Consider the following 72,089-nt stretch of genomic DNA (forward strand, 5'->3'; position numbering starts at 1 on the left):
TGCTGCTATAAACATTGGGGTACAAGTGCCCTTAGGCATCAGCAATCTTGTATCCCTTGGGTAAATTCCTAGCAGTGCTACTGCTGGGTCATAGGGTAGGGCTATTTTTAATTTTTTGAGGAACCTTCACACTGTTTTCCAGAGCGGCTGCACCAGTTTTCATTCCCACCAACAGTGCAGGAGGGTTCCGTTTCTCCACATCCTCTCCAGCATCGATAGTCTCCTGATTTGCTCATTTTAGCCACTCTGGCGTGAGGTGATATCCGAGTGTGTCTGTAATTTGTATTTCCCTGATGAGGAGCAATGTTGAGCATCTTTTCATGTGCCTGTTGGCCATCTGGATGTCTTTGAAAAAGTGTCTATTCATGTCTTCAGCCCAATTCTTCACTGGATTATTCATTTTTTGGGTGTGGCGTTTGGTGAGGCCTTTATAGATTTTGGATACTAGCCCTTTGTCCGATATGTCATTTACAAATATCTTTTCCCATTCCGTTGGTTGCCTTTTAGTTTTGTTGATTGTTTCCTTTGTTGTGCAGAAGATTTTTATCTTCATGAGGTTCCAATAGTTCATTTTTGCTTTTAATTCCCTTGCCTTTGGGGATGTGTCAAGTAAGAAATTCCTGAGGCTGAGGTCAGAGAGGCTTTTCCTTGCTTTCTCCTCTAGGGTTTTGATGGTTTCCTGTCTCACATTCAGGTCCTTTATCCATTTTGAGTTTGTTTTTGTGAATGGTGTAAGAAAGTAGTCTAGTTTCATCCTTCTGCATGTTGCTGTCCAGTTCTCCCAGCACCATTTGTTAAAGAGACTGTCTTTTTTCCATTGGATGTTCTTTCCTGCTTTGTCAAAGATGAGTTGGCCATACGTTTGTGGGTCTAGTTCTGGGGTTTCTATTCTATTCCATTGGTCTATGTGTCTGTTTTTGTGCCAATACCATGCTGCCTTGATGATTACAGCTTTGTAGCAGAGGCTAAAGTCTGGGATTGTGATGCCTCCTGCTTTGGTCTTCTTCAAAATTACTTTGGCTATTCGGGGCCTTTTGTGGTTCCATACGAATTTTAAGATTGCTTGTTCTAGCTTCGAGAAGAATGCTGGTGCAACTTTGATTGGGATTGCATTGGATGTGTAGATAGCTTTGGGTAGTATTGACATTTTAACAATACTTATTCTTCCAATCCATGAGCACGTAATGTTTTTCCATTTCTTTATACGTTCTTCAATTTTCTTCATAAGCTTTCTATAGTTTTCAGCATCCCGATCTTTTACATCTTTGGCCAGGTTTATCCCTAGGTATTTTATGCTTCTTGGTGCAATTGTGAATGAGATCAGTTTCTTTATTTGTCTTTCTGTTGCTTCATTATTAGTGTATAAGAATGCAACTGATTTCTGTACATTGATTTTGTGAACTGCGACTTTGCTGAATTCATGTCTCATTCTAGCAGACTTTTGGTGGAGTCTGTTGGATTTTCCATGTACAATATCATGCCATCTGCAAAAAGTGAAAGCTTAACTTAATCTTTGCCAATTTTGATGCCTTTGATTTCCTTTTGTTGTCTGATTGCTGGTGCTAGAACTTCCAACACTATGTTAAACAACAGCAGTGAGAGTGGACATCCCTGTCGTGTTCCTGATCTCAGGGAAAAAGCTCTCAGTTTTTCCCCATTGAGCATGATGTTAGCTGTGGGCTTTTCATAAATGGCTTTGATGATGTTTAAGTATGTTCCTTCTATCCCGACTTTCTCAAGGGTTTTTATTAATAACTTACTGAATTTTGTCAAATGATTTTCTGCCTCAATTGACAGGATCATATGGTTCTTATCTTTTCTTTTATTAATGTGATGTATCACATTGATTGATTTGCGAATGTGGAACAAGCCCTGCAGCCCAGGAATGAATCCCACTTGATCATGGTGAATAATTCTTTTTATATGCTGTTGAATTGGATTTGCTAGTATCTTGCTGAGAATTTTTGCATCCATATTCATCAGGTATATTGGCTTGTAGTTCTCTTTTTATACTGGGTCCCTGTGTGGTTTACCAATCAAAGTAATGCCGGCTTCATAGAGAAGGATAGGTATCCTTGAGAATGATAGGTATGATTTCTGCTTTAAATGTCTGGTAGAATTCCCCTGGGAAGCCATCTTGTCCTGGACTCTTATTTGTTGGGAGATTTTTGATAACTAATTCAATTTCTTCACTGGTTATGGGTTTGTTCAAGCCTTCTATTTCGTCCTGTTTCAGTTTTGGGCGTGTATGGGTGCTTAGGAATTTGTCCATTTCTTCCAGGTTGTCCAGTTTGTTGGAATATAATTTTTCATAGTATTCCCTGATAACTGCTTGTATTTTTGAGGGATTGGTAGTAATACTTCCATTTTCATTCATGATTTTATCTATTTGGGTCATCTCCCTTTTCTTTTTGAGAAGCCTGGCTAGAGGTTTATCCATTTGGTTTATTTTTTCAAAAAAAACAACTCTTGGTTTCATTGATCTGCTTTATACTTTTTTTAGATTCTATGTTGTTTATTTCTTCTCTGATCTTTATTATTTATCTTCTGCTGGGTTTGGGGTGTCTTTGATGTTCTGCTTTTATTTCCTTTAGGTATGCTGCTGGATTTTGTATTTGGGATTTTTCTTGTTTCTTGTGATAGGCATGGATTGCAATGTATTTTCCTCTCAGGACTGACTTTGCTTCATCCCTAAGAGTTTGGATTGCTGTGTTTTCATTTTCATTTGTTTCCATATATTTTTAATTTCTTCTGTAATTGCCTGGTTGACCCATTCATTCTTTAGTAGGGTGTTCTTTGACCTCCATGCTTTTGGAGGTTTTCCAGACTTTTTCTTGTGGTTGATTTCAAGCTTCATCGCATTGTGGTCTGAAAGTATGCATGGTATGATTTCAGTTCTTGTATGCTTATGAAGGGCTGTTTTGTGACCCAGTATATGATCTATCTTGGAGAATGTTCAATGTGCACTCGACAAGAAATTATATTCTGTTCCTTTGGGATGCAACGTTCTAAATATACCTGTCAAGTCCATTTGATCCAATGTATCATTCAGGGCTCTTGTTTCTATATTGATCCTGTGTATACATGATCTATCCATTGTTGTAAGTGGGGTGTTAAAGACCCCTGCATTTACCATATTCTTATCAATAAGGTTGATTATGTTTGTGAGTAATTGTTTTATATATTTGGGGGCTCCCATATTCAGCGCATAGACATTTATAATTGTTAGTTCATCCTGATGGATAGACCTTGTAAATTATTATATAATGCTCTTCTTCATCCCTTGTTACAGCCATTAAGTTAAAGTCTAGTTTGTCTGATATAAGTATGGCTACTCCAGCTTTCTATTGACTTCCATTAGCATGATAGATAGTTTTCCATCCCCTCACTTTCAACCTGAAGGTGTCTTCAGGTCGAAAATTAGTCTCTTGTAGACAGCAAATAGATGGGTCTTTTTTTTTTTTTATCCATTCTGATACCCTATGTCTTTTGGTTGGAGCATTTAGTCCATTTACATTCAGTGTTATTATAGAAAGATATGGGTTTAGAGTCATTGTGATGTCTGTAGGTTTCATGCTTTTAGTGATGTCTCTGGTACTTTGTCTCACAGGATCCCCCTTAGGATCTCTTGTAGGGCTGGGTTAGTGGTGACGGATTCCTTCAGTTTTTGTTTGTTTCAGAAAACCTTTTTCTCTCCTTGTATTCTAAATGACAGACTTGCTGGATAAAGGATTCTCGGCTGCATATTTTTCTGTTCATCACATTGAAGATTTCCTGCCATTCCTTTCTGGCCTGCCAAATTTCAGTAGATAGATCCGTCACTAGTCTTATCGGTCTGCCTTTATATGTTAGAGCATGCTTATCCCTAGCTGCTTTCAGAATTTTCTCTTTATCCTTGTATTTTGCCAGTTTCACTATGATATGTCATGCAGAAGATCAATTCAAGTTACCTCTGAAGGGAGATCTCTGTGTCTCTTGGATTTCAATGCCTTTTTCCTTCCCCAGATCTGGGAAGTTCTCAGCTATGATTTCTTCAAGTACACCTTCAACACCTTTCCCTCTCTCTTCCTCCTCTGGAATCTCAATTATGCGTACATTATTTCATTTAATTATGTCACTTAGTTCTCTATGTCTCTCCTCATACTCCTGGATTTTTTTATCTCTATTTTTCTCAGCTTCCTCTTTTTCCATAATTTTATCTTCTAATTTACCTATTCTCTCCTCTTCCTCTTCAGTCGGAGCTGTGGTCACTTCCATTTTATTTTGCAGCTCATTTATAGCATTTTAGCTCCTCCTGACTGTTTCTTAGTCCCTTGATCTCTGCAGCAATAGATTCTCTGCTGTCCTGTATACTTTTTTCAAGACCAGCGGTTAATTATGACTATTATTCTGAATTCACTTTCTGTTATATTGCTTAAATCGTTTTTGATCAGTTTTTTTGCTGTCGCTACTTCCTGGAGTTTCTTTTGAGGAAAATTCTTCCGTTTCGTCATTTTGGATAGTCCTTGGAGTGGCGGGGAACTGCAGGGCTCTTTCTCTGTGCTGTCTGGAGTCACTTGTGTTGGTGGGAAGGGCCGCAGTTGGACCTGAGGTCTACCCCCAGCCCACTGCTGGGTCCACAGTCAGACTGGTGTGTACCTCATCTTCCCTTCTCCCAGGGGCAGGACTCACTCTGGAGTGGTGTGGCCCCTGTCTGGGCTACTTGCACACTGCCAGGTTTGTGGTGCTGCTTCTATTGGATCTGACATATTAGCAGGGGTGGTTCTGCAAGGTGCACAAGGGAAGGAGGGGCTAACTCAGTTCACTTCACCTTCAGTGGTCTGCTTTGGGAGGGGTCCTGTGGCACTGGGAGGGTGGCAGACCCATCAGAGGGATGGATCCACAGAAGCACAGTGTTTGGTGTTTGTGGGGTGCAAGCAATTTCCATGAGGGGAGCTGGTTCCCTTTGGGATTTTGGCTGGGGGATGAGCGAGGAAGATGGCACTGGCGAGCACCTTTGTTCCCCGCCAAACTGAGCTCTGTCTTCCGGGGCTCAACATCTCTTCCTCCCAGTGTCCTCTAGCCCTCCCGGTCTCTCAGCAGAGCTATTGAGTTATAACATTCCAGATGTTAAGTCCCACTGGCTGTCAGAACACACTCCACCTGGCCCCTCTGCTTTTGCAAGCCAGACTCGGGGGCTCTGCCTTGCTGGCTGGGCTGCCCTTCCACCACCCCGGCTCCATCCCGCCAGTCCATGAAGTGCGCACAACTTCTCTGCCCTTCCTACCCTCTTCCATGGGCCTCTTGTCTACACTTGGCACTGGAGAGTCCATTCTGCTAGTCTTCTTGCGGTTTTCTGGGTTATTAGGCATATGTGGTTGGAATCTAAGTGGTCAGCAGGACGGGGTGAGTCCAGCATCCTCTCACACCGCCATCTTCCATTGAGCTCAGTGTGCAAAGCAATCTATACATTTAATGCAATCCCTATTAAAACACTACCAGCATTTTTCACAGAGCTATAGTAAACAATCCTAAAATTTGTATGGAGCCACATAAGACCCTGAACAGCCAAAGTCATCTAGAAAAAGAAAAGAAAGCTGGAGGCATCACAATTATAGTCTTCAATTTATATTACAATGCTGTACTGATCATGACATTATGGTACTGGCACAAAAATAAAGACAAAGGTGAATTCAACAGATTACAATATTCAGAAATAAACCCACAGCTATATGGTCAATTAATTTTGGACAAAGCAGTATGAATATCCAATGTAACAAAGACAGTTTCTTTAACAAATGGTGTTTGGAAAACTGGAAAGTAGCATTCAAAAGATTGAAACGGAACAACTTTTTATACAATTCACTAACGTAAATTCAAAATAGATTAAAGACCAAATGTGAGACAGAAAACAATTAAAATCCTAGAGAAGAACACAGTAAGTAACCTTCTTGACATTGGTCATAGCAACTGCTTACTAGGTAGGTCTCCTGAGACACGGGAAACAAAAGCAAAAATAAACTATTGGGACATCATCAAAATAAAAAATTCTGGACACCAAAGGAAACAGTCAGCAAAATGAAAAGGCAACCTACAAAATGAGAGAAGGTATTTGCCATTGACATATTTGATAACGCATTAGTATTAAAAATGTGTATAGTGCTTATATATACCAACACCCCAACACCAAATAATCCAGTTAAAAAATGGACAAAAGACATGAATAAACATTTTTTTTCCAAAGAAGACATACAAATGGCTAAGATATACATGAAAAGACACACAACATCAGTGATCATGAGGGAAATGCTAATCAAAACTACAATATGATATCACCTCACAGAAGTCAGAATGGCTAAAATCAACAACACAATAGCAATAGGTGTTGAGGATTCAGGTAAAGGCGAACCCTCTTATAGTTTGGTTGGAAAGAAAACTGGTGTAGCCACTCTGGAACACAGTATGGAGGTCCCTCAGAAGTTTAGAAACAGAATGACTCTACAATCAAGCAAGTGCACTACTAGGTATTTACCCAAATGTTATAAAAATACTAATTTGAAGGCATACATGCACCCCAATGTTTATAGAAAAATTAATAACAATAGGCCAATTATGGAAAGAGCCCAAATGTCTATGGACCGATAAATGGATAAAGAAGATGTGGTATCTATAATCAGATAGTACTCAGCCATAAAGAACAATAAAATCTTGACATTTACAACGATGTGGATGGAAATAGACAGTATTATGCTAAGCAAAATAAGTCAGAAATAAACAAATTCCATATGATTTCACTCACATGTGGAATTTATAAAAGAAATAGAAGGAACACATGGTGAAGAAAAGAGGGGAAAACCAGGAAACAGTCTTAACTATAAAGAACAAACTGATAGTTACCAGAAGAAAGGTGGCTGCAGGGATGGGCTTATTATGTGATGGGGTTTAAAGAGGGAATTTGTTGTGATGAGCACAGGGTGTTGTATGTAAGTATTGAATCACTAAACTGTACATCTGAATCTAATATTGGACTGTATGGTATCTAACTGGAATTTACATTAAACCTGAAAAAAATAAATTGAGTCTCTTATTGACAGCATACAGATGGGTGTTGTTTTTTACCCATCTGTCACCCTATTTCTTTTGGTATGAACATTTAGTCCACTTTCATTCAAAGTAATTATTGAAGATATGTATTTATTGCTATTTTATTTTTTTGTTTTGTGATTCTTTCTGAAGATTTTTCAGATCCTGTTTTGTCTTTTTTTCCATGTTTTATTAAATTTGTTTAGCAATATATGGATTTCTTTCTCTTTATAATTTAAATGTTTGTTACTGGCTTTTGATATGTGGTTACCATTAGGTTTTCATCTAAACTCTTGGACATATTGAAGTTTATAAGTTGATGGTCATTTAAGTTGAACATTTTCTCTTCTCCTCTCCTCTCCACGTTTTAACTATATGTTATATTCTATTATTTATTCTTTTTTTCTGAGTTCTTTGACTTTTACATAAATATTTATTTTACTTCTTTGAGTTTCCTGCCTTTTAACTGTCACTTTGTGTCTGTCCTTTACACTCAAGAGGTCCCCTTTAATATTTGTTATAGTGCTGGTTTTGTGGTCACAAACTCTTACTTTTTGTTGTATTTGGGAAACTCATTTTTCTAAAGTTTTTAAAAAATAAATTCCAGTTAGTTGTCATAGAGTGTAATATTAGTTTTAGGTGTTCAACCCTTGCATAAAACACCCTGTGTTCATCACTACAAGTGCAGCTATTAATCCCCATCACCTATTCAACCCATTCTCCCACCCGCCACCCTTCTGGTAACCATTAGATGGTTCTCTATAGATAAGAGTCTTTCTTCATTTGCCTCTCTCTCTTTTTATTTCCTTTCCTAATTTGTTTCTTAAATTCCACATATGAGTTAAATCATATGGTATTTGTTTATCTCTGACTGAGTTACTTTGTTTAGCATTAATACTCTAGGTCCATCCATGTCATTACAAATGGAAATTCTTTCTTTTTATGGCTAAGTAGTATTCCAAATTATATATATCTCACCTCTTCTTTACCCATTCATCAGCTCGTGGACACATGGGCTGATTCCATAATTTGGCTATTGTAGATACTATAGCAATTAAACATCAAGATGTACGTATTCCTTTCTATTAGTATTTTTGTACTCTTTGGGTAAATACCTAGTAGTGCACTTGCTGGATCATACCACACTCCTATTTTTAAATTTTGGAGGACCTTCCATACTGTTTTCAAATTTGGCCACACATGTTTGCATTCCCACCAACAGTGCAAGATGGCTCCCTTTTTTCCACATGCATTACAACAACTGTTGTTTTCTTGTGTTGTTGATTTTAGCCATACTGACAGGTGTGATGTGATGTCTCATTGTAGCTTTTGTTTCTATTTACCTGATGATCAAAGATGTTGAACTTGTTGTTTTCATGTGTCTGTTGGCTATTTGTATGTATTATTTTGTAAACAATATCTATTCATGTCTTGCCCATTTTTTAACTGGATTATATGCTTTTTTGTGGGGGTTTGAGTTTTATATGCTATTTATATATTTTTGGTACTAACTCTTTTATGAGATATGTCATTTGAAAATATCTTTTCCCATTCTGTAGTTTGCCTTTTGGTTTTGTTGATTGTTTCTTTTGCTGTGAAGAGGCTTTTTATTCTGATCAGGTCCAAATAGTTGATTTTTGTTTTTATTCCCTTGCCTGAGTTCTCTAGAATTTTAAATGGCTTCCTGTCTTTAATCCATTTTGAATTTATTTTACTGTATGGTGTAATAAAGTGGTCCAGTTTTATTCTTCTGCATGTTGCTGTCCAGTTTTCTCAACACCATTTTTTGAAGAGACAATCTTTTTCCCATTAGATATTTTTTTCCTATTCTGTCAAAGATTAATCAACCATATAGTTGTGGGGATTTTTCTGGGTTTTGTAAAATGTTGCATTGAGTATGTGTCAATTTTTGTGCCACTACCATATTGTCTTGATCACTACAGTTTGTAATATAACTTGAAGTCCAGAATCGTGACACCTTCAGACTTGCCTTTCTTTTTCAACATTGCTTTGCCAATTCGGGATCTTCTGTGGTTCCATACAAATTTTAGGATTGTGTGTTTTCCAGCTCTGTGAAAAACGCTGTTGGTATTTTGATAGGGATGGCATAAATGTGTAGATTTTTTGGATATTAAAAACATTTTAACAATATCTGTTCTTACAATCCATGAGCATGGAATGTTTTTCCATTTCTTTGTTTCATCTTTGATTTATTTCATCAGTGTTTTACAGTTTTCAGAGTACAGATCTTTCAACTCCTTGTTTAGGTTTATTCCTAGTTATCTTATGGGTTTTTGTATAGCTGTAAATGTTATAAATTCCTTGATTTCTTTTTCTGTTGCTTCATTATTGGTATATAGAAATGAAATAGATTTATGTATGTTGATTTTGTATTCCATGACTTTATTGAATTTGTGTATCAGTTCTAGGATTTTATTGATGGATTCTTTTGTGTTTTCTATATACAGTATCATATCATCTGCAAAGAGTGAAAATTTGACTTCTTCCTTGCGGATTTGAATGCCTTTTTTTTCTTTGTGTTGTCTGATTGCTGTGGTTAGGACTGCTAGTACTATGTTTAATAGAAGTGGTGAGAGTGGATAACCCTGCCTTCTTCCTGACCATAGAGGAAAGGTTTTCAGTTTTCCCAATTGAGAATGATGTTACATGTTTGTTTTTCATACATGGCCTTTCTTATGTTGAATGTATGTTCCCTCTAAACCTACTTTGCTTAGGGTTTTATCATGAATGGATTTACTTTGCCAAATGCATATCCCCCATCTATTGAAATGTTTATATGATCCTTATCCTTTATTTTGCAATGTGATGTCACACAGTGATTGATTTGCAAATATTAAACCATCCTATAATCCAGGAATTAACGTGTCTGAGAAACTCTATGTCTCCTCCTATGGTGAATTAAAACTTGCTAGATATATTATTCTTGGCTTCAGATTTTTCCCATTCTGCACTTTTTGACTTGCCCATTTCTGATAAAAACTCTCCTGCTAGACGTAAGGGTTTTACCTTCCATGTTAATGGCATCTAATGCTCTTGCTATATTTAAGATTTTTCCTTTATAACTGTATTTTGCAAATAATTACAGTATGTTTTGCTGCCCTGTTTTTGTTGATTTTGTTGGGAGTTCTCTGTGCTTCTTGAATATGGATGTCTGTTTCCTTCCCTATATTAGGGAAGTTTTCAACTATTATTTCTTCAAATAAATTTTATACTTCCTTTTCTCTCTCTTATTCTTATGGGACTCCTATAATATGAATGTTATTACATATGATGGAATCAATGAGCACCCTACATCTGTTCTCATGTTGCATAATTCTTTCTGTCTTTTGTTAAGCTTCAATGCTTTCCATTACTTTGTCTTTTAAGTTAATTCATTCCTCTGCTTCTTCCATTTTGCTCTTCATTGCATCAACATGTTTGTAATCTCATTTTTCCCTCTTCATCTATTTTTTCTCATTTCTCATTTCTCACTATTTTATATTTTGTAATGATTTCAATAATGTCTTTCATTATTTTCTCAAGTCCTGTGAGTTTCCTCAAGATCATTGCTTTCAACTTTCCATCAGGCATATTCCTTTTATCTGTTTTGCTTAGATCTCTGGCTGTGGCCTTTTCTTGTTCTTTATCCTGGATAAAGTCCTCTGTATTCTCATTTTGTCTACATCTCTGCCTGCTTCTCTGCATTAGAAAATCCAGTAATGTCTCCTGTTCCTGAAAGTAGTGGCCTTATGAAGAAGATGTCATGTAGTGCTCAAAGCCTGGTGTGTAAGGTAGTGTTTCCAGTGTGTGCTGCATGCACTCTCCTGTTGTGTTCTGGATGCTCTATCTTTCAGGGCAATTGTCTGCAGAGGCTCTCCTTGCCTGCTGTAGGCAATGTTTGGTCCTCTGCCTGAATGTGGCAAGTTTTAATTAGGTGCACTCTGGTCGGTTTTTTTCCTCCACCAGAATTGAGGCCCTGCAGAACTCCAGGTTAGGGAGAGTTAATTTGGGCAGCAGTTTGTGCTAGTCTTCTGGTGGAGAGGCCCACCACACTGGGACTCAGGCAAGTGTGATGAAAAGGCAGTTCTACAAGAGTATAGAAGTGTGAGGTTTAGTGTAAGTATGTTAGGCAACCAGTGTCCTGTTGTGCTGCTTCCCACAGATGGCTCTGTGTTTATGGTGAGAGGTGGTGAAAAGAAATATCACTGGACAGTTCTTTTGTTCCAGGAGAGGTGTCTCAGTAAATGATGGCTCTCTGGGACATGCTCTCAGAAGCGCAATCTTCCCACTGTGTGTCACAGGTACTCTTCAGATTGCTGCTTCCAAGCTTTATGCCCTAGGATTGTTTGTCTGCCTCCTCTCCAAGAGCAGCACAGCGCCCTCTAGTCTCTATCCCAGTCATGCTCAATGACCTTTAGAACTCTAGGCTTTAAATCTGGCTGATTGACAAAACTCACAAAATTCAAAATTCTCAATTTCCAAGACAATATCTATGGGGAAACATTCTCCTTGCCCATTCTTCAGTGTGCTCCTCTCTTTCCTGTCCTTCTCTATGACCATGGCTCCCTCCCCTTTATAGCAGACAGTATCTATTTCTCCCCTAAACTACATCTCCTCACTTCTTACTTTCTTTGATGAAGCCTCTTCTTTCCCTTTAGGTGTAGAGTTTTTCTCTCAGTTCCCAGGTTGATTTCTGGAATATTTAGGATGTTTTGATAGTTATCTAGTTGCTATTGTGGGCCGAGGTGAGCCTAGAGTCCTCCTACACTGTTTTATCATCCTCAATCCCTGATCTTCAATTTTCGCTTACTGTTTTATCATGAGAATTTCAAATATTATAAAACGATGTTCAATGGCCACATGGTGTTCTATCTTCATTGTTTCTAAGTAATTTTAAAAACCATGCTACAAGGGCTCCTGGGTGGCTCAGTCAGCCATGTGTCTGATTTCAGCTCAGGTCATGATCTCACAGTTTGTGGGTTTGAGCCAGGCTCTGTGCTGACAGCTTGGAGCCTGGAGCCTGTTTTGGCTTCTGTGTCTCCCTCTCGCTCTGCTCCTCCCCCACTCATGCTCTGTCTCTCTCTCTCTCTCTCAAAAATAAATAAAAACATTAAAAAATTAAAAAAATAAATAAAAACCATGCTACATATTACCAAATGCTGTTTATAAAAGTTGTACCAACTTATACTCCAGTAAGGAACATATATTTTTTATTACATCATTTTCACACTGGATGCTATGGTTTTTTTATGTTGATTCATTTATTTTGAGAGAGACAGAGAAAGTATGAGTAGGGGAGGGGTAGAGAGAGAGAGAGAGAGAGGGGACAGAGAATCCCAAGCAAGGTCCATGCTGTCAGTACAGAGCTGGATGTGGGGCTCAAACTCATGAACCATGAGATCATGATCTGAAGCAAAATCAAGAGTTGGGCACTGAACCTCGTGAGCCACCCAGGTGCCTTTGGATGCTATTTTTTTTTAAGTTTATATTCATTAGTAAAATGTGTGTTAATATTTTTGAAGTAACTCTCCTTACTACTTGTCCTCAATGGTGGTTTTACTTAAAATAGTATAAGATTACTAAGTGCTACAATGATGATTTTTCGGACACTCACAAATTTTCCGTTATTTTTGTCATGGTGAAACATGTATATGCAGATTTATGTTAAACAAGATATTTCATAAATGAGGACTCCTTAATATTTATATAATTTTCAACAAGCAGGTGGTTTAATTTATAAAGTTGTAATGTGGCACATCACTTATTGACTTTAAAGTAAAGCAAAATATAAGTAGTCTATGGAAAATAAATATTTGAACAGAGTACCTTTTGATTGTATAAACCTTCTATGTAGGAAAGTATAAAAACGTGTTAGAAAATAATGAAGAATATTAAAAATATTATTTTATCCAATATTAAAGACTGGTAAATATATTACATGTCAATTAATAAGTGTTGATATTAAAACAGAAGAACTTGAGAAAAATCATATTATGTGGTAAACATTTTGATTTTAAGTTCTTATTCTCTATGTTTTGTGCTTATGAAACTTTTGATGATTCAGGAAAGATTATTTTATTTTTATTTATTACTAAATAATACTGACCCACATTAATCAACTATTGATTATTTTATATAGAGCTTACAATAAAAATGGATTGAATTAATATATGTTGAAGTGTCTACAATATTTATATATCAAAATAAATCATAATTAGTTTCATATGTTTGGCTAAGTAAAATAAAATCTATTAACTTATATTAGTAGCAATAAGTATTTTAAGTAACAAATAAAAAAATAATCAGTATTGCAATATTTTTGAAGTTTGTCACATTAGCTTACCCCAAATTCCCAAAATCTGAATATCCAATGTTTATAAGTATTGCTGCTTCTCAAAATTACTCTCAGAATCTTTTTTTGAATTTGAAATATGAACATATAAATGGTAGTGCCTTAGAAAATAAGAAAAAAGGAGGTTATGGATTCACAGTGCTATTTATTTACTTTCATTACTGACTTTTTAAAATAACTATTTTAATGTGTTTTTATTAGTTAATAAAATATATGGTATATATTATATAATTTATCTTTCCTTGTAATCATGAAAATGACTTAGTTATCTGCCCATCATTTAGTTATCTACCCATGCCCATGTAACTCTTTATTGAAAATGAGTTAGATTTTCCTGGATGCTCAACTTCTCTTGGCTATAACTGTATCAACAACCACTTGAATACCATATGCCAGGTCTTGTACTGTGTACTTTAAATGCATTGTTTTATTTAATCTTCATAACACTTTGGAGTAAATATCATTGCCTACATTTTGTAGAATAAAAAACACTTATGGAGTATAAATGGATTCCTTGAAGGCATAAAAAAACAGATCCCACTTTTTTTTTTTAAATTTTTTTTTTTTCAAAGTTTATTTATTTTTGGGACAGAGAGAGACAGAGCATGAACGGGGGAGGGGCAGAGAGAGAGGGAGACACAGAACCGGAAACAGGCTCCAGGCTCTGAGCCATCAGCCCAGAGCCTGACGCGGGGCTCGAACTCACGGACCGCGAGATCGTGACCTGGCTGAAGTCGGACGCTTAACCGACTGCGCCACCCAGGCGCCCCCAGATCCCACTTTTTAACCCACATTTCTCTGCTGTCAAATCCCATGTTGTTTGCCACCATATTATACCATCTTCTATTCTCAGAATATCTTTGCTTTATTTTTCTTGACATGGTACTGGCCTGCCGGTTCATTTGCAGTACATATTCTAGGATGAATAAATAAAAATGGAATTCAAAATAGAAATATATGTTTTAATGCAAATAACACTGAGTGTAATTGTAATTCCAAAACTTATAAAAAAAGAAACCTTGAGAACTTAGGCATGTTATTTAAGCCTTCTGAAACTTAGTTATCCTACATGTATAATGGAAATAACATCTAACATCATGTACACCAGAGCTATGAAAATTACTTGAAATAATATGCACAAAGTAACTCACACAGTGTCTGGTGCAGTGTTAAGAGTACAGTAAATATTAATTCCCTTGCTCCTAGTAAGTTCTTAGTCTACAGGACTTTTCTTTGCTCATTTCTTTTGTTTCTTAATTCCACATATGAGTGAAATCATATGCTATTTGTCTTTCTCTGACTGATTTATTTCTCTTAGTTTAATATTCTCTAGCTCCATCCATGTCATTGCAAGTGGAAAGATTTAATTCTTTTTCTAATAGGTTAGTAATATCCCAGTGTCTGTGTGTGTTTGTGTGTGTGCGCGCGCGTGTGTCTGTGTGTCCTTGTGTGTGTGTGTGGGGGGTGTATACCACATCTTTTTTATCCATTCATCTGTTCAATGGACACAGGCTACTTCCATTATTTGCCTACTGTAGATAATGTTGCTATAAACATAGGAGTGCATGTATCCCTTTCAATTAGTATTTTTTATTCTTTGGGTAAATACCTAGTAGTGCAATTGCTGGATCATATGGTACTTCCATTTTTAAATTTTTGAGGACCCCCCCCCATACTGTTTCAAGAGTGGCTGCACCAGTTTGCATTCCCACCAACAGTGCAAGAGGGTTCCCCTTTTTCCACATTACCAGCAACACCTGTTGATTCTTATGTTATTTTATCCATTCTGAATGTGAGTTGATGTCTCCTTATAGTTTGAGTTCTATTTACCTGGTGATCAGTGATGCTGAACATCATTTCACGTGTCTGGTGGCCATCTTTATGTCTTCATTGAAAAAATGTTTATCATGTCTTCTGCCTATTTTTAATAAGATTATTCATTTTTGTGTGTTGAGTGAGTTTTATAAGTACTTTATATATTTTGGATACAAAGGGTCATTTTTAAAGACCATTGTGGGGTGCCTGGGTGGTTGAATTGGTTAAGCATCCAACTCTTGATAAATCAGCTCAAGTCATGATCTCACTGTGCATGGGATTCAGCCCTCCATCGAGCTCTGCACTGACAGCGGGGAGCCTGCTTGGGTTTCTCTCTCTCCCTCTCTTTCTGCCCCTCCCCAACTCATTCTCTCTCTCTCTCTCTTTCTCTTTAAAAGAACAAAAAATAAATATAAATATAAACAAAAATGTAAATAAATAAATATATAACACAAACTTTTATAGTGGATTTATGTTTCTAATGTTTACTTATTTTGAGAGATCCCACTGCAGGGCTCAGTCTCATGACTGTGAGATCATGACCTGAGCCAAAATCAAGAGTCTAATATTTAACCAACAGAACCACCCAGATGCCCCCAAAATATGTGTTTTTAACTACTCTATTTAGACTATTACATTTAAAATGACTTATTTTTATTCTTAGGTTAATATATAACATTTTTATAACAATTTTATACTAATTGCTACTATCCTTATTTCATTTTTCTATTTTCTTTGACTTTTATAGAGAGCTTTATAGGATTCCATTTTTTCTCTTATTATCCTTTAAAAATAGTATTTTGCTGAAGTTTATAATATGCTTATTTAAAATAATCTAAGTACTGCTTCAAATGACATTATACCACTTCACATGAAATACAAGTGCCTTATCACAGAGAATTCCCAATTCTTTTCTCCCATTCCTAATGATGTTGCTGTCATTGATTCCACTTATCCAAATGTCATAGTTACTTAATAACTTGTTAGTAGTATTGCTTTTAAAAAACAGAAATCTTTATTTCAATTAAGAATAAAAAATAAAATAACTTATTTTACTTTAAATTATTGCTTCCTAGTCCTTTCTTTTCTTTATGTAGATTCAATTTTATAAACTGTATGTTTTTCTTCTAGAAGAATTATTACTTAATTTTTGTTTACATTTTTTTATTTATTTTTGAGAGAGAGACAGAGCACCTGTGGGGCAGGGGCAGAGAGAGATGGAGACACAGAATCCAAAGCAGGCTCCAGGCTCTGAGCTGTCAGCACAGAGCCTGACGCATGGCTGGAACTCACAAACCGTGAGATCATGACCTGAGCCGAAGTCGGAAGCTTAACCGAGACACCCAGGCGCCCCAAAAGAATTATTACTTATATTGCAGGTGTGTTGGAAATTAATTCCCCCTTTTTTGTTGATCTGTTAGTCTTAATTTCTCCATTACTTTTGGAGAATAATTTTCCCACACATATGCAGTTTTTTCTTTTTAGTGCACTCTTTTTTGTTTCTCTGATGATATATCTATTGTAATTCTTTTGTTCCTCTACAAATAAGATATAAGATGAATTTTGTCTCTTGTTTTTCTTGAGGCATAACTTTTGTCTGTTTTTTTTATTTTGATTATAATATACCTTTATTTTTAAAGGTTTTATTTAAATTCAAGTTAGTTAACATACAGGGCAATATTAGTTTCAAGTCTACAATTTAGTGATTCAAAATTTACATACAATATCTAATGTTCATCACAAGTGTGCTCCTTAATCCCCATCACCTATTTAACCCATTCTCCCACCCACCAACCCTTTGGTAACCATCAGTTTATTATCTATAGTTAAGAGTCCGTTTCTTGGTTTTCTTCTGTATATTTTTTTCTTTATATTCTTTGGGTTTGTTTCACAAATTCCACATGTGACTTAAACTGTATGGTATTTTTACTTCTCTGCCTGACTTATTTTGCTTAGCATAATACTCTCTAGTTCTATCCACATAATTGCAAGTGGCAAGATTTCATTCTGTTTTATATGTAAAGTTTATTACTTTATTTTGAGAGAGAAAGAGAGAGACACAGAGAGAGAGAGAGAGAGAGCAGGGGAAGGGCAGAGATGGAGAGAGAGAAAGAATCCCAAGCAGGCTCTATACATCCAGAGCAGAGCACAATGCAGGACTCAAGCCCATGAAATGTGAGGTCATGACCTGAGCCCAAACCAAGAGTTGGACACTTAACCAACTGAGCCCCCTAGGTGTCCCATGATTTTATTTTTTATGGCTGAGAAATATTGCATTGTATATGCACACAACATCTTTATTATTCATCAGTTGATGAACATTTGGGCTGTTCCCATAAATTTGTCTATTGTATATAATGTTTCCATAAACGTTGAGGTGCATGTATCCCTTTGAATTAGTATTTTTGCATTCTTTGGGTAAATTCCTAGTAGTGCAATTGCTGGGTTGTATGGTAGTTCTATTTTTAACTTTTGAGGAACTCCAATACTCTTTTCCAGAGTAGCTGCACCAGTTTGCATACCCACCAAAAGTGTAAGAGAATTCCCCATTCTCCACATCCCCCCCAGACACTTGTTTTTCCCTGTGTTGTTAATTTTAGCCATTCTGACAGGTATCAGGTGATATCTCATTGTAGTTTGATTTGTATTTCCCTGATGGTCAGGGATGTTGGGCATGTTGGGCATGTTTTCATGTTTCTTTTGTCCATTTGTATGTCTTCTATGGAAAAATACCTATTCATGTATTCTGCCTATTTTGTATTTGGATTATTTGTTTTTAGACTGCTGCATTTAATAAGTTCTTTATATATTTTGGATGCTAATCCCTTATCAGGTATTTCATTTGCAAATATCTTCTTACATTCTATAGGTTTCCCCTTAATTTGTTGATTCTTTCTTTCACTATGCAGAAGTTTTTATTTTGATGAATTCCCGATAGTTTATTTTTGCTTTTGTTTCCCTTGCCTGTGGACATATATCTAGTAAGAGGTTGCTATGGCCCATGTCAAAACAGTTACCTCCTCTATTCTCCTTTAGGATTTAATGGTTTCATGTCTCACATTAGGTCTTTAATCCATTTTGAATTTATTTTTGTGTTTGTTGTAAGAAAGTGGTCTAGGCTAATTCTTTTGCAGGCTGCTGTCCAGTGTTCCCAAAACTATTTTTTGAAAAAACTTGTTTCCATTGGATATTTTAACCTTCTTTGTCAAAGATTAATTGACCACATAATTATGGACTCATTTCTGGGTTTTCTATTTTGTTGTATTGATCTATGGGTATAGTTTTGTGCCATGACCATACTGTTTTGATCACCATAGCTTTGTAATATAACTTGAAGTCCAGAATTGTGATACTTCCAGCTTTGTTTTCCTTTCTAATCCTACTTTGTTGAGTGTTTTAATCATGAATAGATGTATTACTTTGTCAAATGCTTTTCTGCATCTATTGAGATGATCATGAATTTCTTATCCTTTCTTCTATTAATGGGGTGTATCAGGTTGATTGATTTGCAAATCTTGAAATACCCTTGCAGCACAGGAATAAATCCCACTTGATCGTGGTGAATGATTCTTTTAATGTACTGTTGGATTCGATTTGCTCATATATTTGAGAATTTTTGCATCCATGTTTTTTTGGGAATATTCAGTGGTAGTTCTCTTTTTTAGTGGAGTTCTTGTTTGGTTTTGGAATCAGAGTAATACTGGTCTTCTAGAATGAATTTGGAAGTTTTCCTTCCATTTCTATGTTTTGGAATAATTTGAGAAGAATAGGTATTAACTCTTCTTTAAATGTTTGGTAAATTTCCTTGAATACATGGAGGTTAAACAACATAGTAATAAACAATGATTGAGTCAAGAGTGAAATGAAAGAAGAAATTTAAAAATACATGGAAACTAATTAAAAATGAAAACACAATGATCCAAAACCTTTGAGACACAGGAAAAGCAGTACAAATTGGGAAGTATATAGCAATATAGGCCTACTTCAAGAAGCAAGAAATATCTCCAATAAACATCCTAACTTTACACCTAAAGTATCTAAAAATTAAACCAAAAAGTTTGCATAAGGAAGGAAATAAAGATTAGAGAAGAAATAAATGATATGGAAACTAAACACCAATAGAACAGGTAGAAGTGTTTTCAGGGGAGCTAAGATGGCAGAGTAGTAGGAGGACCCTAGGCTTGCCTCGTCCCTCAAACAGAGCTCTATAAATATCAAATCATTCTTAATATCCATGAAATCTATCTGAGAACTGACAGAACAAAGTGCACACTACAAGAAGACAAGAGGCCACATCATGGAATTTAGGAAGTGTGGAAACATGGATTGGGGGAGAAAAGATTCACAGGTGCTGTGGAGGGGAGGGAGCCTTGTTTGCAGAGAAATGCAAGAGTGAGAAGAGCACACAGGGGATTGCAAAAGGACAAAACTTCCCCAAAGCCAGTGACTGGGAAAATGAGAGGAGGTGAATGCTGCTATTTTTTCCAACCAGTGAGGCTCAAACACTGGATATTTAGAGGTCCCTTGCATGGCTGGTCTAGAGTGCTGAGGACATGGAACTGCTCCCATAGAGAAAGTAGGCAGGTAACCCATGGGGAGACAGTACAATCTGAAGATTGCCTAAGAGCATTGGGAGAGAATGTTCAATCTTCTTGGAGTACATTTGAGACAGGTGGCATTGTCTCTCCAGGGACAAAAGAGCCAGTGAGTGGCATTTACCTCCTCTGTCCCTCAGCATAGGTGAAGAGACATCTGTTCAGGGTAGCTAACCTGCACACTGTTTAGCCTACTTTGCCTCAAATCCCAAACTCCAGTGCTCTGGTGTGATTTCCCTTCTAGGCCATACCTGCATCAATCCTAGAGTGGCTAGACCCAAATCAAGAATACCAGCATGGTTCCCTGCTGCAGCAGGTCCCTAAAATTTGGAATTTTAAAACTCAGACAGCCTGGCTGGGTTGGAGCACAAAGTACACCATACTCCTCAAGGAAGGTAAGCAACTCAGAGATTATGAAAACAGAAATCTGAAAAATGCCTAGGAGGTATGAGGGGAAATATTCACAATTATGAGAGGGCTTCCCTAACAGCTATAATCACAAACTCCCCTCTTCAAGGGCAAAGTAGCTGGAAAGTGCCACTTCCCTCTCCCTTCATTCAGCACAAACCAACATCAGTAAACAACCCAGCAAAAAAACTGCTTAACCTGCTTACATCATGACACTCTCCTGACCTGCACTCTGTTGGGGCTGTGTTTTTTAGTATGTGTACATAAAGACCAGAAAGGCTAGCTCTTCCCTCAGGAGACCAGCAGAAACCACTGCATGCACTACCTCTACTGAACGTAGAGTCCTACAAAGTTTCATTTCTAGTGAAAATAGCATTGGGTCTCTTTTCACAAGCAGACCAGAGCACATCTAGTTAAAACTTGACACATTCTGGCTAGGTTAAAATACTCCCCATTGAAGGCAACGAGAACTTTGGTACAAGGCTGACTTGAGGGATAGAGCAGCCAGAACACATCAGCAGAGTGCATACAGCACACACCAGAAACATTTCCTGAAGCACCAGTCCTAGGGCATTATATTACCTCTTCTTCATAAAGCCATTACTCTCAGGAGCAGGAAACATAACATTCTTTTCTAACACAGAGAAGAAGAGAGACCTACCCAAAATGCCATGATGGAGGAATTCATCCAGAAACAAACAAACAAAAAAGCAAAAAAAGAAAAGAGAAAAAGAAAAAAGAAAAAGGTCACAACCAAAGATTTAATTGAAAGAGTTATAAGTGATATGCCTCATCCAGAATTTAAAGCAACAATCATAAGGATACCAGCAGAGCTTGAGAAAAGCATAGAAGACATTAAAGATCCTTACCGCAGTGACAATAGAGCTTAAAACAAACCAGACTGAAATGAAAAATGCAGTAATAGATTTAAAACTGAGTGGATGTAATGACCACAAAGATGGAAGAAGCAGAGGAATGAATAAGTAATATAAAAGATAGAATTATGGAAAATAATGAAGCTGAACAAAAGAGGTAAAGAAACATCTTGGAGCAAGAAAATAGACTTAGGTAACACAGTGATGCCATCAACCTCAATAACATTCATATCATATGAGTCCCAGAAGAACAAGAGAGGGGAAAAAGGAGCAGAAAGTTTATTTCAGCAAATCATACATGAAAACTTTCCTCATCTAGGGAAGGAAACAGACATCCAAATCCAGGAGGCATGGATGTTCCTATCAAAATCAACAAAAGTAGGCCAACACCAAGACATATTGTAGTTAAATTTGGAAAATATAGATAGAAATAAAGAAAAAGATCCTAAAAGTAGTAAGAAAAAAGAAATCCCTAAATTACAAGGGAAGAACTATAAGAGGAGAAGCAAATCTCTCCACAGAAACTTGGCAGGCCAGAAGGAAATGTCAAGACATATTCATTGTACTGAATGGGAAAGATTTGCAACCAGGAATACTCTATCCAGCAAGATAATCATTCAGAATAAAAGGCTAGATAAAGAATTTCCCATACAAAAAAAAAAAGCAACAACAACAACAAAACAAAACAAACAAACAAACAAAAACTAAGGGAATTTGTGACCATTAAAACAGCCCTGCCTGCAGGAAATATTAAAAGAAACTCTTTGGGAAGTTAAGACCAAAAGTGACAAAGAAAAGAAAGGAACAGAGAAAATCTCCAGAAACAACAACAAAACAAGTAATACAATGACACTAAATTCATACCTATTGATAATTCCTTTGAATGTAAATGGACTAAAAGCTCAAATCTAAAGACATAGTGTGTTAGAATGGACAAAAAATAAGACCCAGTTCCATGATGCCTACAAGAGACACATTTTAGACCTAAAGACACCTGCAGATTGAGAGTGAGGAGATGGAGAAACATTACAATCAAATGGACTTCAAAAGAATGCAGTTGTAGCAATACTTGTATCATACTAACTAATTTGTAAAACAAGCACTATAACAAGAGAAGAAAAAAGGAACTCTATCATAATAAATTTGTCTATCCAACAAGAGGATCTAACAGTTGCCAATATTTATGCCATCAACTTGGGAGCATCTAAAAATATAAAACACTAATGAACATACAGGAATTCACTGATACTAATACAATAATAATAGAAGACTTTCACAACCCACTCACATCTATTGAAGGTTATCTAAGCAGAAAGTCAAGAAAAAAAACTGGCTTTTACTGGCACACAGGACCAGATGGACTTAACAAATATATTCAGAACATTTCATTCTAAAGAAGCAGCATACACATTATTTTCAAGTCCATATGAGACATTCTCCAGAATAGATCATATACTAGATAACAAATCAGGCCTCAAAAAGTAAAAAAAAGATTGAGATCATCCCATGCATATTTTCTGACCACAGTGCTATGAAGTTTGAAATCAACAACAAGAAAAATTTTGAAAACCACAAATATATGGAAGCTAAAGTAGATCCTAGCAAACAATAAATGGGTCAATTAGAAGATTTAAGGGTAAGTAAAAGAAATATATAGACACAAATGAAAATGAAAACACAATGGTCCAAAACCTTTGGACTGCAAAACGAGTCATAACAGGGAAGTATATAGCAATACATGCTTAACTCAAGAAGCCATAAAACTCTCAAGTAAGCAACCTAACATTACACTTAACAAGCTTAAAAATAAGAACAAAAGAAGCCTAAGAGAGCAGAAGGGAAATAATGAAGACTAGAACATAAATAAATAATAATAAAAAAAAAACCTTTAAAACACAGAACTCTACAACCCAGCAATTGCACTACTAGGTATTTATCCAAGAGATACATGTGTGCTGTTTTGAAGGGACATATGCACCCCAATACTTATAGCAGCACTATCAACAATAGCCAAAGTATGTAAAGAGCCCAAATGTCCATCGATGGATGAATGGATAAAGAAGATGTGGTATATATATATATATATATATACTCGGCAATCAAATAGAATGAAATCTTGCCATTTGCAGCTACGTGGATGGAACTGGAGGGTATTATGCTAAGCAAAATTAGTCAGAGAAAGACAAATATCATATGACTTCACTCATATGAGGACTTTAAGAGACAAAACAGATGAACATAAGGGAAGGGAAAAATAATATAAAAACAGGGAGGGGGACAAAACATAAGAGACTCTTAAATATGGCCAACAAACAGGGGGTTACTGGAAGGGTTGTGGGAGGAGAATGGGCTAAATGGATAAGGGGCATTAAGGAATCTACTCCTGAAATCATTGTTGCACTATACGCTAATTAATTTGGATGTAAATAAAAAAAATAAAATTAAAAAAAATTAAACTATTTAAACCTACCAATGAGTACATTATAATAAAAACAAAGGTAATAAATACTCAAAACCAATCATTTGCTAATTAAAAAAAAAAACAGAAGAACTAATCAATGAAACAAATACGTGGTTCTTTGAAAAAATTAATGAAATTGATAAACCCTTAGCCAGACTTATCAAAAAGAAAATAGAGAAGATCCAAAGAAATGAAACCACAAATGAGAAGAGAGAAATAATATCCAAACCACAGAAAGACAAACAATTACTTGAGAATATTGTGAAAAATTATATGTCAAGAAATTGGACAACCTTGAGGAAATAGATAAATTCTTAGAAACATATAAATTGCAAACACTGTAAGAGCAAGAAAAGGAAAATATGAGTAGACCAATAACCAGCAAGGGAAGTGAATCATTAATCACAAATCTCGCAACAAACAAGTCTAGGGACAGATGGCTTCACAGGGGAATTCTACCAAACATTTAAGTAAGAATTAATACCTATTTTTCTCAAATTATTCCAAAAATTACAAATGGAAGGAAAATTTCCAAACTCATTCTTTGAGACCAGCATTACCTTGAATCCAAAACCAGACAAATATCCTACTAAACAGGGTATTACATGTCAATATCCCTGATGAACATGGATACTAAAATTCTCAACAGGGTACTAGGAAATCGAATCCAGCAGTATATTAAGAGCATCATTCAACACGATTAATTGGGATTTATTTCTGTATGGCAAGGGTGGCTCAATATTTGCTAATCAATCAATTTGATAGACCATATTAATAAAAGAAAGAAGAACCATATGATCCTCTCAATAGATGCAAAAAAAGCATTTGACAAATACAACATTCTTCTTAAAAAATATACTTCAACAAAATATGGATAACAAAAGGCCATATATGAAAAACCCACAGCAAATCTCATCCTAAATGAGGAAAAATTGAGAGCTTTTCCTCTATGGTCAGGAACAATACTGGGATGTTCACTCTCACTACTTGTATGTAACACAATACTGGTAGTCCTAGCCTTAGTGATTAGACAACAGAAAGAAATAAATGTCATCCACTTCTGCAAGGAAGAAGTCAAACTTTTACTATTTACAAATAACATGATAGTCTTTGTAGAAAATATGAAAGACTCCACCAAAAGAACCACTAGAACTGATACATCAATTCAGTAAAGTTGCTGGATATAAAATTCAGGTATAGATATCAGTTATCTTTCTATATACAACAATGAAGCAGTAGAAAGGGAAATCAAAGAATCAATCCTATTGAGAAGCCTGGGTGGCTCAGTTATTTAAGTGCCTGACTCTTGATTTTGGCTTAGTTCATGATCTCATGGTTCATGAGATCAAGCTCCACCTCAGGCTCCATTCTGAGAATGCAGTGTCTTTTGGGATTCTCTCTCACCCTCTCTTTCTGCCTGTCCCCCACTCCTGCTATAGATAAATAAATAAATAAATAAATAAATAAATAAACTTAAAAAAGGAATCAATCCCAATTACAATTGCATCCAAAAAAATAGGAATAAAGCTAACCAAACAGGTAAAATTTCTGTACTCTGAAAACTATAAAACAGTGATGAACAAAATTGTAGAAGACACAAGAGAAATGGAAAAACACTGCATTGCACGTTCATAGATTAGAACAACAAATACTGTTAAAATGTCTATACTTTCCAAAGCAATCTACACATTTAATGCCATGTCTATCAAAATACCACCAACATTTTTCACAAAGCAAGAGGAAAGAATCCTAAATTTGTATGGAACCACAAAAAGACCTCAAATAGTCAAAGAAATCTTGAAAAAGCAAAGCAAAGCTAGAAGCATCTCAATTCCAGAATTCAAGTAATATTACAAAGGTGTAATGAGACAGTATTGTGCTGGCACACACACACACACACACAAAACAGACACATGGATCATTGGAACAGAATAGAAAACCTAGAAATAGACTCATAACTGTATGGTCAAATAATCTTCAACAAAGCATGAATGAATATCCAGTGACAAAGTATCTTCAATACATGGTGTTTGGAAAACTGGACACCAACTTGCAAAAGAATGAAACGGGACCACTTTCTTACATTATACACAAAAACAAATCTGAAATGGGTGAAAGACCTAAACGTGAGACAGGAAGCTATCGAAATCATAGATGATAACACAGGTGCAGACCTCTTTGACCTCAACCATAGCAACTTATTGCTAGATATGTCTCCTGTGGCAAGGGAAAGGAAAGAAAAAATAAACTATTGGGACTTCATGAAGATAAAAAACTTCTGCACATCAAAATAAACAATCAACAAAACTAAAAGGCAGCTTTTGGAATGGGAGAAGATATTTGCAAATTATATATCTGATAAAGGGTTAGTATGCAAAAAATATAAAGATCTTATAAAACTCAATCTCTGAAAAACAAATTATCCAGTTGATAAATGGGCATAAGTGGGGTGCATGGGTGGTTCAGTTGGTTAACTGCCGAACTCTTGATTTTGGCTCAGGTTCCTGAGTTCAAGCCCCATGTCAGGCTGTGTGCTGATAGTGTGGAGTCTGCTTGGGATTCTCTTTCTCTCTCCGTTTGCCCCTCTCCCATTCATGCTGTGTCTCTCCCTCTCAATAGATTAGATGATAGATAGATGATAGATAGATATAGATAGACCTTAAAATTACATAAAAGAAATGGGAGAAGACATGAAAATATATTTGTCCAAAGAACACATACAGATGCCCAACAGACACATGAAATGATGTTCAACATCACTGATCATCAGGGAAATATAACTCAAAAGTAAAATGAAATACCACCTCACACCTCATGAGAATACTCAGAGAATACTCAGAGAATACTCAGAATACCTCAGAATACTCATGAGAATTTGGAGAAAAAGGGACCCTCTTGTTCCGTTGATTGGGTTGCAAACTGGTGTAGCCATTCTGGAAAATAACATGGATGGTCCTCTCAAAGTTAAAAAGATAGAACTACCCTATGACCCAGCAATTGCACTACTAGGCATTTACCCAAGTGATACAAAAAATGCTGATTTTATGTGATACATGCACCCTGATGATTTTAGGAGTATTATCAACAATAGCCAAATTATGGAAATAGTCCAAATGTCCATCAACCAATGAATTGGTAAAGAAGATGTGATATATATATATATATATAATCTATATCTATATCTATATCTATATATATATATCTATACACATATATATCATCTATATCTATCTAATCTATATAGAGAGAGGGAGAGATAGAGGAATATTGTGCAGCCATCAAAAATAATGAAATATATTTTTTTATGTTTGTTTATTTCGAGAGAGAGAGAGTGTGTGTGCATGAGAAGGGGAGGGGCAGAGAGAGAGGGAGAGAGAGAGAGAATCCCAAGCAGGCTCCACCCTGTCAGCACAGAGCCTGATGCAGGGCTTGAATTTGTGAACCATGAGATAATGACCTGAGCCAAAATGAATAGACAGATGCTTAAACTACTGAGCCACCAAGGCACCCTCGAAAAAATGAAATCTTCCCATTTGCAACAACGTGGATGGAGTTAGAGAGTATTAAGCTAAGTGAAATAAATCAGTCAGGGAAAGATAACTACCATTGTATTTCATTCATATGTGGAATATAAGAAACAAAACTGACGAACATAGGAGGAAAAAAGAAAGGGTCTATACATAAAACAGACTCAACTGTAGAGAATAAACTGTTGCTGGAGGGGTTTTGGGTGTTGAGTTTTATAAATTCTTTATATATTTTGAATACAAACCCCTTATCGGATATGTCATTTGCAAATATCTTCTCTCACTCTCTACATTGCCTTTCTGTTTGGTTGATCATTTCTTTTACTGTGCAGAAACTCTTATTTTTATGTATTCCCAAAACTTTATTTTTGCTTTTGTTTCCCTTGAGCATATAGTTGTGGGTCTATTTCTGGGTATTCTATTCTGCTCCACTGATCTATGTGTCTGTTCTTTGCTCCAGTATCATATTGTCTTGATTACTACAGCTTTGTAATATAACTTTAAGTCCAGAATTGTGATACTTTTATCTTTGGTTTTCAAGTTGCCTTTTGCTATTCAAAGCCTCCAATGGTCTCATACAAATTTTAGGATTGTTTGTTCCATGTCTATGAAAAATGTTGGTGGTATTTTGATAGAGATTTCTCAAATGTGTATATTGCTTTTGGTAGTATAGACATTTTAACAATATTTATTCTCGCAATCCATGAGCATGGAATGTCTCTCCATTTCCTTGTGTTATCTTCAATTTCTTTCATCAGTGTTTTATTGTTTTAAGGGTACAGGTTTTTCACATCTTTTGTTTAGGTTTTTCTGATGTGTATTATTGTTTTTGGTGTAATTGTAATTGAAGTTCTTTCCTTAATTTTACTTTCTGCTGCTTCATTATTGGTGTTTAGAAACACGACATATTTACATATGTTGATTTTGTATCTTGCAAGTTTACTGAGTTCATTTAGGAGTTCCAACAGTGTGTTGGTGGAGTCTGTCAGATTTTCTATATAGAGTATCATATCATCTGCAAATACTGAAAGTTTGACTTCTTCACGATTTAGATGCCATTTATTTATTTATTTATTTATTTAAACCCTTTTATTTCTTTTGGCTGTCTTATTGTTATGGCTAGGGCTTCTCATACTATGGTGAATAAAATTGGTGAGAGTGGACATCCTTCCCTTGTTCTTGACCATAGAGTAAGACTGCTCAATTTTTCCCCAATGAGTATGATATTAGCTGTGGGTTTTTCATATATTGCCTTAATTATGTTGAGGTATGTTCCCTCTAAACCTACTTTGTTGAATGTTTTTTATCATGAATATGTGTTCTACTTTTCAATGCTATTTTTGCATTTATTGAGATCTTCATAGGGTTCTTATCCTTTATTTTATTAACTTGATGCATAGCATTAATTGATTTATGAATATTGAACCATAATTGAAAGACAGGAATAAATCCCATTTCAACGTGATGAATGATATTTTTAAGGTTTTTTAAATTTTGTTTATGAGTATTTTGTTAAGGATTTTTTAATTTATGTTCAGAAATATTGCCCTATACTACTCTTTCATTACAGAATCTTTATCAGGGCAATGATGTCCTCATAGAATGAATTTCGAAGTTTTTCTTTCATTTCTACTTTTTGGAATAGTTTGAAAATAAAGTAATAACTCTTCTTAATATGTTTGGTAGAATTCATCCATGAAGCCTTCTATTCCTGGACTTTTTTCTGTTTGGAATTTATTGATTACTAATTCCATTTCTTTGCTGATTGTCAGTCTTTTCATGTTTTCCATTTCTTGCTTTTAGAGTTTTGGTGTGTTATATGTTTTTAGGAATTTATCCATTTCTTGAAGGTTGTCCTTTTTGTTGCTATATAATTTTTTATAACGTTTTATAATTGCTTGCACTTCTGTGTTGTTATTTTTTATTTATCCTCTGTAATTTTTGATTTTATTTATTTGGGTCTTTTTCACTTCCTTTATTAAATGTGGCTAGAAGTTTATCAATTTTATTGATTATTCCAAAAACCAGCTCCTGGTCTCATTGATCTATTCTATTGTGTTCCCCACAAGTGTTTATTTAGATTCCAGTTAGTTAACATACAGTGCAATATTAGTTTCAGGTGTAGTATTTAGTTATTCATCACTTACATACAACACCCAGTGCTCATCACAAGATGTGCCCTCCTTAATTCTTGACACTGCTTTAATCAATTTAGATTACTTTAACATGATTAAAAATGAGAGGAAGGTATGAACAGATATATTTCCAAAGAGGACATAAAGATTGACATCGGGCACATGAAGATTTGATCTACATAATTCATCTATAGGGAAATGTAAATCAAAACTACAATGACTAACTTCTGTCAGAATGGCTAAACTCAATAACAAGACATGGTAGGTGTTGTCAAGAATGTGGAGAAAAGGAAACCCTCTTGCACATTTGGTGGAAATGCAAACTGGTGAAACCACTCTAGAAAACAGTACGGAGGTTCCTCAAAAAAGTTAAAAGTAAAACTACCCTGCAATCTAGCAATTGCACCACAAGGTATTTACCCAAATAATACAAAAATATTAATTCAAAGGGATAAATGTGCCCTGAGGTTTATAGCTGCATTACCTACAATAGCCAATTCATGGACATAACCCAAATGTCCTTCAGATGATGAATAGATAAGGATGAGGTGGTATATACATAAAATGGAATATTACTCAGCCATAAAAATGAAATCTTATCATTTGCAATAACATGGATGGAGCTAGAGAATATTATGCTGTGTGAAATAAGTCAGTCAGAGAAAGACAAATACCATATGATTTCACTAATATGTGGAATTTAAGAAACAAAACAAATGAGTAAAGACAAAAAAAGAGAAAGAGAAGCAAACTAAGAACCATATCCTTAAGTATGGAATTCAAACTGATGGTTACCAGAAGGGAGGTACGTAGGTGGACAGGTTAAGTAGGTGATGTGGATTAAGGGGTGCACTTTTGATGAGCACTGGGTGATGCATGGAAATGTTGAATCACTGTATTGTACACCTGAAACTGTTTTTTTTAAATCTTTTTAATGTTTACTTATTTTTGAGACACAGAGAGACAGAGCATGAATGTGGAAGGGTCAGAGAGAGAGGGAGACACAGCTCAGAGCCTGTCAGCACAGAGCCTGATGCGGGGCTTGAACTAATGGACTGCGAGATCATGACCTGAGCTGAAGTTGGTCGTTTAACTGACTGAGCCACCCAGGCGCCCCCTGAAAATGTTTTAACACTGCTTTAAACTAAGTGGAATTTAAATAAAAAGATTAAAGAAAGAAAAATTAAGATCAAACCTTACATATATGAAATAATCCCATTTCATACATAGTGGGAGAGACATCATTCAACTCATAACAGTGCCATAGTAAAAAATGGAGAATTTTAGAAATGGAGATATCAAGGATTAAATTTTGGCTCCACTTTGGGTCCTGGATCAGTCACTTATTTTTTCTGAGCCTTGTTTCTTTATGTTTAAAATGGAGATAAAGATATTGACTTCATTCTGATTGGGGAAGATCAATGATGGTGAATGTAAAAAGCATGGATCATAATAGGAGGTTAAAAATAATATTGTTATTAATATTAGTACAAGATTCTTTTGTCAATAAATAGTAGGCTAGGTTTCATTTAGTAGAATTTAATGTCATCCAGGTTTAAGTTACACATATAATTTCTGAATCTTTTTATATGTTGTGTCTCATGCTTGCTGACATGATTTCTGCTCAGATGTCTCTATATAATTATATTAGTTATCATATCACAGTTGAAAATACTTCCACTTATGTTTTGATATTACAGACCCCCTAATCTGAAAAACATTCAAGAATTCCAGTGAGAATCCCAAAATTCTATAATGGTTCCTTGGATACAAATTTGTAGCTTTATTTGTGATTTAGCAGGAATTAAAGTAAAACTTTGTTTTCAGAAACCTTCTTTGGCTGAAATTAAGGGTATACATACCCTTTTGAATCTCCTTTTCACATCATGTATATCTTATGCAAAAATTGACTCAAAATTTATTTGGTCTAGATAAGAACACATGAACAATTTAAGTTTGTGGCTGACAAAGGCTATTACCATGGAGTGGAAGGGCAGGATCTGCCATTGCAAATGTGGAGGGAATGCAGAATGAAGAACTGCACTTGATGGCAAACGACATGCAGCCTGTGCCTGGAGCATAAAGGCTGTTGTCAGCTCTTTAAAATCTCAACTTACTAAAATTTTCAGAGACTCATAGTGCAGATGTGTCAGGCAAAATTTGACTCACAGTGTTTGGATTAGCAGTAAATTTACTAATCCAACCTAATATCCAGAGGGCTATTGCTAGATCCAGGGGCTCATACATTTGCACCAGTCTTTTATCATACAGAGTCCCAGATGGCCTTAAATGGACATAAGGCATAATGAGATCTAGGAAGACATTATTATCTTCCTAGGTCAAAATTCACAGCCCAACCTCTTCTTTTTTTTTTTTTCTTCAGGCTGAAAGGGATGATTTCCTTGAAGTGCTAATATTCACTGTTGATTGACTCTGTTGATAGCTTTCAAAGTTCATAGCACTTATATTAGATATAAATAGCATTATTGATAATGTCTACAACAAAGACACCCATTCATATGCAAATTCAAGCCAACTATTACAGTAAAGATAATGCCAGGTTGACCCTTAGTTTATAGTTATAGCTTTAAAAAAAGTATTTTAACAATGGAAAGACAGAATAATGGCCACTGAGTGTTGTCAATGCATCCTTAAACTGCCAGTTTTATAAATGGCTCTTTTGAAACCAGAGAGTTGTAAAAATGCAAAATAGAATGAAGTTTGAAATGTGTGCTTATTTAATACCCCTTCCACAATCTCTAGCTGAGAATACAGGTGTCAGAGCACAAGAGTTCCTGTCAATTTCTAAAGTTACACTTTTATCCACTAAACAAGCATCCTGATCTGGGTTACCAAACAGAGAACTCAACAGGAGGCCCTAAGTGTGTATATTGAATGTCATTTGTGCCTCTGCCTGGGACATCCACTTTCAGGAATGCTTGATCTTGGTCTGTTTCACCCTTTTCCTGTGCTCCCTGGCTTTTGGTAATGAAATTTCCCCAGAGACATTTCACAGAAAGGATCTTCATGCAAAACAGTTGATGCACATGCTTCTATTTTGAAAACCACATGTTCAGCACATTTTGCTTTTGTGAAATGGAATATGGTTTAAGTTTGTTTCAATCAAAAAGAGACCATGGCTGGAAGGACTTATGTCAAAGTGAACAAGGTTTTATATACAATGAAGGTTTTTTTTCCTTCTTCTTCCTCTTATGATTGAAGAGGATAAAATATAAAACATACTTTTTTTTGCCACAGCAGCAGTTGATTTGTTACATATGAATTAATTTACAAGGCAGCTTGTTATGAAAACACCATCTTCTCTATTTATTTTGGATTCAGCTTATTTATTAAGATTCACATCAAGAAAAGCATCCCTTGCTTCTACTATGAAACTTAATATGTATTCACAGTATACAGTCTCAGTGTCTGAATTTAATGGGTTGTATTATAGGCCAATTCTTGGAGTTAACTGTGCTAGTATATCAGCATGGTACACAGGAGTTAGTTCTACTTTAAAAAAATACTTTCCCTAAATCAGTATTCATATTCAGTGAAATGTGTAACTGAGTACGGAAAAACCTTGACCCAGACAATGAATGATAAAGTTAAGATTAATAGATTATTTCCAAATTGTATTATTAAATCACAGGCAATCACAACATTAAAAAAAAACTTGACTTTGACATTGTTTTGTAACATCTGTGTTACTCAATGCCAGTTTAAGAGTAAAAATTTTAGAGAATGACTTTTTATAGAAAGGAAATAATTATGACTTTTTAGTAACAAGAATCTGAATAATAATCATTCATAAATGTACTTGTTGAATTTTTGGTTTTAGTTTTCCAAGTTTTAACTCATTATATTTAAAACCACATTAAAGTAGTTTGCATAGCCTGGCTTAAACAAAATAAACTAAGATTTATTGAGTATTCACCGTATTCAAGGCATAATAGTGGATTCTGCAGGTACAAAAGAATAAGACAGTATCTTTAGTCTCATGGAGTTTGGCAGATAAGACAAACTTTCATAAGAAGTTCAAAATAAGTAGAAAATGATAGCTTGTAAAACATCCTTGTGCAAGGACTCAACTGTTATGAGCTCTAGTAGCAGTATTTCTGTGTACTGGTTATTAATTTGTCAAACACTCATTGAGTACTTTTTAATATCTTCTAGACACTGTGCCAAGAGCTGACATTGGGGAAACATAATCTTTGCTCTGCCTCCTTTACAGGCTACTTGGAGAGAATGAATGAAATGATAGGCTTAGTTACACAAATACATATAGATGTAATGAATGGGTGCCAAAGCAGTGAAGGGGCAGATTTAGGTCAGACTTACATTTCGCTGTCCACAACTGATTTGCATGTGAAAATTATACTTCACAGACCTCTCAGAAGGTGTCACTATAATTTGCATATAATATTTTGTTGCTGTTTTTGTGTTGTTTTGTTGATTGCTGTATTAGTTAGAGCTGCTGTAAGAAACATACCTTAGACTGGGTGCTTAAACAATAAACATTAATTTTCCCAGTTCTGGGGTCTGGAAAGTCAAAAAGGTGTCAGCAGATCTGGTGTTTGTAGAGTGCTTGCTTCCTGGCTTGTAGACAGCTGCCTTCTTGCTGTATCCTCACATGCCCCAAAGAGAGAGTGGGAAAGAGAGACTGAGAAAGTTCTCTCCTGTCTCTTTTTAATAGTGTACTAATCCCATCAGCAGAGCTCCACCCTCCTGAAAGAGATACCTCCCAAAGGCCCCATTCTCTAAATATTCTCACATTGATGATTAGAGTGTCTATACAAGAGTTTGGGAAAGACACAAACATGTAGTCCTTAACAATTCCTCAATTAACTCACCTGAATGAATCACCCAAATTTAATAGTTATGTTTTGTTGGATTCATGTGAATTCAATTATGGTAAATTGAAAAATCAAGTGAGAGAAGAATGGCTATGATTATTATTACCTTTTGGAGAAGAGGCTGAAAAATAACTCACTAAGAGTTACAGTATAAAATACTTGGTAATTTCAGCCCCGCGTCAGTCTTTGTGCTAACAGCTCAGAGCGTGGAGCCTGCTTCAGATCCTGTGTCTCCCTCTCTCTCTGCCCCTTCCCCACTCACACCTGTCTCTCTCAAAAATAAAAAAAATAAATAAAACATAAAAAAAATAAAGAAGGGGCGCCTGGGTGGCTCAGCTGGTTAAGCATCTGACTTCGGCTCAGGTCATGACCTCACGGTCTGTGAGTTCGAGCCCCGCGTCAGGCTCTGTGCCAGTGGCTCAGAGACTGGAGCCTGCTTCAGATCCTGTGGTCTCCCAGTCTCTCTGCCCCACTACCCCACTCACACCTGTCTCTTTCTCAAGAAAAAAAAAAGTTAAAAACATAAAATAAAAAAATAAAACACTTGGTAACTTCAATAGATATAAAGGTACAGGTACTTAAATGAGAACAAAAATATTCTAGTCAACGTTTTTCTTCCTAAATCATCCACCAAATTATATGAAAACATTACAAAGTAACTTGTTTGAGACAAAACTTGAAACTCTAGTAACAGGTTCAGTTAAAGCAGTAGAAACATGCAGTCTGTAGTTGGAATAGATCAGAGAGGTACCAGGGATGCTGTTTCCAGGACTGATTAAGTATCCCTAGTATAGTCAGTTGGCAGGGATAAAAAGTTGCCTTTATATAGGAAGAAGGACCAGTTTCTCCCAGGATATGGTTGTGTTAGACAGCTGGGGCTGCTAAATTAAATTACCATAGACTGGGTGACTTAAACAACAAACATTTACTTCTCACAGTTCTGGAGTCTTAGAAGTCCAAAGTCATTGTGCCTGGTCTTGATCAGAGCCCTCTTCTTGCCTTGTGGGTGGTCGGCTTCTCCTTAAGTCCTCAAATGGTAGAATCAGAAAAGACTAGCTCTCTTCTTCCTATGGAGGGATCTTATGAGGCTCATCAGGTAGGCTTTACCCTTATGACATAATTACCTTCCAATGTCATATTAGGGCTTCCATATATAAATTTTGGGGGGACATTCATGCTATAACAATGAGTAATATCTTTCACTCTGTTGATTGCCAGGATTGATTGAATCAGTGTAGTTTTTGAAGTGGGTGTCCCATTTATCTTGGTTATATCAATGTATCTTGGTAACTTAGATTACTTCCTTGTAAATAAAATATAGCATGATACTTTCCAGACCTTCATCCCTTTGGATGCTCTCTCTCCTCACTCTTTGTTGAAGAATTTGCAGGAGACATTGCTATTCCTATAGCAATAGTTAAAATTGTCTTATTTTTGTCCATAGTAGTTCCCAAACAGATAAGTGTAACATAAAACTTATGCCCACTTAGACAAAAAGTACGGCACATTGGCAAGAGGAACAAAATTCAAATTCAATCTTTATAACTTAAGATTACATTGGGATCTGAAAGCACTGTATGGTAGTTTTTCTTGCATTACTTGAACTACTATATTTTCTGCTTATCAAAATGGTATCAGGGGCGCCTGGGTGGCTTGGTCGGTTAAGCGTCCGACTTCGGCTCAGTTCACGATCTCATGCTCCGTGAGTTCGAGCCCCGTGTCGGGCTCTGTGCTGACAGCTCAGAACCTGGAGCCTGTTTCAGATTCTGTGTCTCCCTCTCTCTCTGCCCCTCCCCTGTTCATGCTCTGTCTCTGTCTCAAAAATAAATAAACGTTAAAAAAAATGATATCATATAATATGGCCAAAAAATCTTAATAATGCCATACATTGTCAAAAACATTTCTTAAAAATGCACGTCCACAATTTGAAAATGGACTCATAACTAAGAGTACACTAATTATGCACATCAAATCTATTGTTTTCCTAAACCATCAATCCTTGCTACCAAATGATGTTTGGGGTCCAGAGAGTTTGTGTACTAAACATCAACTGGCCAGTAACTGGTAATTTCCAGTATGTTTAGAGTAATTGTTCTTTTGAACTTTTTGTGAGGGAGAGGGCAAGATATCATCTACCTATTTAATATTCTTATAAAGTCCATGTGCTTTTCTCCAGAAGAAGTGTAAATACACACATATGAACAAAATTTAGGATACCATTGAGAAACTTCATAGAAATATTGAAGTGTCTTGCTGAACCCAGACTTTAATAACCAGTTTTTTGAGTCATTTCCTATACACACCACTGAGATTCCCAGATAGTTGAAACAGGAAGAATAAGTACTCCGGATTTTCAGAGAACATTTGGCATAGTTGACAAAACAAATCCTTAATAGAAGCCCAAAACCTCACTTTGGATAAAATTTAAGATTTGGTGTAATGTTGTATAGTTTTGTAGGCTTTCATTGTCATTCCTAAGCTAATCACTTCAATTTAAATTAAGCAAGTGAAATTCTGACACAGAGATAACTTGCACTCGTGTAACTATTATTTTATTCAAACTTCCTAAAATGTCAGTTTTTATATTTTGTCTGTTTTTATTTCCAGGACAATTTATTTACTTCTCCTTATGATTAGTCTGAAGAGGAAAATAGATTCTTTTGTCAAATCCCATAGCTTAGAAAATACTTACAAAATATTTTCTAACAATATCTTATGCAGTTAGTTCCAAAGATAGAAACATTGCATTCTGTTTGTTTTATAGAACACACTTCTCATATATAGGTCTGAAAGCAGAAATGGGATAAAATAGAAGTAGAGGATTCCACTGAATGAGTTGACAAGGGTGCATGATATGATTCTGAGAAAGCAGAAAGAGTGGAGGCAAAGTGTAGAAATGAATAGTAATGTGTTGAACTTTCTCCAAGATTGTGCAATGAAATCATTGGGATTTTATGTACCCCATCACGGCATCTATATATTTTTCTGGACTGTTTTTTTAACTTATCAACCTTATCACATACACCTACATGTATTTGATCAAAATAACAGATTAAATTCATTCTCCTTAGATGTGCTCATTAATGTAATTAAGAGTGATATATATATATATATTTATATATGATATATATATAATATGTATATTATGTATAATTATATATATATTTAATCATATATATATATATATATATATATATATATATATCAGGTTGAATCTATTAACAGACATGACTCTTAGAAGAACACTTAGGACCCTTTAGCTTCCTGTTACTGTCAGATTTATTTGTCTCAAAATCTTTAAGAAGAATGTTAAATACTACAGAAATGATGACACCAGAACCCTGTGACACAACTTTAGAATTCTCTTTAAGTCATAGCTCAAATGCTACCTGTTATCTCCCAAATAGTATATGCATAATCTACATTCAAATATCTATTTACTAACAGTGCCTACTAACATTATCCATGTGCTACCTCTTCTCTCCCTTTGAAGTATGAAAATGGGCTTCTAAGATCGATAATACCATTCCAACACTCTGGAATCTAAGTTTTAAAAAATTTTCTCCTTTCAAAAATCTTTTCTTTCACTTTCTATACAACCATACATTACCCTGATCCTACATATTTTTATTCAATTTCAATTTTTTCACCTTACCCATTTATGTCCTCTGTACAATTCTTTAATCCCACAAGAACATCTACTCCTATTTATCTTACCTCCTTTTAACTGCTTCTACCCTCTCAGTTGTTTATTATCATTATTTTAAAAATTTTTATTATGGTATCATAAAAAACACATAACACGGAACTTACCCTCTTAACAAATTTGTGAGAGTAAAGTGTTATTAACAATTTGCACATTGTTTTACAGAAATTTTTCATCTTTCATAACTGAAACACTATATTTATTGAAAAGCAACTCCCTATTTACCTCTCCTCCCAGCCATTGGCAAACACAACTCTACTTTCTGCTTCATTGAGTTTCACTAGTTACTTTATATGTGTGAAATCATGCTGTATTTGTCCTTCTGTGACTAATATAAAATAGCATAAGGTCTTAGTGTTCCATCCATGTTGTGGAATAACAGGTTTCCCTTATTTTTTATGGCTGAATAATTTGATTTTATGTATATAACACATTTTTATTAATTATTTTTTTATGTTTTATTTATTTTTGAGAGAGAGAGAGAAACAGCACAAGCAGGGGAGGGACAGAGAGAGAGGGAGACACAGAATCCGAAGCAGGCTCCATGCTCTGAGCTAGCGGTCAGCACAGAGCCCAAAGTGGGGCTTGAACCCATAAACAGTGATATCATGACCTGGGCCGAAGTCGGATGATTGTGCCACCCAGGTGCCCCATGTTTTACTAATTAATTTCTTAGTGAACACTAGGTTGTTTCTACCTTTCAGATATTATAAATACTGTTTCAATGAACATGAGACTGCAAATATATATTCAAGATTTTATTTTTAATTCTTTTGCATAAATGCCCAGAAGTGAAATAGTTACATCATATAGTATTTCTATTTCTAATTTTTTGAGGGATCTCTACTCTATCTTCCATAGTGCCTGCACCATTTTAAATTATAAACAATAGAGCCCAAGACTTCCAATTACTCCACATACTTACCAGCACCTGTTATTTTCTTATTCTTTTTAATAGTGACTATCTTAACATGGGTAACATGATAGCTCATTGTGGCTCTGATTTGCATTTTGGGGATGATTAGTGATGTTAACTTTCTTTGTATATATCTGTTGGCCATTTGTGTATCTTCTTTGGATAAATGTCTATTCAATCCCTTTGCATATGGTTAATTGGGTTATTTATTTATTTATTTAGCAAGGTAGGCATTTCTTATAGATTTTGAATATTTACCCCTCATGAAAGATATGATCTGCAAATATTTTATCCAATTCTATCAGTTACCTATTCACCTTTGTCATATACAATGTCCTGTTCTGTCTCTAGTAACAGTATGTATGTAGGTAGGTAGGTATGTGTGTATGTAACTATGTATGTATGTATGTATGTATGTATTTACTTAAGGCCTATTTGCCTAACATAGGTATGACCACTCTTGCTTTATTTTAAGCATTTGCATGAAATATCTTTTTCTGATGTGTCACTTTTACTTGTGTCTTTAAATCTAAAATGTGCCTTGTAGAAAAATATAGTCAACTCTTGTCTTTTATCTGTTCATCCTCTCTGTCTTTTGATTAGGAAATATAATCCATATACATTAAAGTCATTACTTACTTGAAGGTCTTACTTTTGACATTTTGCTAAATTTTTCTGTGTTTTGCTGTATTTTGTCTCTTTATTCCACTTTCTATCTTCTTCTGTGTTTGTTTGAGTTTTTGTGGTGGCATGCTTTGACTCCTCTGTCATTATTTTTTAATCTATTTTGCATAGGAATTTTCTTGTGGTTACAATATGGCTTATATAAAATATATTTATAACAATCTATTTTAAGCTGATAAAAACCTTATCTTCAATTTCATACAAAAACTCTACTATTTATATCCCTTAATATTAACAAAGGTCACACATTACATATTTTTAATTTTGTATTTATTTATTTTATTTTAATTTGTGATTTTTTTCTATTTTTTATTTACTTATTTTTAATATATGAAATTTATTGTCAAACTGATTTCCATACAACACCCAGTGCTCATCTCAAAAGATGCCCTCTTCAATACACATCACCTACCCTCCCCCCCTCCCACCCCCCATCAACCCTTAGTTTCTTCTCAGTTTTCAAGAGTCTCTTATGCTTTGTCTCTCTCCCACTCTAACCTTTTTTTTTCCTTCCCCTCCCTCATGGTTTCTGTTAAGTTTCTCAGGATCCACATAAGAGTGAAAACATATGGTATCTGTCTTTCTCTGTATGGCTTATTTCTTTTTTTTTTTTTTTTAATTTTTTTTTTCAACGTTTATTCATTTTTGGGACAGAGAGAGACAGAGCATGAACGGGGGAGGGGCAGAGAGAGAGGGAGACACAGAATCGGAAACAGGCTCCAGGCTCTGAGCCATCAGCCCAGAGCCTGACGCGGGGCTGGAACTCATGGACCGCAAGATCGTGACCTGGCTGAAGTCGGACGCTTAACCGACTGCGCCACCCAGGCGCCCCTGTATGGCTTATTTCACTTAGCATCACACTCTCCGGTTCCATCCACGTTGCTACAAAGGGCCATATTTCATTCTTTCTCATTGCCACGTAGTACTCCATTGTGCATATAAACCACAATTTCTTTATCCATTCGTCAGTTGACGGACATTAAGGCTCTTTCCACAATTTGGGTATTGTTGAGAGTGCTGCTATAAACATTGGGGTACAAGTGCCCCTATGCATCAGTACTCCTGTATCCCTTGGGTAAATTCCTAGCAGTGCTACTGCCGGGTCATAGGATAGGGCTATTTTTTAATTTTTTGAGGCACCTCCACACTGTTTTCCAGAGCGGTTGCACCAGTTTGCATTCCCACCAACAGTGCAAGAGGGTTCCCGTTTCTCCACAACCTCGCCAGCATCGATAGTCTCCTGATTTGTTCATTTTGGCCACTCTGACTGGCGTGAGGTGATATCTGAGTGTGGTTTTGATTTGTATTTCCCTGATGAGGAACGACGTTGAGCATCTTTTCATGGGCCTGTTGGCCATCTGGATGTCTTCTTTAGAGAAGTATAAGTGTCTATTCAAGTTTTCTGCCCATTTCTTCACTGGGTTATTTGTTTTTTGGGTGTGGAGTTTGGTGAGCTCTTTATAGATTTTGGATACTAACCCTTTGTCCGATATGTCATTTGCAAATATCTTTTCCCATTCCGTTGGTTGCCTTTTAGTTTTGTTGATTGTTTCCTTTGCTGTGCAGAAGCTTTTCATGTTCATGAGGTCCCAACACTTCATTTTTGCTTTTAATTCCCTTGCCTTTGGGGATGTGTCCAGTAAGAAATTGCTGTGGCTGAGGTCAGAGAGGTCTTTTCCTGCTTTCTCCTCTAGGGTTTTGATGGTTTCCTGTCTCACATTCAGGTCCTTTATCCATGTTGAGTTTATTTTTGTGAATGGTGTGAGAAAGTGGTCTAATTTCATTCTTCTGCATGTTGCTGTCCCGTTCTCCCAACCCCATTTGTGAAAGAGACTTTTTTCCATTGGATATTCTTTCCTGCTTTGTGAAAGATTAGTTGGCCATACTTTTGTGGGTCTAGTTCTGGGGTTTCTATTCTATTCCATTGGTCTATGTGTCTGTTTTTTGGCCAATACCATGTTGTCTTGATGATTACAGCTTTGTAGTAGAGCCTAAAGTCTGGGATTGGGATGCCTCCTGCTTTGGTCTTTTTCTTCAAAATTCCTTTGGCTATTCGGGGCCTTTTGTGGTTCCATATGAATTTTAAGATTGCTTGTTCTAGCTTCGAGAGGAATGCTGGTGCAATTTTGTTTGGGATTGCATTGAATGTGTAGATAGCTTTGGGTAGTATTGACATTTTAATATATTTATTCTTCCAACCCATGAGCACAGAATATTTTTTTCCATTTCTTTATATCTTCTTCAATTTCCTTCATAAGCTTTCTATAGTTTTCAGCATACAGATCTTTTACATCTTTGGTTAGATTTATTCCTAGGTATTTTATGCTTCTTGGTGCAATTGTGAATGGGATCAGTTTCTTTATTTGTCTTTCTGTTGCTTCATTATTAGTGTATAGGAATGCAAGTGATTTCTGTACATAGATTTTGTAAACTGCGTCTTTGCTGAATTCGTGGATCAGATCTAGCAGACTTTTGGTGGAGTCTATCGGATTTTCCATGTATAATATCATGTCATCTGCAAAAAGCGAAAGCTTGACTTCATCTTTGCCAATTTTGATGACTTTGATTTCCTTTTGTTGTCTGGTTTCTGATGCTAGTTCTTCCAACACTATGGTAAACAACAGCAGTGAGAGTGGACATCCCTATCGTGTTCCTGGTCTCAGGGAGAAAGCTCTCAGTTTTTCCCCATTGAGGATGATATTAGCTGTGGTTTTCATAAATGGCTTTTATGATGTTTAAGTATTTTCCTTCTATCCCTACTTTCTCGAAGGTTTTTATTAAGAAAGGATGCTGAATTTTGTCAAATGCTTTTTCTGCATCGATTGACAGGATCATATGGTTATCATTTCTTTTATTAATGTGATGTATCACATTCATTCATTTGTGAATGTTGAACCAGCCCTCAGCCCAGGAATGAATCCCAGTTGATCATGGTGAATAATTATTTTTATATGCTGTTGGATTCGATTTGCTAGTATCTTATTGAGAATTTTTGCATCCATATTCATCTGGGATATTGGCCTGTAGTTCTCTTTTTTTACTGGGTCTCTGTCTGGTTGAGCAATCAAAGTAATACCGGCTTCATAGAATGAGTCTGGGAGTTTTCCTTCCCTTTATATTTTTTGGAATAGCTTGAGAAGGATAGGTATTATCTCTGCTTTAAATGTCTGGTAGAATTCCCCTGGGAAGCCATCTGGTCCTGGACTCTTATTTGTTGGGAGATTTTTGATAACCGATTCAATTTCTTCGCTGGTTATGGGTCTGTTCAAGCTTTCTATTTCCTCCAGTTTGAGTTTTGGAAGTGTGTGGGTGTTTAGGAATTTGTCCATTTCTTCCAAGTTGTCCAATTTGTTGGCATATAATTTTTCATAGTATTCCCTGATAATTGCTTGTATCTCTGAGGGATTGATTGTAATAATTCCAGTTTCATTCGTGATTTTATCTATTTGGGTCATCTCCCTTTTCTTTTTGAGAAGCCTGACTAGAGGTTTACCAATTTGTATTATTTTTTCAAAAAACCAACTCTTGGTTTCATTGATCTACTCTACAGTTTTTTTTAGATTCTCTAGTGTTTATTTCTGTTCTGATCTTTATTATTTCTCTTCTTCTGCTGGGTTTAGGCTGCCTTTGCTGTTCTGCTTCTATTTCCTTTAGGTGTGTTGCTAGATTTTGTATTTGAGATTTTTCTTGTTTTTTGAGATAGGCCTGGATTGCAATGTATTTTCCTCTCAGGACTGCCTTCGCTGCATCCCAAAGTGTTTGGATTGTTGTATTTTCATTTTCATTTGTTTCCATATATTTTTTAATTCTTCTCTAATTGCATGGTTGACCCATTAATTCTTTACTAGGGTGTTCTTTAACCCCCATACTTTTGAAGGTTTTCCAGACTTTTTCCTGTGGTTGGTTTCAAGGTTCATTGCATTGTGGTCTGACAGTATGCACGGTATGATCTCAATTCTTGTATACTTATGAAGGGCTGTTTTGTGACCCAGTATGTAATCTATCTTGGAGAAGGTTCCATGTGCACTCGAGAAGAAAGTATATTCTGTTGCTTTGGGATGCAGAGTTCTAAATATATCTGTCAAGTCCATCTGATCCAATGTATCATTCAGGGTCCTTGTTTCTTTATTGACCATGTGTCTAGATGATCTATCCATTGTTGTAAGTGGGCTATTAAAGTCCCCTGCAATTACTCCATTCTTGTCAATAAGGTTGCTCATGTTTGTGAGTAATTGTTTTATATATTTGGGGGCTCCAGTATTCGGTGCATAAACATTTATAATTGTTAGCTCTTTCTGGTGGATAGACCCTTTAAATTATTATATAATGCCCTTCTTCATCTCTTGTTCCAGCCTTTAATTTAAAGTCTAGTTTGTCTGATATAAGTATGGCTGCTCCAGCTTTCTTTTGACTTCCAGGAGCATGATAAATAGTTCTGCATCCCCTTACTTTCAACCTGAAAGTGTCCTCAGGTCTAAAATGAGTCTCTTGTAGACAGCAAATAGATGGGTCTTGTTTTTTTATCGATTCTGATACCCTATATCTTTTTGTTGGTGCATTTAGTCCATTTGCATTCAGTGTTATTATAGAAAGATACGGGTTTAGAGTCATTGTGCTGTCTGTAGGTTTCATGCTTGTAGCGATGTCTCTGGTAATTTGTCTCACAGGATCCCCCTTAGGATCTTTTGTAGGGCTGGTTTAGTGGTGACGAATTCCTTCAGTTTTTGTTTGTTTGGGAAGACCTTTATCTTTCCTTCTATTCTAAATGATAGATTTGCTGGATAGAGAATTCTCAGCTGCATATTTTTTCTGTTCATCACATTGAAGATTTCCTGCCATTCCTTTCTGGCCTGGCGCGTTTCAGCAGAGAGATCCGTCATGAGTGTTATCTGTCTCCCTTTATATGTTAGAGCACATTTATACCTAGCTGTTTTCAGAATTTTCTCTTTATCCTTGTATTTTTCCAGTTTCACTATGATATGTCATGCAGAATATCGATTCAAGTTACATCTGAAGGGAGTTCTCTGTGCCCTTTGGATTTCAGTGCCTTTTTCCTTCCTCAGATCAGGGAAGTTCTCAGCTATTATTTCTTCAAGTACACCTTCAGCACTTTTCCCTCTCTCTTCCTCTTCTGGAATACCAATTATGAGTAGATTATTTCTCTTAAGTGCATAACTTAGTTCTCTAATTTTCCCCTCATACTCCTGGATTTTTTTATCTCTCTTTTTCTCAGCTTCTTCTTTTTCCATAATTTTAACTTCTACTTCACCTATTCTCTCCTCTGCCTCTTCAATCCGAGCTGTGGTCATCTCCATTTTATTTTGCAGCTCATTAATAGCATTTTTTTTAGCTCCTCCTTGCTGTTCCTGAGTCCCTTGATATCTGTAGCAATAGATTCTCTACTGTCCTTTATACTGTTTTCAAGCCCAGCGATTAATTTTATGACTATTATTCTGAATTCACTTTCTGTTATATTGTTTAGATTGTTTTTGATCAGTTCGTTAGCTGTCGTTATTTTCTGGAGGTTTTTTTGAGGGGAATTCTTTTGTTTCATCATTTTGGATAGTCCCTGGTGTGGTGCGGAACTGCAGGGCACTTCCCCTGTGCTGTCTTGAATAACTTGAGGTGGTGGGTGGGGTCGCAGTCAGACCTGATGTCTGCCCCCAGCCCACCACTGGGGCCACAGTCAGACTGGTGTGTACCTTCTCTTCCCGTCTCCTAGGAGCCGGATTCACTGTGGGGTGGCATGGCCTGTCTGGGCTACTTGCACATTGTCAGTCTTGTGGTACTGGGGATCTGGTGTATTAGCTGGGGTGGATCAGCAAGGTGCACAGGGAAGGGAGGGGTAGGCTCAGCTTGCTTTTCCTTTGGAGATCCACTTCGGGAAGGGCCCTGTGGCACTGGGTGGGAGTCAGACCTGCCTGAGGGATGGATCCGCAGAAGCACAGCATTGGGTGTTTGCCGGTGCAAGCAAGTTCCCTGATAGGAACTGGTTCCCTTTGGGATTTTGGCTGGGGGATGGGCAAGGTAGATGGCGCTGGTGAGGGTCTTTGTTCCCCGCCATGCTGCGCTCTTTCATCTGGGGCTCAACAACTCTCCCTCCCGTTGTCCTCCAGCCCTCCTGCTCTCCAAGCAGAGCTGTTAACTTACAACCTTCCAGATTTAAGTCCCGCTTTCTGTCTCAACCCACTCCGTCTGGCCCCTCCACTTTTGCAAGCCAGACTCGGGGGCTCTGCTTTGCTGGCAGGCTGCCCCTCCACCCTGGCTCCCTCCCGCCAGTCTGTGTAGCGTGCACCCCTCTCTGCCTTTCCTACCCTCTTCCGTGGGCCTCTCCTCTATGCTTGGCTCCAGAGAGTCCGTTCTGCTAGTCTTCTGGTGGTTTTCTGGGTTATTTAGGCAGTTGTGGGTGGAATCTATGTGATCTGCAGGACGCGGTGAGTCCAGTGTCTTCCTATGCCACCATTTTCCCTCTGAAGTCTACTTTTTTGTATTTATTAATTTATTTTATATAGTGTTTCAAAAGACTTTTTTTTCAGACTTTAAGTCAAATTTTAGTTAGCTAACATATAGTGTAATATTGACTTCAGGAGTAGATGTTGTGACTCATTACTTACATATATCACCCAGGGCTCAACACAATGAATGTCCTCCTTATACCCCTCACCCATTTAGTCCATTCCTGAACCATCTCCACTCCATCAATACTCAGTGTGTTCTTTATACTTAAGAGTTTCATATGGTTCACTTCCCTCTTTTTTTTCTCACACCCCATATTCATCTGGTTTTTCTCATAAATTCCACATATCAGTGAAATATGGTATTTGTCTTCCTCTGACTGACTTATTTCACTGAGCATAATACACCCTAGCTCCATCCACATCCTTGCAAAAGGCAATATTTTATTCTTGCCTTTTCATGGCTGAGAAATATTCCATTGTGTATATTTTATGTTGTATAATTTTATATATTTTACATTGTATAGTTATATATATATAGTTGTTTTATAATTGTAAATTATATATACATATAAATAAATATACATATATACACATATATATCTATCACATATACATCAACATACACACACATATCTATCACATCTTTATCCATTCATTAGTTGATCAATTGATGGACATTTGGGCTCTTTCCATAATTTTGCTGTTGTTGACAATGCTGCTATAAACATCAGAATGCATGTACCCCGTCAAATCAGTATTTTTTTAATCCTTTCGGTAAATACCTATTAGTGCAATTTCTGGGTCATAGAGTAGTTCTTCTTTTAACTTTGTGAGGAACTTCTATACTATTATCCTGAGTGGCTACACAAATTTGCATTCCCACAAACAGTGTAAAAAGGTTCCTCTTTCTCCACATCCTCACCAACATCTGTTGTTTTCTGGGTTGTTAATTTTAGCCACTCTGACAAGTGTGAGGTGGTATCTCATCATGATTTTGCTTTGTATTTCCCTGGGTATCTCATCATGGTCTTGATTTGTATTTCTGTGATGATCAGTGACGTTGAGCATGTTTTCATGTGTCTGTTGCCAATCTGGATTTCTTCTTTGGAAAACTGTTTATTCAAGTCTTTTGCCCATTTATTAACTGGATTATTTGTTTTTTGGGGGGTTTTGAGTTTGATAAATTCATTATAGACTACATTTGTTGTTCTTTTTCTGCCTTCTTTAACTGAGGTTCCGATGCTTACTAGAGATTTTTCTTGCCTTTTGAGGTAGACCTGGATGCTATATACTTCTCTCCTAACAGTACCATTGCTTTATAATGAATGTTTTGGACCATAATGTTTTCATTTTCATTTGTTTCCATGTATTTTTTAAAATTTCTTCTTTAATTCTTGGTTGACACATTCACTCTTTTGTAGCATGTTATTTAATTGCCATGCATTTGTGGCATTTGCAGTTTTCTTGTCTTTGACCTCAAGTTTCATAGCATTGTGGTTAGAACTTATGCATAGTAGGATTTCCTTATTTTTGTACTTGTCGAGGTCTGCCCTGTAACCTAGTGTATTATCTATCCTGTTGAGTGTCCCATGTGCCCTTGAAATAATGTTTTCTGCTGCTTTAGAATGAAATGTTCTGAATATATCTGTTAAGTCCATCTGGTTGAGTTTGTCAATCAAAGCCATTGTTCCCTTATTGATTTTCTCCTGAGATGATCCGTCTAATGATATAAGTGGGGTGTTAAAGTTTCCTACTATTACTGGATTATTGTCAATGAGTTCCTTTATGTTTATTATTAATTATTTTATACATGTTGTTGCTTCCATGTTGGGTACATGAATATATATAACTGTTGATCTTGTTGAATTGTCCCCCTTATTATGATATAGTGCCTTTCTTCATCTCTTGTTACAGTCTTTGGTTTAAAATCTAGTTTATCTGATATAAGTATTGCTACTCCAGGTTTCCTTTGATGTCCATTTGCATGATAGATATTTCTCCATCCCCTAATTTATAATCTGCAGGTGTCTAGTTCTAAAATGAGTTTCTTGTAGGCAGCATAGAGATAGGTCTTGTTTTTTGTATCCATTCTAACACCCTATATCTTTTGATTGGAGCTTTTGTCCATTTTCATTTGCATTTTTTCAGATTTATGTTTTCACATTGTCTGTCTCTGGGTTGCTTGCCTGTTTGGAACAGCACATTTCACTTTGGGCTCTATCCCAGCCATGCCTGCTGACTTTAATTTTTTTTATTTTTATTTTTATGTTATTTATTTTTGAGATAGAGAGTGTGAACATGGGAGGGGCAGAGAGAGAGGAAGTCACAGAATCTGAGCTGTCAACACGAGCCCAATGCGGCACTCGAACTTGCAGACCATAATATCATGACCTGAGCTGAAGTCGGATGCTTAACTGACTGAGCCACCCAAGCACCCCAAGCCTGCTGACTTTTAAAAGTCCAAACCTTAAAGACATGGTGTGGAAATGACCAGCACTGGTCTTCTGGAGGAAAGTATCATTGCACCAAGACTGATGGAGATTTGATCGAGAAAGGCCATTGTGCCAGAGCACAGGGGCCTGGGATTTGGAGAAAAGCAGGCTTTACAATGTCTGGGTTAGCCGCCCTCAGCGGGTTTCTCTGCACTTATGCCAAGAGACAGATGAAGACAATGACACCTGCTGGCTCTTTTGTCCCTGAAGAGGCAATGCTACTTCTCACAAATGTGGTCCAAGAACAGTCTCTCCCCATGTGCCTTAGGTGATCCTCACATCATGCTGTGTGCCTCAGCGTTGCTTGCCTGCCTTTTCTCAAAGAGTAGGGCAGTGCCCTCAGGACTCCATACCAGCCAAGGCCACAGATCTCTGCACCTCCAAACTTTGAGTCTGGCTCGTTGCAAAAAAAAAACCCCATTAAAATCAGCACTTCTTATTTTCCTAGTCAATGGCTTTGGGGAAGTATTTTTCTTATGCTTATCCCTCTGTGCTCCAGTCTCTCTTGCAGTTCTCCTTGGCCAAGATTCCCTCCCCTCATGAAAACCTGCAATCCATTTCTTCCCTAAACCACATCTCCATACTTCCTACCTTCCCGGATGTGACCTATTCTCTCTATCTAGTTGTGCTTTTTTTTTCTGTCAGTCTTCAGGTCAATTTTTTGGGTATTCAAAGTGGTTTGATTGTTATCTAGTTGTGTTCAAAGGACAAGGCAAGCCTAAGATCTTCTTCCTATGCTACCATTTTAGTATTTATACTTCTTTAATCTACATGTCTATTTCCTTGCCCAGATTTGGAAACTTTTAGGTCATTAATTCTTCAAATAATTGTTTTCCTTCTTTCTCTCTCTTTTCCTTCCTAGATGCCCATATGCATACATTTGCCCAATTAATGGTTTCCTATAAGTCCTCTAGGTTTTCTTAATACTTTTTCCTTTTCCTTATCAGATTGAACAATTTCAAAATAACTGTCTTCAACTAGATGAGTCTTTCTTTGGCTTGATTAAGTCTGATGTTAAAAAATTCTATTGAGGGACATGTGGGTGGTTCAGTCTGTTGAGGTTCCAACTTCAGCTCAGGTCATAATCTCATGGTTCATGAGTTCCAGCTCCACAGAGGGCTTTGTGCTGACAGTGTAAAGACTGCTTGGGATTCTCTCTCTCTCCCTCTATCTCTACTTCTCTCCCACTCTGTCTAAAAAATAAATAAATAAACTTTATAAAAAAATTCTATTCAAATTTGCAATTCATTTATTGTATACTTCAACTCAAAACTTTCTGTTTTTTCTATATCATTTGTATCTGTTTATATTCTCATTTGTACAAATGTTATCTTCCTGAAATCATTGAGGATTTTTATGGTGGTTATTTTGAAATATTTTTTTTCAGGTAATTAATGTATCTCCCTTTTTAAGGTTGTTTTCTGGAGAGTAATATTATTCCTTTCTTTGAGCTATGCTTTTCTGTTTCATTGTATGGTTTATAATATTTTCTTGGGATCCACACATTTGAAAAAAAAAAAGTCACCACTTCCAGTCCATTTGGACTAGTTTTGTACAGAAAAAAAATACTTCACTAATCAGTACTATTAGAGATTCTCAGGGTTTCTCAAGTTCTTTCTATGCATGTGTCTTCTCTGGAATTATTCAAATAAAATCCCAAGTACAAGGATGTGCTGGTTTATATTTTAAGAGTGTCATAATCTCCTGTTCCTTCATTGTCTGTCCATGGTACAAGTTCTCTGGAAATTAAATAAGATTACCAGCTATATTTTATACCTAGTAGCTACCAGATTTCTAGATTGTGTTAAGTCCCACCAGTGCTTCAAGTTTGGCAAGACAGAAACAATTCCATTGGTCTGCTCTCTGAAAATCCATAATGTTGGATGCATTATTCAATCTTCTCTTTCCCTTCTGAGAACCAGTTCTCGTTGTATTGGTCTTGACTACTTATCAAAAGTCCTGTAGTCCTGCAGTAAGCCCACCTATTTTTTGTTCTATATGTCCCCATAGGCTTCTAAAGTATACTGAATCCCACTAATTTTCTAAGACAGGGAAACCAAATACCATTACCTCAGGCAGCTTCCTGAAGAGCTAGTATGTTAGGTACATGCTTCAACTTTTTCCCTCTCCTGGAAGAAAGGCAATTGTTGGGGGATTTCTCACCTGAACTTGGAGAGTAACTATGGTGAGTGAGTGGGTTCTTGTTCAAGCCATTGTCTTTGTTCTCAGTTCTCCCCAGTATGGTACACTCTCCTGTCAGCCTCTAGATCCAGACAAAACAAAAATAAGACCCTAAAAAGTCTGAACACTGGATGTATGTTTCAGTGTTCTCTTTCTCTCTCTGGGGAGAAGGTTGCAGGTTGATTTCCTCTTGATCATGCTGTGCTGGACCAGAAGTAGGAATTATGGCATGTGAGTTCCCACCAGGTTTGATATACCTATTTTGTGCTTGCTTGAGGTACAAGAGGTTGTTAACTGGTTTCTGCATTTCTCACAAAGAGAACTGTTCTGTGTACTGTTGTCGAATCTGTATCTTTGTGACAGGAAGGGGCCTTTGAGCTTCCAATTCTGCCATCTCGCTGACATCAACCTTCCAGAATCATTCTCTCATTTTATTCACACTTTCTTCATTGCCTTGATTAGATTCCATGATCTATCATAAGAGCCACAACTCCTAACTTCTTAGACTCTCTCTCCTTCAAAATTGCCTGGCAAAATGCAACGCTGATTAAATTTGACCTTTGCCTATTGTAACTTCTGAGCAACTCAATGAGAATGGACAAAAATATACAACTATGTTGATTAGTCACACAATTTATGTCAAAAAACCTGAAGTGGATCTTCTACACTGTTAAATGATCATAGTACAAATCTCTAGTCCAGAAGTTGGCAAATATTTTTCAAGCTTCAAGTAAATATTATAGGGTTTGTGTGCCATGAGGACTCCACTGAAACAATTCAACCTTGCTATTATAAAACAGCTATAGATAATATGTGAAAAAAAATGAGGAGGTGTGTGTTCCAAACAATTTATTTGTAAAAACAGTCAATAATCAGATTTGGCCCACAGGCCATAATTTTTTGCCCCTTGCCCTAGTCAATTTACTCTCTTTATTGCCATGATGACTATTTAATTTTTTTCTACCTTAAATCCTCCAACTCCTCATTCTCCCTTCCCCACTTGAGCTAATAAACTTAAAAAAAATCATTGAAGAAAGAGAGAAACAAGTTACAAGAGACTCTTAATGGTAGAGAGAAACCTGAGGGTTGACACAGAAAGGTCAGTAGGAGATGGGATAGATGGGTAATGGGTATTAAAGAGTGCACTTGTGATGAGCACTGGAAGTTGTATGTAGGTGATTAATCACCAAATTCTACTCCTGAAAACAATATTGCACTGTATGTTGGCTAACTAAAATTTAAATTAATTTCTTTTTCTTTGAGATGATAGAAGGCATCAGAAGTGCAGAGATGTTGTTTTAGCGAGAAATAGTTCTCAGGTGCTTCAGAGGGAAAACAGCCATGGTCACAGATGTGGGCAAGAGAGAGAGAGAGGATCACACAGGGAACACACAAGAGGAAAGATTCCCCAAAGCCATTGAGGCTACAAAAATGAGAGGGGTTGAATTTTGTGAGTTTTTACAACCAGCAGGGCTAAAAGCCTAGAGATTTGGAATCAGTTTGACTGATAATAGTGTGGCAGGCATTGGGGCTGTTCCTGGAGAAAAGACAAACAACTTAGGGACATACAGCTCGGAAACAGTGATCTGAAGAATGCCTGGGACACATAGCTCTCTGTGTATTTGCTCTTCTCAGAGTGCATTCCTGAGAGTCAGTATTTGCAGAGACACCTCTCCAGGAACAAAGAAGCTGGCCAGCACCATTTCCCTCTGAATCTCAGCTAAACACAGAGCCACCAGCAGGAAGCAATGCAGTGCCAAAACTTTCTGCCTAACTTGCTTACACAAAGTCCCACCCCACTGAGCTCTGATGGGATTGCCCATATCAGTCACACTTGCCTGAGTCCCAGTGCAATGGGCCTCTTACCCAAAAGACGAGAACAAACACCCACACAATGTTTCCTGATCAGAGAGTTCTGCAGGTATTCAGTTCTGGTGGAGCTGGAGTCAGGTATCATTTCACAAGCATACCAGAGCATACCTAGATAAAACTCATTACATTGAGATGAGGGACAAAACACTGCCCACAACAGGCAAGGATAGCCTACACAGATGAATGGCTTGAAGGATAGAGCGGCCAAAACACAACCACAGAACACACACAGCACATACGGGAGATATCCCCTGAAGTACCAGGTCATGGGCACTATAAGACCCCTTCTTCATTAGGCCATTACTTTCAGGAGCAGGAGATATAACTTGTTTTTCTGGAACATAGAAGTAGGCAGAAACTTAGGGAAAAATGCCAAAACAGAGAAATTTATCCCAAATGAAAGAACAAGATAAGGCCACAGCCAGAGATCTAGCTGTTAATGATATAAATAACATGCCTGATGGAAAACTTAAGCAACAATCATAAGGATATTCACTGGGGTGAAAAAAGAATAGAGGAAATCAGTGAGCCCCTTACCACTGAGAAAAAGGGGTTAAAAAAGAATCAATCAGAGATGAAGAGTATAATAAATGAGATGAGAAACAAGCTTGATGAAATTAACCCCAGTCTGGAAGAAAAAGAGGAATTAATTGACCTAACAGACAAAATAATGGAAAATAATAAAGCTGAACTAAAAAGATAAAGAAGAATTATACACTATAAGAATAGACTTAGAGAACTCAGAGGTATAATAAAATGTAATAAAGATCTTTAATTTTTTTAATGTATATTTATTTTTGAGACAGAGAGACACAGAGCATGAGTGGGGGAAGGGCAGAGAGAATCCGAAGCAGGCTCCAGGCTCTGAGCCATCAGCACAGAGACTGATGTGGGGCTTGAACCCACAAGCTGTGAGATCATGACCTGAGCCAAAATTGGACGCTCAACCAACTGAGCCAGCCAGGTGCCCCATTTTAAATTTTTTTAATGTTTATTTATTTTTGAGACAGAGACAGAAAAATGTAATAAAATTCTAATTAAAGGAGTCCCGGATGAAGAAGAGAGAAAAAGGTGCGGAAAATTTAATTGAGGAAATAATAACTGAAAACTTCCTCATCTGGAAAAATAAGGAGACATCCAGATCCAGAAAGCACATAGAATTTGCATTAAAATAAATAAACAAATAAATAAAAGATTCATACCAAGACAGCAGCATTAAATTTGCAAAGTATAGTGATGAGGAACAACCTTAAAATCAGCAAGACAAAAGAAGTCCTTAACTTACAAGGGAAAATTCATAAGGCTAGCTGGAGGTTTTTCAACAGAAAATTGGCAAGCCAGAAGGGAGTGGCATGAAATACTCAAAATGCTGAATGGGAAAAGTCTGCAGCCCAAAATACTCTATCCAGCATAGTTATCATTGGAAGGAGAGATAAAGAGTTTCCCAGATAAGCAAAAACTAAAGTAAATCATGACCACTAAACCAGCACTGCAAGAAATATTAAAGGGGACACTTGGTGTTCAAAGAAGCAATCAAAAGTGACAGAGACAAGAATGGATAAGAGAAAATCTCCAAAGACATGACAAAACAAGTAACAAAATGGCAGTAAATACATATATATCAGTAACTACTTTGAATGTAAATGGGCTAAATGCTCATATCAAAAGACAAAAGGTATCAGAGTGGATAAAAAACAAAAACCCTCTATAAGCTGCCTTCCAGAGATCCATCCAAGATCTAAGGACACCTGAAGATTGAAAGTGAGATGATGGGGAAACATTTTTCACAAAAATAGATGTCAAAAGAAAGACAGCTTAACAATACTTACATCAGACAAACTGGACGTTAAAACAGAGTGTAACAAGAGGCAAAGAAGAGCACTATATCATAATAGTGGGGACAATCCAACAAGAATATATAACAATTGTAAATGTTTATGCACCTAACATGAAAGCACACAAATACATAAAAAAATAATAGCAAACATAAAGAAAAAAATTGATAATAATACAATAATTTTAGGAGGTTTTTGCACTCCATTTTCATCGATGAAGAGATCATGTAAACAGAAATAAAGAAGAAAACTGTGGCTTTGAAAGGCACACTGGAACAAATGGACTGAACAGATATACTCAGAGCATTGTATCCTAATATAGCAGAATACACATTCATTTCTAGTGCATATGGAACATTCTCCAGAATGGAATCTATATTAAGTCACAAAGCAGGCCTCAACAAATACCAAAATATTTAAGCCATCCAGGCAACTTTCTGACCAAAACTCTATGCGACTAGAAGTCAAACACAAGAAACAATGTGGAAAGATCACAAATACATGGAGGTTAAAAAATATGGTACTAAACAATGAATGGGTCAACCAGGAAATAAAGGAAAGAATTAAAAAAATATATATGGAAACAAATGCAAACTAAAATACAACAGAACAGAAGCTTTCAGTTGCAGCAAATGAGTCCTAAGAGTGAATTACATAGCAATACAGGCATACCTCAAGAAGCAAGAAAAATCTCAAACAACCTACCCCTACACCTATAGGAGCTAGAAAAATAACCACAAATGAAGCCAAAAGCTAGCAAAAGAAGGTAATTATTAAAAGTTAGAGAAGAAATAAATGATACAGAAACTAAAAAGACAATAAAACATATCAAAGAAACCAGGAGCTCATTCTCTGAAAAAATTAATAAAACTGAAAACTTCTAGCCAGAATCATCAAAAAAATGAGAAAGGAACCAAATGAATAAAACCACAAATGAGAGAGGAGAAATTATAACCAACATCACAGCAATACAAACAATAAAGACAGAGTATTATGAAAATCTACATGCAAAATTGAAGAAACATAATATTTAGTAACAAACTATAAGAACTGAGACATGAAGATAAAAAACTTGAACAGACTGATAACCAGCAAAAAAATTCAATCAGTAATCCAAAAACTCCCAACAAACAAAAGTCCAGGACTATATGTCTTCATGATTAAATTCTACAAAACATTCAAAAAACAGTTAATACCTATTCTTCTAAAATTATTCCAAAAAGTAGAAATTGGAGGAAACTTCCAAATTCATTTCTCAGGCCAGCATTACCCTGACACCAAAACCAGATAAAGTTACCACTATAAAAGGGATCTACAGGCCAATATCACTGATAAACATACAGGCAAAAATTCTAAATAAAATACTAACAAACCATATCCAACAATACGTTTTAAAAAATCATTCATCGTGATCAAGTGGATTTATTCCTGGGTTGCAATAGTGGTTTAATATTCACACATCAATCAATGCAATACACCACATTAATAAAAGGAAGGAGAAGGATGTGATCATTTCAATAGATGCAGAAAGAACATTTGACACAGTGCAACATCCTTTCATGTTAAAAACCATGAACAAAGTAAGTTTAGGGGAACATACCTCAACATAATAAAGGCCATAAATGAATAAAACAGCTAATATCATCCTCAGTGAGGAAAAACTGAAAACTTTTTCTGTAAGGTCAGGAGCAAGACAGGGATGCCCAGTGTCACCATTTCCATGCAACATAGTACACAAACTCCTACCTACAGCAATCAAACAAGAAAAATAAATAAAAGCATTCAAATTGTCAAAGAGATACTTTCACTATTTCCAGATGATATGATTATAGAACACCTGAAAGTTTCCACAAAAAACTGCTAGAATTGATAAATTCAGTAAATTCATGGAATACAAAATCAAAATAAAGGCATTTGTTGCATTTCTATACATCAATAATGAAATATCAGAGAGAGAAATTAGAAAGAGAAATTAAGGAATCCCCTTTAAAACGGAATCAACATAACCTAGAAATAAACCTCACCAACCAAAGGGATAAAAGAACTATATTCTGAAAACTATAAAACACTGATAAAAGAAATTTCCCAAAATAGGCAAAGAGAGCATCTACAAACAGCTGGACAGAAGGATGAAGGAGCAGAGACTCCAAAGCAGAGCACACAGAACACACATATAAGAAACACCCTGAAGTGCCAGTGCCAGTGCAGAGCACTACAGGATCTTTTCTTCATAATTCTATTATCAGTAATGTCAAGAGAAGTAGCTGACTTCCTTTATACACAAAAATACACACAGAAAGTCAGACAAAATTAGGACAGAGAAACATCACCCGAATGAAGGTACAGGATGAAACCATAGCAAGGGACCAAAGTGAATTGGTTATAAGTAATATGCCTGATAGAAAATTTAAAGTAATGAAGGGAGGAAAGTTAACATGGCAAAGGAGTAGGGAGACCATAAGCTTCTCTAATCACTCCAACACAGCTAGATAATTATCGAATCATTCTGAACACCCAAGAAATCAATGGGAAGTCTGACAGAGGAAAAACTCCAAGTCTACAAGTACAAAAGTGACCACCTTCTTGAAGGTAGGAGAAGTGGAGAATTGACTTGGGAGAGACAGAGCTGTGGGTAGGGCAGCATGGAGGGAGCTTGCTTACAGAGAATACTGCAAAGTATAAGCAGCAGAGCACAATATCTGAACTTATGGAAATGTGCTACAGTGGGGGATGTGCCTGATTTAAAAGTGCTCAGGTGGCGAAGCAGGGTGGAATCCCAGGAGTAACAGCATAGTCTGAAGATTCTCTAGGTCACAAGAAGGACGGGTGGTGCCAATGTACTGCATTGTTTCCAGGTATAGGAGTGGGGACTCAACTGAGGGCAGCAAGCAGGGCTGCAGGGTTTTTGCTCTGTTTTAACATAAACTCTGAATTGCTTCACAGTCCTGTGACCACTTTCCTCATACAGACTAGCAAAAGCCTAGAGAGACCCTCCCCCAGAGGAACACAGCTGGTCAGTGTTTAGGGAGTCCTTAAATTTTGAGTTTTGAGATTAAAATTAAAAAAAAAAAAGCTCAGGCACAGGCAGGGTGAATGCAGGGTTCTGATGGAAACTGGGGGCAGAAAAGGGTTGATTGCTCTTCTGTGAGGGTTCCCTGAAGTGTATGGGCACGATCTCTCAGCTCTGGGACTAGAAAGCATAGTGGCTCCATATTCATCCTGCCTATCAGCACTGAAAACATTCAGGAAGCAAACCAGTGCCCCCACGTGGAAGCCAGAGCCACTTACACCAAGATCCACTCCCTGTACCCAGGAGGCACATTTCCACTGAAACAAGTCAGCCTGAGAATCAGCACAGCAGGCCTCTCTAAAAAAAAGACCAGCACACCTACTTGCTTGCACCAAGTCTACTGATCAAAGTTTCAGCTATAAGAGAACAGAAAACAAAAAGAAATAGAAACCATTCAAACTGGAAAGGATGAAGTCAAACTTTCACTATTTGCAGACCACATGATACTCTAGGACTCCACAAAAAAATTTCTAGAATAAGTACTTGAATTCATCAGAGTTACAGGATATAAAATCAACATGTAGAAAACAATTGCATTTCTATAAACCAATAATGAAGCAGCAGGAAATCAAGAAATCAATCCCATATACAATTGCACCAAACACAATAAGATACCTCAGAGTAAACCTAACTAAAGAAGTAAATGATGTGTACTCTGAAAAGTATAGAACACTCATGAAAAAATTGGAGAGGGCACAGAGAAATGGAAAAGCATTCCATGCTCATGGATTGGAAAACCAAACATTGTTAAACTTTGTATTATACCCAAAGCAATCTGCACTTTTAATGCAATTCCTATCAAAATACCATGAGCGTTTGCCTCAGAGCTAGAACAAAGAATCCTAAAATTTGTATGGAATGAAAAAGATCCTGAATAGGCAAAGCAATTCTGAAAGCAAAACTAGAGGCATCAGGATTCTAGATTTCAAGCTACATTACAAAGCTGTATTCATTGTAACAGTATGGTACTGAAAGAAAAACATATATCAGCGGAACATAATAGAAAAACCAGAAATGGACCCACAAATATACGGTCAACTAATCTTTGAGAAAGCAGGAAAGAATATCCAATGAATCAATTTGTTGACAGTCTTTTCAACAGATGGTGTTTGGAAACTGGACAGTGACATCCAGAAGCATAAAACTGGACCACTTTCTTACCATATACAAAAATAAATTCAAAATGTATGAAAGACTTAAATGTCAGGCAAGAAACCATCAAAATCCTAGAGGACAACACAAGCAGCAACTTTTTTGACCACAGCCATACAATTTCTTACTAGACATGTCACTGAAGGCAAAGAAAACAAAAGGAAACATGATATATTAGAACTTCATCAAGATAAAAACTTCTGCACAGCTAAGTAAATCATCAACAAAATTAAAAGGTAACCTATGGAATAAGAGCAGATATTTGCAAACTACATATATGATAAAAGGTGAGTATCCAAAATCTATAAAGAACTTATCAACCTCAACTTCCAAAAAAAAAAATACATGGGAAGAAGACATGAAAAGACACATTTCCAAATAAGACATCCAGATGGCAAACAAACACATGAAAAGATGCTCCACATCACTTATAATTTGAGAAATAAAAATCAAAACCATAATGAGATACCACTTCACACCTGTCAAAATGGCTAAAATTAACGATACAAGAAACTAAAGGTGTTAGTGAGGATGCAGAAATTGGGAACACTCTTTCACTGTTGGTGGGAATGCAAACTGGTGCATCCACTCTGTAGACAGTATGGAGGTCCCTCAAAATACTAAAAGTAGAAATACCCTACAATCTAGCAACTGCAACTAGGTATTTACCCAAAGAATACAAAAATACAGATTCAAAGGGGTACATGCACCCTAATATTTATAGCAACATTGTTAACAATGAACTGTGCAGTGAGCCCAAATGTCCATTGACTGATGAATGGATAAAAAAAGATGTGGTATGTGTGTGTGTGTGTGTGTGTATATATATATATATATAATGGAATATTACTCAAAAATAAAAAAGAATGAAATCTTGCCACTTGCAACGAAATGGATGGAGCTAGAAAGTATTATGCTAACTGAAATTAGTCAATCTGAGAAATACAAATAGCACATGATTTCACTCATGTGTGGAATTTATAAAACAAAACAGATAAACATAAGGGAAGCGTGGGAAAAAGAGGAGAGAGAAACAAACCACAAGAGGCTCTTGATGGTAGAGAACAAACAGGGTTGATGGAGGGAGGTGGGTAGGAAATGGACTAGATAGGTGATGGGTATAAGGAGAGTACTTGTGATGAGCACTGGGTGTTGTGTGCAAGTGACGAATCTCAGAATTCTACTCCTGAAACCAATATTGCACTGTACATTAACTAAAATTTAAATTAAAAAAAAGATAGATTTACTTCTTCCTTTATAATGTTTATGCCTTTTGTTTCTTTTTCTTGCCTTATTGTACTGACTAGGACAATAAAGTTTACAGATAACGTTTATAGAATCTGTGAGGATAGAAGTACTTTCCTTTTTTCCTATACCAGAGGGAAATCATTCAGCTTTTTCCCATTGGGAAAGATGTTGGTTGTGTGTTTTATGTAGATGACCTTTACTACATTGAGGAAGGTTACTTCTGTTTCTCTTTGCTCAATGTCCTTACCATAACCAGTGTTAAATTTTGTTAAAATATTTTTTACATCAACTGTAATGTTCTTATAATTTGTCTCCTTTATTCTGTTAATGTGAATTACATTAATTGATATTTGAATGTTGAATCAACGCCACACTCCTAGAATTAAATTCCACTTGATCTTTTTTATGTTTTCTATTGGATTTGATTGGTTAATATTTTTTTGAGGATTTTGGTACTTATGTTAATGAGAGATTTTAGTCCCTTTTTTAACTTATAAGTCCTCATTTGGTTTTGTTAGAAGTGTTATGCTTCTTTCTAAATGAGTTGGGAAGTGTTCCCTCTTCCTCTGTTTTCTGAAAGAATTTGTGTAGGACTGATTTCATTTTCTCCTTAAATGTTTGTTAGAAATCACCAGTGAAGCCAAAAAGCCTGGAATTGTCTTTGTGAAAATATTTCAATACATAAATTAAATTTCCTTAAGTTTATTTAATAAATATAGAGATATACACAAAAAATAAAGTAATAACCATAAAGATACACACCAGACTGGAGACAAAACTGGAGGACATCAGTCCTCTCTTAACACAGCTCTCTTAACACAGAGATAAAAAAGAGTCAGTCAGATATCAAGAACAGAATAAGTGAAACTAAAAATACACTTGATAGAATAAATATCAGTCTACATAAACAATAGAAATGCATTAATGACCTATAAGGCAAAATAATGGAAAGTGTACAAGCTGAGAAAAGAAAGGGAAGAAAATTATGAAAATTGAGGAGAGCCTTAGGGGACCCAATGAGTCCACAAAGTATAACATTTGTATTATAGGAATCTCATAAGATGAAGAGGAGAAAAGTGAGAAGAAAAATTATTTGAAGAAATAATAGCTGGAAACTTCCCTATATGGGGAAGGAAACAGACATCATACAGAGAGCACATAAACGCCCCCAAAAAAATCAACCCCAAAGTCCACACCAAGACACATAGTAATTAACATGGTAACAATCATGATAACATTTTTTTAAAGCATAAAGAGAAAAGAAGACAGTTACATACATGTGGAAACCCCATAAGGCTAACAGCTGATTTTTCAGTAGAAATTTTTCAGGCCAGAATGGAATGGCATGACATATTCAAAGTGCTGAAGGTAAAAAAGAGGTAGCCAAGAATACTCTATCCAGCAATTCTATCATTCAGAATAGAGAGATAAAGTATTTCTCAGACAGGGGCATCTTAGTGCCTCTGTCAGTTGAGCACTCAACTCTTAATTTTGGCTCAGGTCATAATCCTAGGGTCGTGGGATTGAACCCAGTGTAAATATCTGTGCTAAGTATGGAGATTGCTTAAGATTCTCTCTCTCTCTCTCTCTCTCTCTCTCTCTCTCTTTCTCTCTCTCTATTCCTCTCCCTATGACCTCTTCCCTCCCTAAAATAAAATAAAACAAAACAAAATAAAATAAAATAAAAGAGTTTTTCAGACAAACTCACAGAGATAATGACCACAAAACTAGCCTTACAAGGAATATTAAAAGAAGCTTTTGAGTGGAAAGGAAGACTGTAAGTGATAGTATGAAAAGTAACAAAAACACAGAAATTGCAAAAATTTTAAAAAAATGTAAAAATCAGTCAAAGGATCCATAAAAGTATGTAAAATATGACACTACATACATAAATGTTGGTGGGAGAGAAGTAAAGAATGTGTTTAAACATAAGCAAGCATCAACTTGACATAGATTGCCATATACAGAAGATACTATATACAAACCAAATGGTAAATAACAAATCAAATACCAGCAACAGATATGTAAAAAAGTAAAGAGAAAAGAATCCAACTATATCACTATAGAAAGCCAATAAATCATGAGAGAGAGGAAGGGAAAAAAGATCAGAGTATCTATCACAAAACAAGTAACAAAAAGGCAATAAATACATACCTATCAATAATTACTTTGCATGAAAATGGACCAAACACTTCAATCAGAGATATAGGGTGACATAGTGGAAATAAACAAGACACATACAGAAGCTGCCTACAAGAAACTCATTTAATACCAAAAAAAAAAAATACCTGCAGATTGAAAGTGAGGGGACAGAGGAATATTTATCATACAAATGGATGCCAAAAGAAAGCTGGAGAAACCATACTTATATCAGACAAAATACACTTTAAATGTTTATTTATTTAATTTTGAGAGAGAGAGAGAGAGAGAATGAGTGGGGAGGGGCAAAAAGAGAGAGAGAGAGAGAGAGAGACAATCCCAAGCAGGCTCCACAATGTCAGCACATGCCTGACACGGAGCTCAAATTCACAAACCATGAGATTATGGCCTGAGTGGAAAACAAGAGTCAGATGTTTCACCAACTGAGCCACCCAGGCACCCTAACAAAATAGACTTAAAACAGAGACTGTAACAGAAGACAAGAAGTACACTATGTAACAATAAGGGGGACAATCCACCAATAGGATATAACAAATGTAAATATTTATGCACCCACCATGGAACATGCAAATATATGAGTTAGGAACAAACATAAAAAAATAATCAATAGTAATACAATAGAAATAGGGAACCATAAAGTCTCACTTACATAGACGGAAAAATCATCCAAACAGAAAAATCAGCAAATAAATGGCTTCTGGGTGGTTCAGTTGGTTAAGTGTCTAACTTTGGCTCAGGTTATGATCTTGTGGTTTGTGATTTCATGACCCACATCAGGCTCAGTGCTGTCAGTACAGAACCCACTTGGCATCCTCTGCCCCCCTCTCTCTTTGCCCCTATGCTGCTCTCACTCTCTATCTCTTAAAAATAAACACACATTAAAAAAAGAAAAAAGAAAAGAAACAGTGACTTTGAATGACACACTGAGCCAGATGGATTTAACCATTATATTCAGATCATTTCCCCTTAAAACAGCAGAATACACATTATTTTCATGTCCACATGGAACATTCTCCAGAGTAGATCATATATTAGTTGACAAAACAAGTCTCAATATATACAAAAAAATCAGTCATATCATGCATGCTTTCTAATGACAATGGTATGAAACTAGAAATAAACTAGAAATGAAAAATACTGATAGGAGCACTAATACATGGAACTTCAATACCATGCTATAAACTGTGAATGTGTCAAACAAGAAATCAAAGTAGAAATCAAAAATTACATGAAAACAAATGAAAATGAAAACATAACTGTCCAAAATCCTTGAGCTGCAGCAAATATTGTAAGAGGGAATTTTATAGCAATACAGGTCTACCTCAAAAAGCAAGAAAAGTCTCAAATAATCTAAACTTATACCTAAAGAAGCTAGAAAAAGAGCAACAAACAAAACTCAAACCCAGAAAAATGAAGGAAACTGTAAAAATTAGAGCAGAAGTAAATGGCATAGAAAGTGACCACAAACAAACAAATAAACAAACAAACAATAGAACAGATGAATACAACCAGGAGCTGGTTCTTTGAAAAGATCAAGACAACTGAAAAACTTCAAGCAAGACTCATTTTAAAAAGACAATGGGAGGGAAGGGAAGATGGCAGCTTAGGAGGATGCTGGGCTCACCGCTTCCTGCTGATCGCTTAGATTCCACCCACATCTGCCTAACTTACCCCAACAACCACCGGAAGACTAGCAAAATGGACTCTCCGGAGCCAAGCATAGATGAGAGGCCCATGGAAGAGGGTAAGAAGGGCAGAGAGGCTGTGCATGCTACATGGACTGGCGGGAGCCAGGGCAGTGGAGGGGCAGCCAGCCCACCCTGCAAGGCAAAGCCCCCGTCTGGCTTGCAAAAGTGGAGGGGCCAGACAGAGTGTGTTCTGACAGCCAGTGGGACTTAACATCTGGAATGTTATAAGTCAACAGCTCTGCTCTGAGAGCGGGAGGGAGAGTTGTTGATCCTCTGAGGACAGAGCTCAGCTTGACGGGGAACAAAGATGCTGGGAAGTGCCTTCTCTCTTGCCCATCCCAAAGGGAACCAAAGGGAACCAGTTCCCATCATGGAACTTGCTGGCACCACGTAAACACCCAATGCTGTGCTTCTGAGGATCCATCCCTCTGGCGGGTTTGCCTCCCTCCCAATGCCGCAAGGCTCCTCCCAAAGCAGACCACCGAAGGCACAGCAAGCTGAGCCTGCCCCTCCCACCCCTTTGCACCTTGCGGATGCACCCCAGCTAATACACCAGGTCCTATCGAAGCAGTACCACAAGACTGACAGTGTGCAAGTAGCCCAGACAGAGACCACACCACTCCACAGTGAGTCCTGCCCCTGGGAGAAGGGAAGATAATGTACACACCAGTCTGACTGTGGCCCCAGGGGTGGGCTGAGGGCAAACATAAGGTCTGACTGTGGCCCCACCCACCAATGCAAGTTGCTCCAGAGAGCACAGAGGAAGAGCCCTGCAGTACCCCGCCACTCCAGGGACTATCCAAAATGACAAAACGGAGGAATTCTCCTCAAAAGAAACTCCAGGAAGCAGTGAAAGCTAACGAACTGATCAAAAACGATTTAAGCAATATAGCAGAAAATGAATTTAAAATAATAGTCATAAAATTAATTGCTGGGCTTGAAAAAAGTATAGAGGACAGCAGAGAATCTATTACTACAGAGATCAAGGGGCTAAGAAACAGTCAGGAGGAGCTAAAAAATGCTATAAATGAGCTGCAAAATAAAATGGAGATGACCACAGCTCGGATTGAAGAGGCAGAGGAGAGAATAGGTGAATTAGAAGTTAAAATTATGGAAAAAGAAGAAGTGGAGAAAAAGAGAGATAAAAAAAATCCAGGAGTATGAGGGGACACTTAGAGAATTAAATGACATAATTAAGCAAAATAATGTACACATAATTGGGATTCCAGAAGAGGAAGAGAGAGGGAAGGCTGCTGAGGGTGTACTTGAAGAAATCATAGCTGAGAACTTCCCTGAACTGGGGAAGGAAAAAGTCATTGAAATCCAAGAGGCACAGAGAACTCCCTTCAGACATAATTTGAATCAAACTCCTGCATGATATATCGTAGTGAAACTAGCAAAATACAAAGATAAAGAGAGAATTCTGAAAGCAGCTAGGGATAAGCATGGTCTAACATATAAAGGCAGACCGATAAGACTCGTGACGGATCTGTCTACTGAAACTTGGCAGACCAGAAAGGAATGGCAGGAAATCTTCAATGTGATGAACAGAAAAAATATGCAGCCTAGAATCCTTTACCCAGCAAGTCTGTCATTTAGAATTGGAGAGATAAAGGTCTTCCCAAGCAAACAAAAACAGAAGGAATTCATCACCACTAAACCAGCCCTACAAGGGATCCTAAGGGGTATCCTGTGAGACAAAGTACCAGAGGCATCACCGCAAGCATAAAAACTACAGACATCACAAGGACCCTAAACCCATATCTTTCAATAATAACACTAAATGTAAATGGAGTAAATGTGCCAACCAAAAGACATAGGGTATCAGAATGGATAAAAAAACAAGACCCATCTATTTGCTGTCTACAAGAGCCTCATTTTATACCTGAGGACACTTTCAGATTGAAAGTGAGGGGATGGAGAACTATCTATCATGCTACTGGAAGTCAAAAGAAAGCTGGATTGGAATTGCATTGAATGTGTAGATAGCTTTGGGTAATATTGACATTTTAACAATATTTATTCTTCCAACCCATGAGCACGGAATGTTTTTCCATTTCTTTATATCTTCTTCAATTTCCTTCATAAGCTTTCTATAGTCTTCAGCATACAGATCTTGTACATCTTTGGTTAGGTTTATTCCTAGGTATTTTATGCTTCTTGGTGCAATTGTGAATGGGATCAGTTTCTTTATTTGTCTTTCTGTTGCTTCGTTATTAGTGTATAAGAATGCAACTAATGTGGATCCTGAGAAACTTAACCGAAACCCGTGGGGGAGGGGAAGGGAAAAAAAAAAGAGGTTAGAGTGGGAGAGAGAGCCAAAGCATAAGAGACTCTTAAAAACTGAGAACAAACTGAGGGTTGATGGGGGTGGGAGGGAGGGGAGGTTAGGTGATGGGCATTGAAGAGGGCATTTTTGGGATGAGCACTGAGTGTTGTATGGAAAATAATTTGACAATAAATTTCATATAATAAAAAAAAAGAAAGAAAGACGGAGTAGCCATACTTATATCAGACAAACTAGGCTTCAAATTAAATGCTGTAACAAGAGAAGAAGAAGGGCATTATAAAATAATCACAGGGTCTATCCATCAGGAAGAGCTAACAAGTATAAATGTCTATGCACTGAATACGGAAGCCCCCAAATATATAAAACAATTCATCACAAACATAAGCAACCTTATTGATAAGAATGTGGTAATTGCAGGGGATTTTAATATTCCACCTACAACATTGGATAGATCATCTAGACACAGGATCAATAAAGAAACAAGGGCCCTGAATGATACACTGGCTCCAATGGACTTGATAGATATATTTAGAACTCTGCATCCCAAAGCAATGGAATATACTTTCTTCTCAAGGGTACATGGAACCTTCTCCAAGATAGATCACATACTGTGTCACAAAACAGCCCTGAGTAAGTATACAAGAATTGAGATCATACCATGCATACTTTCAGACCACAATGCTATGAAGCTTGAAATCAACGACAGGAAAAAATCTGGAAAACCTCCAAAAGTATAGAGGTTAAAGGACACGCTACTAAAGAATGAATGGGTCAACCAAGCAATTAGACAAGAAATTAAAAAATATATGGAAACAAATGAAAATGAAAATACAATAATCCAAACGCTTTGGGATGCAGCAAAGGCAGTCCAGAGAGGAAAATACATTGCAATCCAGGCCTATCTCAAGAAAGAAGAAAAATCCCAATACAAAATCTAACAGCACACCTAAAAGAACTAGAAGCAGAACATCAAAGACACCTGAAACCCAGAAGAAGAAGAGAGATAATAAAGATCAGAGCAGAAATAAACAATATTGAATATAAAAAAAAACTGTAGAGCAGATCAACGAAACCAAGAGTTGGTATTTTTGAAAAAAATAAACCAAATGGATAAACCTCTAGCCAAGCTTCTCAAAAAGAAAAGGGAGATGACCCAAATAGATAAAATCATGAATGAAAATGGAATTATTACAACCAATCCCTCAGAAATACAAGCAATTATCATGGAATACTATGAAAAATTATATGCCAACAAACTGGACAACCTGGAAGAAATGGAAACATTTGTAAACACCCACACACTACCAAAACTCAAACAGGAAGAAATAGAAGGCTTGAAGAGACCCATAACCAGTGAAAAGATTGAATCAGTTATCAAAAATCTCCCTACAAATAAGAGTCCAGACCCAGATGGCTTCCTGGGGAATTCTACCAGACATTTAAAGCAGAGATAATACCTATCCTTCTCAAGCTATTCCAAAAAGTAGAAAGGGAAGGAAAACTTCCAGACTCATTCTATGAAGCCAGTACTACTTTGATTCCTAAACAAGATAGAGACCCAGTAAAAAAAGAGAACTACAGGCCAATATTCCTGATGAATATGGATGCAAAATTTCTCAATAAGATACTAGCAAATCGAATCCAACAGCATATAAAAATAATTATTCACCATGATCAACTGGGATTCATTCCTGGGCTGAGGGCTGGTTCCACATTCGCAAATCAATCAGTGTGATACATCACATTAATAAAAGACAAGATAAGAACCATATGATCCTGTCAATCGATGCAGAAAAGGCCTTTGACAAAATTCAGCATCCTTTCTTAATAAAAACCTTCAAGAAAGTTGGGATAGAAGGAACATACTTAAACATCATAAAATCCATTTATGAAAATCCCACAGCTAATATCATCCTCAATGGGGAAAAACTGAGAGCTTTCTCCCTGAGATCAGGAACACGACAGGGATGTCCACTCTCACCGCTGTTGTTTAACATAGTGTTGGAGGTTCTAGCATCAGCAATCAGACAACAAAAGGAAATCAAAGGCATCAAAATTGTTAAAGATTAAGTTAAGCTTTCACTTTTTGCAGATGACATGATATTATACATGGAAAATCCGATAGACTCCACCAAAAGTCTGCTAGAACTGATACATGAAATCAGCAAAGTTGCAGGATACAAAATCTATGTACAGAAATCAGTTGCATTCTTATACATTAATAATGATAAAAAAAACCCAGAAAGACAAATAAAGAAAATGATCCCATTCACAACTGCACCAAGAAGCATAAAATACCTAGGGATAAACCTGACCAAAGATGTAAAGATCTGTATGTTGAAAACTATAGAAATCTTATGAAGGAAATTGAAGAAGATATAAAGAAATGGAAAAACATTCCGTGCTCATGGGTTGGAAGAATAAATATTGTTAAAATGTCAATACTAGCCAAAGCTATCTATGCATTTAATGTAATCCCAATCAAAATTGCACCAGCATTCTTCTTGAAGCTAGAACAAGCAATCCTGAAATTTGTATGCAACCACAAAAGGCTGCAAATAGCCAAAGTAATTTTGAAGCAGAAGACCAAAACAGGAGGCATCACAATCCCAGACTTTAGCCTCTACTACAAAGCTGTAATCATCAAGACAGCGTGGTATTTACACAAAAACAGACACATAGACCAATGGAATAGAATAGAAACCCCAGAACTAGACCCACAAGATGGCCAACTAATCTTTGACAAAGCAGGAAAGAATATCCAATGGAAAAAAGACAGTCTCTTTAAAAAATGGTGCTGGGAGAACTGGACAGCAACATGCAGAAGGATGAAACTAGACCATTTTCTTACACCATTCACAAAAACAAACTCAAAATGGATAAAGGACTTAAAATGAGTCAGGAAACCATCAAAACCCTAGAGGAAAAAGTAGGAAAAAACCTCTCTGACCTCAGCCACAGCAATTTCTTACTTGATACATCCCCAAGAGCAAGGGAATTAAAAGCAAAAATGAACTATTGGGACCTCATGAAGGTAAAGGCTTCTGCACAGCAAAGGAAACAATCAACAAATTAAAAGGCAACGAACGGAATGGGAAAAGATATTTGCAAATGACATATCGGACAAAGGGCTAGTATCCAAAATCTATAAAGAACACATCAAACTCCACACCTGAACAACAAATAACCCAATGAAGAAATGGGCAGAAAACATGAATAGACACTTCTCTAAAGAAGACATCCAGATGGCCAACAGGCACATGAAAAGGTGCTCAACATCGCTACTCATCAGGGAAATACAAGTCAAAACCACACTCAGAAATCACCTCACGCCAGTCAGAGTGTCCAAAATGAACAAATCAGGAGAGTATAGATGCTGGAGAGGATATGGAGAAACGGGAACCCTCCTGCACTGTTGGTGGGAATGCAAACTGGTGCAGCCGCTCTGGAAAACAGTGTGGAGGTTCCTCAAAAAATAAAAATAGCCCTACCCTATGACCCCGCAGTAGCACTGCTAGGAATTTACCCAAGGGATACAAGAGCACTGATGCATAGGGGCACTTGTACTCCAATGTTTATAGCAGCACTCTCAACAATAGCTAAATTATGGAAACAGCCTATATGTCCATCAACTGATGAATGGATAAAGAAATTGTGGTTTATATACACAATGGAATACTACGTGACAATGAGAAAGAATGCAATATGGCCTTTTGTAGTAACATGGATTCAACTGGATAGTGTTATGTTAAGTGAAATAAGTCATACAGAGAAGGACAGATTCCATGCGTTTTCATTCCTATGTGGATCCTGAGGAACTTAACAGAAGACCATGGGGGAGGGGACGAAAGAAAATGGTTAGAGAGGGAAGGAGCCAAAACATAAGAGCCTCTTAAAAAATGAGAACAAACTGAGGGTTTATGGGGGGTTGGAGGGAGGTGTGGGTGGGTGATGGGTATTGAGGGCACCTGTTGGCATGAGCACTGGGTGTTGTATGGAAACCAATTGGACAATAAATTTCATAATACAAAAAAGAGAGAAAACAGTTCCAAATATACAAAGTGAATAGAAAGAGGAGAAATCATAACCAAAACCACAGAAATACAAACAATTGTAATAGAATATTATGAAAAACTATATACAGATAAATAGGACAAGTTGGAAGAAATGGATAAATTTCTAGAAACATAATCAGAACTAAAGGAGGAAGGACCAGAAATTTGAAACAGCCCAATTACCAGCAATGAAATTGAATCAGTAAACAAAAACACCCAAAAAACAGAAGAGCAGGCCCATACTTCTTTACAGACAAATTCTTTTTTTTTCAATATTTTAATGTTTATTTTATTTTTAAGAGAGAGAGAGAGAGCGAGAGAGAGAGAGAGAGATTGAGCAAGAAAGGGACAGAGAGGGAAACATAGAATATGAACCAGGCTCCAGGCTCTGAGGTGTCAGCACAAAGCCTGAAGTGAGGCTCAAACCCACAAACCATGAGATCATGACTTGAGCTAAAGTCAGACACTTAACCAACTGAGCCACCCAAACACCCCATCTCAGGCAAATTTTAGCAAACATTTAAAGAAGACTGAATACCCATTCTTCTCAAACTATTCAAAAAAATACAAGAGTAAAGATAAAGTTTACATTTATTCTATGAGGCCAGTATCAACCTGACACCAAAACCAGATAAAGACAATCACAAAAAAAAGAGAACTACATGAACATAAATGCAAAAGTCCTCAACAAAATATTAGCAAATCAAATCCAACAATATATTTAAAAAATAATTCACCAGGATTAAGTACGATTTATTCCTGGGTTGTAAGGGTGGATCAGTATTTGAAAACAATAAACATGATACATCACATCCACAAGTAATCAGATAAAAACCATATTATGATTTTAGTAGATGCAGAAAAAGCATCTTACAAAGAATAACATCCATTTGAGATTTAAAAAAAAAACTCTGCAAAGTAGGTCTAGAGGGGACATATCTCAATATAATAAAGTCTTTATATGAAAAAATCCACATACAACCTCATATGCATGGAGAAATCTGAGAGATTTTCCTCTAGGATCAGGAAGAAGATACAAATTCCCACTCACCACTTATTCAATGTAGTATTGGAACACCTAGCCACAACAATTAGCATAAAAAAATAAAAGGCATCCAAAGTGGCTAGGAAGATGTCAAACTATCACTATATGCAGATGACATGATACTATATATAGAAAACCCTAAAGATTCCACGAAAAAATTATATGATAAATGAACAGTATACTCATAGTATACAGTAAGCAGCAAACTCATAGCATACAAAATGAATGTTCAGAAATCTCTTACATTTCTATACGCTAAAAATGAGTCAGCAGAAAGTGAAATTAAGAAAACAGTCCCATTTACAATTGCACCAAAAACAATAAAATATCTAGTAATAAACTTAACCAAAGAGGTGAAAGGCCTGTACTCTGAAAACAATAAAACATTGATAAAAGATATTCAAGATGACTCAAAGAAATGGAAAGACATTCCATGCTCATTAGCTGGAAGAAAAAAATATTGCTAAATATCTACACTACCCAACGCAATCTAAACATTTAATGCAAAGACTATCAAGGAACCAACAACATTTTTCACAGATCTAGAAAAAAACATTCTACAATGTGTATGGAATAAAAAAAGACCTTTAGGGGGCAACTGGTTGGCTCAGTTGGTTAAACACCCAACTTTGGCACAGGTCATAATCTCACCATTTGTGAGTTTGAGCCCTACATCAGGCTCTGTGCTGGCAACTCAGAGCCTGGAGCCTACTTCAGATTCTGTGTCTCCCTCTCTCCTGCCTTTCCCCCACTCACACTCTGTCTCTAAACAAACAAACAAACAAACAAACAACCATTAAAAAAACACCTTGAATAGCCAAAGAAATCTTGAAAAAGAAAACTGGAGGTATCACAATTCCAGATGTCATTTATATTGCAAAGCAGTATTTAAAACAGTGTGATGCTGGCATAAAAATATACACATAAATCAAAGGAATAGAACAGAATACCCAGAAATAAACCCATAATTATATGGTCAATTGATCTTCCAGAAAGGAAGAGTGAATATATAAAAGGAAAAAGACAGTCTTTTCAACAAATGGTGTTGGGAAAACTGAATAGCCACATGCTAAAGAATGAAACTGTTACACTTTCTTACACCATACATAAAAATAAACTTAAAATAGATTAGAGACCTGAATGTGAGATAG

Source organism: Lynx rufus, unplaced genomic scaffold (assembly GCF_022079265.1).
Source record: "Lynx rufus isolate CCGP_SWC_20201006 ecotype Redwood Valley unplaced genomic scaffold, mLynRuf1.p SCAF_14, whole genome shotgun sequence".
NCBI classification, from domain to species: Eukaryota; Metazoa; Chordata; class Mammalia; order Carnivora; family Felidae; genus Lynx; species Lynx rufus.